Below are 72089 nucleotides of genomic sequence, written 5' to 3' on the forward strand. Positions count from 1 at the left end.
CAGCCCCCAAGGGTGAGCAGACCACACTGAGAACTGCTGTGTCACGGTACTAGCAGTACCAGGGAGGAACAAATCGACAGTCTTCACATGTGAATCATGGGGTTATTTGTATATGCACATACCTGACAATATCAAAAATGCATCTTTAAATATACAGAGCAATATAAATGTTCACCAGACACAATTTTTTAGACTCTTAGATGTTGAGAGCCAAAAAGAGTTGTGTTCCTAGTGAGGATAAGATTGAATAGTAGACCTTGAATAGTTGATTATCATGCGATATGTATATATTATATGCGTGGGTATGTATATATATATATATATATATACATATGCAAATTATAGAATAAATAAATGTCTAACATGAAGGGGAAGCATAAACTATAGGAGGGAATATTTTCAAAGCAGGGGCCTGGGTCAGTGCAATATGTTTTGCTCTGTTATGTTTTTTTAACCAGATCTGTGATTTCATCAGTATAGGGAGCTCCCTGTAAGGAAATTTTCTCTATCAATACAGATTGACATATTTTTTTTTTGCAAGTTATAGTCAGAGAGGTGCCTCAGGCATTGAGGGTAAGTAATTTTCCCAAGACCACAAAGCCAGTACCTGGGACCTGAACCCAGGTCTTCTTGACTGTAAGGCTAGCTCTTTATGCAATATGCCAATCTGCCTCTAACAGCTTAGGAAAGTTGTTTCAATTGTTTGTAACTATTCTATGTTTTCATTTCTTTTTTCTCTTTCAACATATTTCAAAAGACTCTCTCCCTGTTTGTAGTCATCTGGATCTCATCTCCATGCATGCAAGATATTCACCCACTTGGCTCTCTTTCCATCTGCACAAGATTGTTAAATGGCCTTAAAAGATGATTTACTTTAAATTCCAATTGTTTTTATATACCAGTAAAAGGGATTAATTTAAAGGCAGAACTTTATATTTTAAAGATATGTCCAACTTATGTTAGCTGTCATTCTTTTAGTAGGCTGATTAGTTGTTTTCTAGTATCCGTGTAATTGGATATTGATATCTAATTCTAAAGAAGGCATCCAGTTGCCATAACCTACAAATAGCTCCTCCAAGTAGCTAAGTGACTACTTGGGTGGGTAGCTGGAGGATTTTGTGGGACAAAGGTAGCTAGAATTCACACTGAAGAGATGATAGCTGGAGCTACGAAGAAAAACTTGTATTTCTTGTGACAGCATGTGTAGATGTTTTAAACAGACATCATGCACTTTGAATATTTTCACATTGATGTTAAGATGTTTTCTCCACTTTGGAAACACATATCTTCAGATTAAATTAGAATGGAATTCTATCCAGACATTATAATTAGACTATGCAAAGAAAAAAAAAAGAGGCAGAAGTACAGGGTTCAAAGGCAGATTTTACATTTTATTAATGTTATCATAATGATCCAGCCTTAACCCCAATTAATTCTGGATCTCATGGGTTGGACAACAATAGGTCCTTGCCCAAGCACCACTTAATGGTTATTTTTTGGGCCCTCCCTGGCTCAGAGTAAATGTAAATAGTAACTGTTTCTCTTTTGGCCAGCAACCCTAAAGATCTTCACCTCCCAGTTTGATTTCTTTTTCTTCTCTTTATTAAAGAAGCCATCCCTTGACTCAAGGCCTATTCACTAAATGGGAATTATCTCACTCAAAGCAAGAACCTGGAAAGACATAAGCTTAAAAAGGCCAAGATCTCCCACTGCATCCTGTGCAGTCTCCAGTTGTCCTGATCAATATCTGGCCATGGGACCCAGATGGCTCTGGAGGAAAAAGTGAGGCTGGTGACTGTGCACAGCCCTCTCTCACTCAAATCAAAGTCACTTAACCCCAACTGCCTCACAAAAAAAAAAGAGGGTAATTTGATTATGGGTGTTTAAAATATCTTCTAATACCTCAACATTTTTAGTTAGCTATTTTTTGTACCTATAGAAAACAATGTCACTTATTATTATTGTGATTAATAATAATAAAACTACTACTACTACCAATGATATCTTATATAGACCTTTAAAAAAAACTTTATAAATATCATCATATTTTATCCTCACAACAATTTTGTGACAAACGTAAATGAAAAACAAAACAAAGGACAAATGAAAAACCCAAGAGACAGGGTTTCTGGATAATTAATAATCATTTTATTAATTAGGCTAGCTAATAATTAATACATTGATAGTCAGTGGTTTCTCTCAATAACCAGACCCCCAGTGGAGACACTGAATACTTTAAATACTCTTGTAAAAGGGGATGCCCTGGCAAGTGAAAATCAACCTTGACTGGTGGACATTTAATGAGGAGGTGGGCTTTTATTAAGTGTTTAGTAAATTGCCGTGACTCTCCCATATTCACCTTGGAACAACCATAAAATAGCTCCCCAGAATAAATCTTGGAGCAGTAGAGCCAGTGGAAAGATGGGGTGGAGCAGTCTTTTAGCCCAAGAAACTTGGAGGAGCAGCAAAAAAGGTTGGTCTCTCAGGTAAAAGGAGCATATTCCAGAACAGGAAGCATTCCAGAAAGCTAAAAGCAAGCACCACCTCAGTAAAACAGTGGAAGGTCCTGAGTCCTAGGGTGGTGGAGCAGGCAAACGCTATCAAGAACCCCCAGATGTCTTAGCATAGTCAGGGGAACCTGCAGATCCCAGCTCAGAGAATTACCACATGCTTCAGTGCAGCCTCAGGTAAGCAGGTGCTCTCTAGCAGCTAGAATTCCAGGTGATTCAGCACATTCCAGGGCAAACAGGCAATATTCAAGAGCCAGACCTCCATGTGCTACACTGCCCTGGGGAAATGCAGGAAAACCCCACCTGCACTCAGCACTGGATAGATACCACAACTAGGAACCCAGCTCAGCACAAGGTAAGCTGCCAGCACCCAAGGCCCCAGTGCACAAAGCCAGTGACTAGGCCCCTGGAACCCGGCACAAGAAGTTAGGGACAGTGCCCCTTGTGCTCCAGCAGGAGAGCTCAACTTTAAAAGCCAGGAAATAGGCAAAAAAAAGTTGACCAAAAAGCAAAAATGAACATTGACCATAGAGAGTCACTATGTTGACAGGGAAGATCAAAACACAAACTCAGAAGAGGACAATATTGTCGATATACCTACATCCAAAGTTCAATTTATTTTTCTGAAATGGGATTATTCAAGTATTTTATTTCCTCTTCCATTAATCTGGGCAATTTATATTTTTTGTAAATATTCATCCATTTCACTAAGATTGTTAATTTATCAGCATACAGTTGGGCAAAATTGCTCCTAATTATTGTTTTGATTTCCTCTTTACTGGTGGTGAATTCAACCTTTTCATTTTTGATACTGGTAATTTGTTTTTTTTAATTAAATTACCCAAAGGTTTATCTATTTTTCTTTTCATAAAACCAGGTCTTAATTTTATTTATTAGTTCAATAGTTTTCTTAATTTCTCCTTTCGTTTTTCAGAATTTCTGATTTGGTATTTCATTGGGGATTTTTAATTTGTCCTTTTTCTAGCTTTTGTAGTTGCATGCCCAATTCACTGATCCTCTCTTTCTCTATTTTATTCAAGTAAACATTTAGAGATATAAAACTTCCCCTAAGAACCGCTTTCACTGCATCCCATAAATTTTGGTATGTTGTCTCATTACTGTCATTCTCTTGGATGAAGTTATTGTCTCTGTGATTTGTTGTTTTACCCACTCATTCTTTAGGATTAGCTTATTCAGTTTCCAATTAATTTTTAGTTTGTCTTTCCATGGCCCTTTATTACATGTCATTTTTGTTGCATCATGATTTGAAAAGGGTGTATGTAATCTTTCTGCATTGGATTATGAGGTTTTTATGCTCTAATGAATGATCACTTTTTGTGTAGGTGGCCTGTACTGCTGAGAAAAGGTATATTCCTTTCTATCCCCATTTAGTTTTCTCCAGAGGCCAACCATATCTAACTTTTCTAAAATTCTATTCACCTCTTATTAACTTCTTTCTTATTTTGTGGTTAGAGTAATCTAGTTCTGAGAGGGGGAGAGCAAGGTCCCACACTAGTATAGTTTTGCCATCTATTTCTTCTTGTAACTCCCTTAACTTCTCCTCTAAGAATCTGGAAGCTATATCACTTATTGCATATATGTTTAATAATGATAATACTTCATTCTCTATGGTACTTTTTAGCAGGATATAGTTTCCTTCCTTATCTATTTTAATTAGATCTAGTTTTGCTTTCACCTTGTCTGAGATCAGGATTGCTACCCTTTTTTTTTTTAAATTTCAGTTGAAATACACTCTAGCCTTTCACTTTTACTCTGTGTGTATCCCTCTGCTTCAAATATATTTCTTGCAAACAACATATTGTAGGATTCTGGTTTTTCATCCACTCTGCTCTTTGCTTCCATTTTATCGTTGAGTTCATCGCATTCACATTCAGTTACGGTTACTATCTGTGTCTTTCTCTCCATCCTATTACCCCCATCCCCATTCACACTTTTCTCTCTCCTTTCTCCTTTTCCTTCCTCACTAGTTTTGCTTTTGACTACCACCTTCCTCAGTCTGCCCTCCCTTCTATCCATCCTGATCCTTTTCTTCCCCTTTATCCTTACTATTCCTTCCCAACCTTCTATCTACCCCTCCTTTTCTTTCTCTTTTCCCTTCCTACTTCCTATAGGATGTTGAGTATGTTATTGCCTCTTTGAGCCAAACCTGATGAGAGTAAGGCTTAAACAATGTTCATCTCCCTTCATTCTTTCCCTCTGTTGTAATAGGTTTTTGTGCCTTTTGACGTGATGCAATTTGCCCTTGTCTGCCTCCTCCTTTCCTCTTTTTCCCCCGAACAATCCCTTTTCACCACTTAGATCTTCTTTATCATCACATCAAAGTCAACTTATACTCACGCCCCCTATGTATACCCCTCTTAAATGTCAAAATAACCATACAGTTCTCAAGAGTTATAAATGTCATCTTCCTTTGTAGGAATGAGTTTGCCCTTATTAATAACATGTTGTTATTTTTCTTTCTTGTTTATCTTTTTATACCTCTCTTGAATTTTTGAATATTTGAAGATCAAATTTTCTGTTGAGATCTGGTCTTTTAATCAGGAAGGTTTGGAAGTCCACTATTTCATTGAATATACATCTCCTGCCCTGAAAGATTATGCCCAATTTTGCTGGCTAGTTGATCCTTGGTTGTAATCCGAGATCTTCTGCCTTGTGGAATACTGTATTCCATGCCCTCTGATCTTATAATGTAGAAGGTGCAATGTCCTGCATAATCCTGACTGTGGTTCCATATTTAAATTGTGGCTGCTTGCAGTATTTTCTCTTTGACCTGGTAATTTTGAAATTTGGCTGCAATATTCCTTGGTGTTTTCAATTTGAGGTCTCTTTTAGGAGATAATCAGTGGATTCTTTTGATGACTATTTTACCTTTTAGTTCTGGGACCTGAGGGCAGACCAATAATTTTTAAATTATCTCTCCTGGATCTATTTCCCAGGTTAGTTGTTTTACCAATGAGGTATTTTACATTTTCTTGTATTTTTTCATTCTTTTGTTTCTGTTTGACTGATTCTTGATGTCTCATAGAGTTATTATCTTCTACTTGCCTAATTCTAATTTTTAACAAACTGTTTTCTTCTATTAGATTTTGTACCTCCTTTTTCCATTTGGCCCATTTTAGTTTTTAAGGAGCTCTTCTCTTCAGTGAGTTTTTGTGCCTCCTTTTCCTTTTGTCCAGTTCTACTTTTTAAGGACTTGTTTTATTCAGGGTACTTTTTTCCCATTTGGTCTATTATATTTTTACAGGACTTGTTTTCTATAGTCAATTTTTGTCCTTCCTTTTCCAAGCTATTGACTCTCTCGTTACATCTCATTTCTTTTCCCAATTTTTGTTCTACTTTTCTTATATGACTTTTAAAATCCTTCTTGAGTTCTTCCAAGAAGGCCTTTTGGGTTGGAGAACAATTCATATTCCCGTTTGAGGCTTCAGATGTGGGTATATCGACAATATTGTCCTCTTCTGAATTTGTGCGTTGATCTTCCCTGTCCCTATAATAAGAGTCTATGGTCACTGTCCACTTCTGCTTTTTGCTCATGGTGTTTGCCTATTTGAGCTCTCTTGCTGGAATGCAGGAGGCATGGATCCAAATTTCTTGTGCTGGGAGCCCAGGACCTGGTCACTGGCTTTGTGTGCTGGGGCCTCCAGTGCTGGCAGCTGGAGGCTATAGCTTCCTGGTGCTGAACTGGGGTCAGCAACACTGGGGTTATCATGGTGGTGGTGTGGAATCCGGCTCTTGGATGACTCTTGCTCACCCAGGCTTCTTTAAAGTACTTGAATGTTTGGTTGCTGGAGGATGTCTGCCAGCCTGGAGCTGTGCCTCCTGGAGTCGTGCTGAAGCACCAGGAGATGAGGGGCATCTCCTCAGTTTCAAATTTGTTGCTACCACAAAAAGAGTTGCTATGAATTTTATACAAATGGATACCTTTCTCTTTCTTTCATCTCTTTGTGATATAAAGTTAGAAGCTGTACTGCTGGGTCAAAGGTTATGCATAGTTTAATAATGTTAGGCATAATTAATTACAAATTCTTTTCCAGAATGATTGCAGCAGCTTATAATTCCAATGGTGCTTAGAGATATCTCTGAGATCATTCTTACAGCTAAAACATTGTCAATTATTATTTACGTCTTTATTATTATTGATTTGATTACTAATAACATATTCAATAACTTTAAGATATGTTTAACTCTAAGAGACTGGGAGTTTTAATATGTAGAATTAAGAACAACTACTCATAGGAAGAAACATTTCTTTAGTTAATTAAATAATATTTGATGGACTAGGGTGGGGCATTTGAGCTTAGCTGATTGATTTTAAAATGACATTAATTAATGAGGAAAAATCCAAATAAACCCCTAGACTGCCTTAAAATTTGAGATGATGAGATTAAATATTAGAATGAATCAAGTAAGGCTTGAGGGTTAACCTATAAATAGAAGTGATCAACCTCAGACTACCCTGCCCCTTCTAATCTTGTTACATACAAATTGCACATAGAGATATTATAGAGATCATTTAAGATAATTTTGTGAAATTGTCTAACTCTACAAACTACAGAGCTACTACTGTGAGGCATTAAGTTACTATTGGTAATAGAGGGAAAAGTACAAAAAGTGAGAAAGTCAACATAAAGAATGATTAGATACAAGTTTTAGATTAGACACATGATATCAGTTTTAAAAGTTTAATTGGAGTCATAACTGCTTATACAACATTTTGACAGCAAAGTTTACTACTCATAATAAGGACATCACAAATACATACAATTTAAAAACATAAATACTTGATTTATTAATTTGGTTTTTCTATTTCTTTTGGTAGCTTCTCAAGAACCCAAGACTTTAATTTTTCTAGCTCACTTCTGCTTAGCTCATGATAAAGATTTGGAAAGCTATGAAATGTTGTGCTTACTCCCAATGATTTCAAAATTGAATTTGTCTCTTCACCCCATGAATGAAGAACTAACTCATCAGTAGTGCCATGGCACTGAAATAATTCAGGAAGTGTACCTTCATTCTTTTGAAGAGCCTAGTGAGAAGGAAGGAAAAAAAGAAGTTCTATATCAACAATTTAATTAACTATCACCCATGAACAGGACAAAGATGGCTTAGAAACTGAGGGGTTAGCATAAAATTCTGATCTTCTTAAAGCTACATCATTAAGAAAATAGCTAAGGTGAAGAAGATACAGTAAAACTGTCTTAGATTCAAGTTTCTCACAAGAGCACCAGGATCAGGCGTTGGCTAACGGGTTGGCAGAACTCCTAAAGTTCACATGGCCTAATCACCTAGAAGCTGAAGAAGTGACTCATGTACGCTCTCTATTAATGGAATCAAGGAGATAATATGGCGTACCTACTTTAGCGGTTAAGAGTGGAGAACCACAGTCCCTTTTTCCTGAAGGGGAAGAATGGATTGCCTGACCAAGGTAAAGGACAGAGAAGAAGATGGAAGGATAAGGGAATTTATATGCTTGAATGAATTGCTATGCCTCCTATGTAGTATCTACTCTCGATAAAGAAGTATCTACTAATAAATTCCTCCAACACTTCAACAGAAAAAAAAATTGCTGTTGAAAAATTTTATAAATGACAAGCTGCCATGTAGCTTGTTCATGATACACTGTACAAAATTTGACATAACTTTGTCACATACATACATACATATATATATACATATACATATACATATACATATATATATACATATACATATATATATGTATATATATACATATACATATACATATACATATATATGTGTGTATATATATATACATATACATATATATGTGTGTATATATACATATATATGTGTGTATATATATATATATATATATATATATATATATATATATATATAGCATATTCATATGCTTTGCCACAGAGAGTGCAGTGGGATTTACAAATCTTTTCCCTCAAATGTTTTACTTAATAATGTTTTCAGTATTTTTATTATCAATTGGCCACAATCCACCAACTTCACAATTATCATTAATCCCCAGAAAATGCTGTGTAGTTCAGTTATTATTGTTGTTAAATTATCTTTTTTTTTAGCAGCAATCTACATATGCTGTACAAAGTATTTTTTTAAGTTTGTAACTTACCTGATAAACAGCAGATGTTTTATTGAGAAAACTAGAAAGTACAAATACTCCAGCTAAATCATGATGCTTCCTAAATGCTAAATGCAGTGCCATGCATCCACCCATTGAAAATCCTCCTAGAGGAAACAAATTATATTAGTCTAAGCAGTAATTAAAACAAAAGTCCAAATCACTTACATAAAATATTAGAACATCACCTGTATCTTCACATACAAATGCTTAAAGACCTTTAAAGCAGCCTAGAGCTAAAAAGTATCCTAAAACTCAATGCAAGGCTTTGTAAAATTTTATCAAATAGAAGTTAACCTGTTCCAGTGAATCTTTCACACTTTGTAAAATCAATTTACTGTAATGAGTTATCTGTTTATTGTTTGTGTTGTTCACATAAATAGAAAAACAAAGTCATTAAGAAAAAGTCTATGTCATTTTCTTTTTAGTACTTCAAACAGGCACTATTTAGTAAAATAAATACGGAAAGAATATATCATTAGGATAGTTGAGCAGCTTGAGATGCTTTTCTGTGTTTTTTTTTTTTAAAGTCATAGCCAGGTGTTTATCTAACACTGCCACGATACTCTCTTCTCTAGGGATAAAATCTAAGAAGAGAAGGGCTATTTATTTCAAAGCCCACTTAAGTTTTGAACTTTCATTAAAACTTTCAACCAGTGTCCTAACGAGACATTAATTTGAAGGTCGAGTATATTTGGTTTATCAGCCAAGTTGGAACTACTTATTCATTTAATTCTCATAACTAAAATGAAGATGATGAGGTCATATATCACTAGTATAATTAAGATTGTAATAAAGACTTCTGAGAGCCAAGATGGCAGAGCAAGCAGTAAGTCGTTATCACTCCGCCTTTATTAACATCTAAAAACCCAGAAAATATTGTCCCAGGAAAAATCCTGGAACACCATGGAGCCAGCAGAAAGATGGGCGCAGTACTCTTTTAGCCTGTGAGGCCTGGGGAATTAACTGGAAAGGTCCCTCTTGCTCTGGTGGAAAGGGACCAGTATAGGATGGGAAGCCTCACGGAAAGCCAGTGGCAAGCCACACCTCAGCAAACCAGCAGGAGATTCTGAGCCCTAGGCTGGTGGAGCAGGAAAGTGACAACACCAGAACCTCTGTGTGCCTTGGCATAGCCAGGAGAACCATCAGACTACCTCAGAGAACCAACATGTGCACTGACAAACACGCATCCTCTAGCAACTGAACCTCCCTGTGCTTCAGTACAGCTCTAGGCTGGCAGGCAACCTCCATGGCCCAGATCCCATGCCCCTGAGAGCTTCAGTGTAGCACAGAGGAAATGCAGCAAAAACACACCTGGACTCAGCACATGACAAACACCACCACTAGCAGCTGTTAGACCCCTACAGCCTCCAGCTGCCAGCACCTTAGGCCCCAGTGCACAAATGCAGTGACAAGAAGCACTGGACAGCGCCCCCTGTGCTCCTGCAGGAGAGCTCAACTTTAAAAACCAGGAAATAGGCAAACATCGTGAACAAAAAGCAGAAACAGACAATAGTAACAGATTCTTACTACAGGGACAGGGAAGATTAAAAACACAAATTCAAAAGAGGACAACATTGTCAAGATACTCACATCTGAAACCTCAAAGGGGAATATGAATATGCCTCAAGCCCAAAAAGCCTTCTTGGAAGAGCTCAAGAAAAATTTTAAAAGTCAAATAAGAGAAGTAGAAGAAAAATTGGGAAAAGAAATGAGAGGTATGCAAGAAAGAGTGAACAGCTTGGAAAAGGAAGGACAAAAATTGACTGTACAAAACAATGCCCTAAAAATTACAATTGGCCAAATGGAAAAGGAGGCACAAAAGCTAACTGAATAAAATAATTCATTAAAAACTAGAATTGGGCAAGTGGAAGCTAATGAGTTTAGGAGTCATCAAGAATCAGTTGAACAAAATTGAAAGAATAGATAACATAAAATATCTCATTGGAAAAACAACTGACCTGGAAAGTAGATCTAGGGGAAAAAAATAAGAATTATTGGTCTACCTGAAAACCATGATTAAAAAAAAAAAAAGCCTGGACAGCATCTTTCAAGAAATCATCAAGGAAAACTGCCCCGAGGTCCTAGAACCAGAGGGTAAAACAGTCATCAAAAGAATCCAAAAATCACCTCCTGAAAGAGATCCCAGAAAGAAAATGTCAAGGAATATTGTAGCCAAATTTCAGAATTATCAGGTTAAGGAGAAAATACTGCAGGCAGCCAGAAAGAAACAATTTAAATATCGTGGAATTACAGTTAGGATTATGCAGGACCATGTAGCTTCTACAAGGGCTTGGAATATGATATTCCATAAAGCAAAGGCGCTTGGATTACAACCAAGGAGCAACTAGCCAGCAAAATTGAGCATAATCTTCCAGGGGAGCAGATGGACATTCAATGAAATAGGGGACTTCCAAACCTTCCTGATGAAAAGACCAGAGCTCAACAGAAAATCTGATCTTCAAATACAAGACTCAAGAGAGGCATAAAAAGGTAATCAGGAAAGAAAAAAGAAAACATGTTATTCAATAAGGGCAAAGTGCTTACAACCCAACATGGGAAGATGACATCTGTAACTCTTGAGAAATGTATCTTTATCATGACACTCAGAAGGGGTATACATAGATAGAGAGCTTGAGTATAAGTTGACTTAGATGTGATGATAAAAAATCTAAGAGGTGAAAAGGCATTATACTGGGAAAAGAGGAAAGGAGGAGGCAGAAAAGGGTAAATTATATTACATGAAGAGGAACAAAGACCTATTACAATAGAGGGAAAGAAGGAAGGGAGACGAACATTGGTTGAACCTTACTTTCATCAGATTTGGCTCAAAAACGGAATAGCATAATCAGTTACTTACAGAAACCTAACTTACTTTATGGGAAGGAGGGGGAAGGGGAAATTAAAGGGAGGGGTTAAATAGAAGGGAGGGCAGACTGAGGGAAGCGGTGGTCAGAAGCAAAACACCAGTGAGGAGTGAAAGAGAGAAAAGGAGAAGGAAAAGCATAAAAGGGGGGAACACAGGATGCAGAGAAAGACACAGTAATCATAACTATGAATGTGAATTGGATGAATTCAACCATAATATGGAAGCGAAGAGCAGAGTGGATTAAAAAACAGAATCCTACAATATGTTGTTTACAAGAAATACATTTGAAGCAGAGGGATACACATGAGTAAAAGTGAAAGGCTGGAGAAGAATATATTATATTTCAACTGAAATTAAAAAAAAAAAGCAGAGGTAGCAATCCTGATCTCAGACAAGGCAAAAGCAAAACTAGATCTAATTAAAATAGATAAGGAAGGAAACTATATCCTGCTAAAAAAGTACCATAGACAATGAAATAATATCATTATTCAACATATATACAATAAGTGGTATAGCATTTAGATTCTTACAGAAGTTAAGGGAGTTACAAGAAGAAATAGATGGCAAAACTATGTTAGTGTGGGACCTCAATCTCCCTCTCTCAGAATCAGATTAACCTAACCACAAAATAAATAAGAAAAGAGTTAAGGAGGTGAATAGAATTTTAGGAAAGTTAGATATGGTTGACCTCTGGAGAAAACTAAATGGAGATAGAAAGGAATATACCTTTTCTCAGCAGTACAGGCCACCTACACAAAAAGTGATCATTCATTAGAGCATAAAAACCTCACAATCCAATGCAGAAAGATTACATACACCCTTTTCAAATCATGATGCAATAAAAATGACATGTAATAAAGGGCCATGGAAAGACAGACTAAAAATTAATTGGAAACTAAATAAGCTAATCCTAAAGAATGAGTGGGTCAAACAACAAATCACAGAGACAATCAATAACTTCATCCAAGAGAATGACAATAATGAGACACCATACCAAAATTTATGGGATGCAGTGACAGTGGTTCTTGGGAGAAGTTTTATATCTTTAAATGCTTACATAAATAAAATAAAGAAAGAGGAGATCAATGAACTGGGCATGCAACTACAAAAGCTAGAAAAAGAACAAATTAAAAATCCCCAATGAAATACCAAATCAGAAATTCTGAAAAACCAAAGGAGAAATTAAGAAAACTGAAATTAAGAAAACTATTGAACTAATAAATAAAACTAAGACCTGGTTTTATGGGGGGAAAAAAACACAATAAAATAGATAAACCTTTGGGTAATTTGATTAAAAAAAAAGAAGAAAACCAAATTACCAGTATCAAAAATGAAAAAGATGAATTCACCACCCAGAGAAAATTAAAACAATAATTAGGAGTGATTTTGCCCAATTGTATGCCAATACATTTGACAATCTTAGTGAAATGGATGAATATTTACAAAAATATAAATTGCCCAGATTAATGGAAGAAGAAATAAAATACTTAAATAACCCCATTTCAGAAAAAAGAAATTGAACAAGCCATCAGTGGAACTCCCTAAGAAAAAATCTCCAGGGCCAGACAAACTTATAAGTGAATTCTATCAAATATTTAAAGAACAATTAATTCCAATACTATATACACTATTTGGAAAAACAGACAAAGTAGGAGTCCTACCAAATTCTTTTCATGATACAAATATAGTGCTAATACCTAAACCAGGAAGAGTCAAAACAGAGAAAGAAAATTACAGAACAATTTCCCTAATGAATATAGATGCAAAAATTAAAAAAAAAATAGTAAAGAGATTACAAAAATTTATCAGGAGGATAATACATTATGACCTAGTAGGATTTATACAAGGAATGCAGTCCTGATTCAATATCAGGAAAACTATCAGTATAACTGACCATATCAACAACAAAACTAACAAATCATATGATTATCTCCATAAATGCAGAAAAAAGTCTTTGACAAAATACAACATCCATTCCTATTAAAAACATTGGAGAGAATAGGAATGAATGTGGAGTCTTCCTTAAAATGATAAGTAGCATCTAGCAAAAACCATCAGCAAGCATTATAGGTAATGGGGTAAGCCTGAACACTTCCACTAAGATTAGGGGTGAAAGAAAAAAAGCGTAGGGCAGCTAGGTGGCACAGCTGATAGAGCACCAGCCCTGGATTTAGGAGGACCCAAGTTCAAATCCAGCCTCAGACACATAACACTAGTTGTGTGACCCTGGGCAAGTCACTTAACCCCACTGCCTAGCCAAAAAAAAAAAAAAGGAAAAGGAAAAGGACCCACAAGTACAAAGATAGCAGCTCTTTTTGTGGTGGCCAAGAACTGAAAATTGAGGGGATTCCCCATCAGCTGGGGAACAGCTGAACAAGCTGTGACATATGAATGTAATGGAATACTATTGTTCCATAAGAAAGGATGAGCAGGAGGAATTCAGAAAAAGTTGGAAAGACTTACATGAACTGATGCTAAATGAAGTGAGCAGAACCAGAACATTGTACACAGTAACAGTCACACTGTGTGATGACTAGCTGTGATAAACTTAGTTCTTCTTAGCAATGCAAGGATCCAAGACAACTAAAAAAAAAAATTTCATGATGAAAAATGCTATCTACAAGCAGAAAAAGAACTATGGAGTCTGAATACAGACCAAAGCATAACATTTGCTCTCTCTCTTTTTGTTTGTTTCTTCTTTTCTGTGCTTCCTCCCGTTCATTCTAATTGTTCTTTATGGCATGACTGAAGTGAAAATATGTTTAATATGAATATATATGGAAAACCTATATCAGATTGCACAACATCTTGGGGAGGGGTGAGGGGAGGGAAGGGAAGAAAATTTATAACTCAAAATCTTACGGAAGAGAATGTTGAAAACCAAAAGTAAATAAATAAATATTTTTAAAAGGCTATGATAAATAGAATCAGAATTTAGAATAGAATAAAATTGAATGATAAATGCTATCAATCAAAAGAAAGAAAAGGAAAGCTATCCCAAATTGAAAATGTTACCCTTATAAACTAAAATTGGGCCAAGATCCAAATCAATTTTTCAATGCTTCATATCTATCTTATATAGCTGATCCGAGGAGCCAAAAGCTCGATCAACAAGCACTTACTAAGCACCTACTACGTGCCAGGAATTTCTAGATTGTTATGAATTCATTTGGATTTCTTCTTTGCCAAGTAGGGGACATCGCATAAAATAACACAACCTCTGTAAGACAATTGTGATTAAGTGAAATTAACCACATGGAGGAAAATTACACTGATCTAAAAGCAGCTAAGTCAAAGAAAAAAGAAATCCTACTGATGTCAAAACAAAAATTCCAAATGGGACTCAGTATTAGTGCTAAATTTCTTCAAGATTTTAATGTTCACTTATACAACAGGACTCATCTTTTCTCCTAAAATCACCCCTCCTCTTAACTTCCCTGTTTCTAGCCAGGCTACCATCATCTTTCCATTCATTCACCTTCACAAATTAGGACTCAATCTCAGGTATTTCTTCTTCTTCCTTGACTTCCATATCTCTGGCACCTATTTCTTTCTCTCCATTCAATGGCCACTACCCTAGATCAAGACTTCAGCACCTCTATCACTGACTATTTTAATAGCCTACTAATTCTTCCTGCCCCTTGCATCCTTTAAAAAGTGACCAAGTTGATATTTCTAAAGCTCAAATCTAACTATGACACTCCACTGCTTAGGAAGAATCAGTGTCCCATCATATCTCTGGGACAAAATAGGAATTGTTCTGTTTTGTTATGGAAATGCTTGTTGTATTTTTTAAGTTCAGAATAAAAAAAAATTAAATCCTTCATAAGCTAGCTCCAACCAACTCTTCCCAATTGTTTCCATATTACTTTGTCACAATTTATGTTCTAACTGAACTGGCCTAACCTGACCTGGAGATTTCTATTCTATTTCCAGCCCCCATGCCTTAGCACAGATTGCCATGTATGGAATGCTTTTTCTCCTCACTTCTACCTCTTGGAACCCTACCTGCACTCAAAGCGCAACTCAACCTCCATTAAGGCTTTTCCTAATCATCCCTAACATTAGTGCCTTCCTCCAGTTACTCTTTATTTCATATTTTCTTCCTTATCTCCAGATGTAGTGTCTAACAGTAAGTATATAATAAATAATACATATATTTTTTATATGAAACCAGCATCTATTTCTTCCTGTAACTCCCTTAGCTTCTCCTCTAAGAATCTGGATGTTATACCACTTGGTGCATATGTGTTTAATAATGATATTACTTCATTGTCTATGGTACCTTTTAGCAAGATATAGTTTCCTTCCTTATCTCTTTTAATTAGATCTATTTTTCCTTTTGCTTTGTCTAAGATCAGGATTGCTACAACTGCTTTTTCTACTTCAGCTGAAGCATATTCTACTCTGGCCTTTTACCTTTACTCTGCATGTATCTCTCTGCTTCAAATATGTTTCTTGTAAACAATATATTGTAGGATTTTGGTTTTTAATCCACTCTGCTCTCCACTTCCATTTTATGGCTGAATTTCTCCCATTCACATTCAGTTATGATTACTATCTGTGTCTTTCCCTCCACCCTATTCCCCTGTTTATGCTTTCTCACTTCCCCTCCTCACTAGAGTTTTGCTTTTGACCACCGCCTCCCTCAATCTGCTCTGCCTTCTATCAGACCCTTCCCTTTTCTTCCCCCCTTCCCTTACTACTTCTTTCCTCCCTTCTATCCACTCTCTCCCTTTAATTTCCCCTTCCCCCTCCTACTTCCTATAAAGTAAGTTAGGTTTCTATAAGTAACTGATTATGCTATTCCATCTTTGAGCCAAATCTGATGAAAGTAAGGTTCAACCAATGCTCATCTCCCTCTCTTCATTCCCTCTACTGAATGTCGTTATGCCTCTTCATGTGATGTAATTTACTCTTTTTTGCCTCCTCCTTTCCTCTTTTCCCAGTACAATCCCTTTCCACCACTTAATTAGAATTTTTATCATCATATCAAAGTCAACTTATACCCAAGCCCTCAGTTTATGTATACCCCTTCTAAGTCTCATAATAAAGATACCGTTCTCAAGAGTTACGTTACAAGCGTTACCTTCCCATGTTGGATTGTAAACAGGTTACTCTCATTGAATAACGTTTTCTTTTTTTTTTTTTCTCTTTCCTGATTACCTTTTTATAGCTCTCGAGTCTTGTATTTGAAGATCAGATTTTCTGTTGAGCTCTGGTCTTTTCCTCAGGAAGGTTTGGAAGTCCCCTATTTCATTGAATGTCCATCTCCTCCCCTGAAACAGTCTGCTCAATTTTCACTGAGTACTTGATCCTTAGTTGTAATCCAAGTTCTTTTGCCTTATTGAATATCATATTCCAATCCCTCCAATTTTTTTAATGTAGAAACTGCAAGGTCCTGCGTAATCCTGATGGTGGTTCCATGATATTTAAATTGTTTCTTTCTGGCCTGCTTGCAGTATTTTCTCTTTGACCTGATAATTTTGGAATTTGGCTACAATATTTCTTAGTATTTTCAATTTGGGATCTCTTTCAGGAGGTGACTAGGATTCTTTTGATGACTATTTTACCCTCTAGTTTAGAACTCAGGACAGTTTTCCTTGATGATTTTTTGAAAGATGCTGTCGAGGCTCTTTTTTTCATCATGGCTTTCAGGTAGACCAATAATTTTAAAATTATCTCTCCTGGATCTATTTTCTAGGTTGGTCATTTTTGATATTTTATGTTTTCTTCCACTTTTTTTTTTTTTACTGTTTTGACTTTGACTGATTCTAGATGTCTCATAGAGTCATTAGCTTCCACTTGCCCAATTCTAATTTTTAATGATTTGTTTTCTTCAATCAGATTTTGTACCTCCTTCTCCATGTGGCCCATTTTGCTTTTTTTTTTGGGGGGGGTGATATATAGTTGTGACTTGTCTAAGGTCACACAGCTAGAAAGTGTCAACCACCTGAAGTTGGATTTCAATTCAGGTCCTCCTGACTCCAGGGCTGATGCTCTATCAACTGCGTCACCTAGTTGCCCCAGGTCCATTTTACTTTACAAAGGAGTTCTCTTCAGTGAGTTTTCATACCTCCTTCTCCATTTGGCCAATTCTATTTTTTAAGGAGTTGTTTTGCACAGTCAATTTTTGCCATTCCTTTTCCAAGTTATTGACTATCTCTTGCATACCTCTCATTTCTTGTCTCATTTTTTCTTCTACCTCTTTTGTTTGACTTTTAAAATCCTTCTTGCGCTCTTCCAAGATGGCTTTTTGGGCTTCAGAAATACAAATATGAATATTATTCCCCTTTAAGATTTCAGATGTGGGTATCCTGACAATGCTGTCCTCTTCTGAATTTTGTGTTTTGACCTTCCCTGGTCCCACAGTATGAACCTATGGTCACTATCTATTTCTGCTTTTTTGCTCACGGTGTTTGCCTATTTCCTGGCTTTTAAAATTGAGCTCTCTTGCTGGAGCACAGGGGGCACTGACCTAAGCCTCTTATGCTGGGGGCAAGGACCTGGTCACTGATTTTGTGTGCTGGGGCCTAAGGTGCTGGCAACTGGAGGCTGTAGGGGTCTGGTAGCTTACCTGGTGCTAAGCTGGGGTCAGCAACACTGAATCTCTTGGGGTGGGATATAGGTCTGGCCCCTGGAGGACGCCTGCTCTACCAAGCTGCTTTGAAATACTGGAAGGTTTGGCTGCTGAAGGATGCCTGCCCACCTCGAGTCATGCCTCCTGGAGTTGTGCTGAAGTACCAGGAGGTTTGGATGTTGGCGGACACCTGCCTGCCTGCCTGTCTGGAGCTGTGCCTCCTGGAGTTTGTTCTTACTCCACCTTCCTGTCTCCCGGAAGTCTGTATCCCTAGCCTATTTCTTCACTTTCAACCTTATTTTAAAGTTGAACTATGCTCCTGAGATGGAGGGGGCATTGTCCCAAGCTTCAGGGTTTTTTTGCTGCTGTTTTCAAGTTAGCTCTAGGCATTCTGTAGTTTTTCAGTGCTTCAAAGGTGGCATGATCCAGGTATGATCTAAGTGGTCACTGTTCTCCTGGTCTGTACTCCAGTTTTTACTGGAGACCTTGTTCCCCCCATAGCTGCTAACATGTTCTTCTTGGCCATGGAACTTTGACCATGTCCCTTGCTATCCTGGAGCTGCAAGAATTAGTGCTTCTTTCTGCCTTAGAACTTATGATCAAGCACTCACTCCCTCATGAGTAGCCACAAACAAGGAAACTGCAATATGCTGAAAGGAACCAAAAGCAACAAACCAATATCAATATTAAGCTGACATATTCTAAATTTCTTAGCATACAAATTAATAAAGGAAACACTGAGTTACAAAACATCATTGAGAGTAACAGTAGTAACAGGAGATTTCAATGTCAACCTTGGGATCAGGAAAAAAGCTTTGAATAATTATAAAAGAAAGATAGTGAAAAGGAAAAACATGGACTGAACAAATTTCTGGAGAAACTAGAGCTAAAAGACTTATGGTGCCTTCAAATGGCACTGCAAAAGAATATACATATTTCTAAGGATAATATGGAAGTTAAAAAAAATGATCATGTAACTAAGGCACAGAGATATTGCAAATAATTTATGTAAAAAGGCAGAAAATATCAAATACATCCTTTACAGAACATAATGCAAGAAAAACAGTTAACTGGCTTAGGGATCACAAACAAAAGACACAGATTCAAATGAAGACTTAAAAAGGAAATCCTAACTAGTAAGTGCATCAAAGGCCAAATCATAGAAACAATAATTATGCAAAATAAAATAATAATGCTGAAACAACACATCAAAATTTCTGGAATGCAGCTAAAATAGTCCTCGGGGGAAAAATACTATTCCTAAAAACATACATTAACAAAACTGAAGAAGAGATGATTAATGAATTGATATATATATGTTTTATATATATATATGTATATGTATATATACATATACATATATATATACACATATATATATATGTATGTGTGTGTGTCTGTGCATTTAAAATAAGCCAACAAATAAAATTATAATAAGCAAAAAGAGATATTAAAAAAGGGAAGAGAAACACATAAGCTGGAAACAAAAAATACAGAAACAATAAATAAAGCTAAAAGCTGGTTCTCTGAAAAGATTAATAAAATTGATAAACCTTTAGCAAATATGATTCAAAAGAGGGCAGAAAATAAAACCAACAAAATAGGAAATAAGTAAGGTGAAATGACAACAAACCAGAAGAAAAAGAATAACCAGAGCCAATTATTACACATAGTTATATGCAAACAAAACTAAGAAAACAAAAAAAATAAAGAAATATCTTCAACAATAAAAAAAATACACAAACTGTTAGAACAAGAGAGCTTAAATAACTCAACCTCAGAAAAGGAAATAGAATGAGTTGTAAAGAACTACCAAAGGAGGGGGGGAAATTCCTGGTACTTACTGACATCTGCAGGAGAATTCTATCAAACTTTTTTACAGATAATTAGTATTGATACTACACAAATTATTTTGCAAAAATGAGGAAGTACTCAAACAGAATCCTTTTATGGAATGAATATAAAATTAGTACCTAAAATGGTGAAAGATAAAACATAGAAGAACTATAGACCAATATCATAAAAGAACATTAATTTAAAAAGTTTAAATAAAATCCTGTCAAACAGATTACAATGACTTATCCAAGAAATCACTCACTATTAGCTAAGTTGGATTTATAACAGGGATGCAAGTATGGTTCAACATTAGAAAAATAATCAACATAATCATATTAAAAACAAAAACATCCAAAACTATATTATTGTCTTAATAGATATGGAAAAAAAAGCACGAAAAATTGTAACACTCACATATGTTAAAAATCTGATAAAATATAGGCCCAGAGGGAAGTTATAAAGCAAAGATGCTTATTCTCCCCACTATATCTGATACAGTTCTGGAAATACTAGCAATAAAATAAAGACATAAAAAGAGGAGATAAAACTACCTCTATTTGCTGATACTTGGAAAACGCTAGGGAATCAGCAAAGATACTAATTGAGAGACAATTATTAGCTTCAACAAAGTTTCAGGCTACAAAATAAATCCCCCCCAACTACAGTTCTATATAATAAAATTCTACATAATAATAACACAGTCTGAGAGACAACAGTATTCAGAATAACATATCCTAAAAACCTACAAATTAGTAATAACTAATTATTCCAAATAAATACAATTATTAATTGTATCAATTACAAAGTCCTTAAAGTAATGAATGAATTAAACAGCTAGAGGAGTGCCCTTAGCTGGGCCATGTCAACATAATAAAAATGACAATATTACTGAAGTTAATTTATACTTTTAATGCTATACAAATTATCAAAGTGATACTTTATAGAAATTGGTAACAAAATTCATTTGGAAAAACTAAAGATCTAGAATATCAAGGGAAATGAAACGGAGGTAGGGACAAAGAGCCAACATGACTTACTCAAGAACAGATCATTGCCAGACTATCCTCATTTCCTTTTTTAGGCAGGACTGACAAATGAGCAGAATAATTTACATACCATTTATATAAATTTTAGCAAAGCTTATCAGTGTCTCATATTATTTTTGTGAAGAAGATAGAGAGACGTGGATTAAGTGATACACAACTAGATAATCAGAACTCAATGAATAGTCAAATTCAACAAATAGTTAATAAATGGTATACCAGTGAGAAGGGGTCTTCAGTGGAGTTTCTTAGGGATCTGTGCTTAGTTCTGTGCTGTTTAACATTTTAATGACTTGAAAAAAGCATGGATGGCATACTCATCAAATTTGTAAATCATGCAAAGGGAGGGATAACAGGATCCAAAAATATCCTGAATTCAGCACTGGGCTGAATGTAGAAGAATGACATTCAAAAGGGATGAATGGGAAGTCTCATTCTTAAGTACAAAAAAATCAAATTCACAAATACAAAACAGGCCAGTGGTTTGTTTGAAAAAATTCTTGGGATTTAATGAAATACAAGCATAACTAAAGTCAGCAGTGTGATATAATACCCAAACAGCTAATGTAATCCTGTCAGGTGAGGATCAAATGAAGGAATTAGGGATGTTTAGCCTGAAGAAAAAACTCAGGGGAACTATTTAATAGTTATCTTCAGTTTGAAGGGCTCACAATGTGGGAGAGGTCCTTTCCAACTTGAATTCTGGAATTTAGTAGTGGAAAGGACCTTAGAGACCAATAATCTCTAACCTACTCATTTTCACAGATAAGCAAACTGAAGTACAGAGAAGTTAAATGACTTTTTCAAGGTTGCACAGCTAGTTGGTTTCAGGGATGGTATTTGAAGCCAGCGCTTCTTGATTCTAAAGCTGACATTTTACACATTATTTCCAAACAGCAGGATACGTACCTCTATAGAGTATAAGATGCTAGTCAAGGTGGTATTATGGGGATTTGATAAATAATTATTAAAATATTCCACAAATAGTAATGTTCATAAAAAAATTGTGGATTCGAGAGAGAATGGTGAGAAGGAACAAGAAGGATCAGATAGGGAGGGAGTTGTTATAATGCACCTGAAAAGTTTAAGTAATAATTACTATTTATCAAAACCAAATGAATGAGGTTAGAAATTTGTAATATTTCCATACAGTGATCTAGTACAAGACAAGCTATGGATCTCCTCAATAACCAGACATTCTAAACTGGTTTCAAATCAATAAAACGATGATACTTGGGGAATACACTTGGAGAAGTACATTCCATGTTTACTAAATGTGCCCATAGACTTTACTTTCATTTATAACAACTTATCTCTAAGAATTAGGATTCTTAGTCCTTAAATCCAAAGCAAAAAGTAAATCTAGAATAAAACTACTGGTTGACAAGAAACAGAATCAAAAATCTCAGTAATTTATTTAACTTTGTTCTGATAAACATTTAACAATTTTTTGACAGCATGAAGAACTATTTTGTATATGGACATTTCATTTGCTGAGAGACAGAAAAATTCCCTACCTGACAGGATGAGGATAGGTTGAATACGAAAGAATCACACTAGAAAGAAAGAAAGGGGGTGCAGTTGCCTATGATAAATGATACAACTGTGGTTAAGACTGTCAGCCTAAGACACTTTTACTATCACAGCTTGTCACATACAGGCTATAATAGTCTTTTTTTTTAAAGCAATGTCTAAAAAAAATTAATCTAGTTTAAATCTCAAGTATATATGTATGATAAACTCTAGAATGTTATTTTCTTTCTAATTTCATACTGAATAGGGGGTATAAGAAGGTTAAGAAACTCTGAACTATATAATACTGCCCCATCCAATGTCCCACATACACCAAAATACCTAGAGCACAATTTTTCTTAAAGCAACAAAGAATGAGAAACAAAATAGATGCCCACTGATTGGAGAATGGTTAAGCAAGGTGTGGTACATAATGCACCATAATAAATGCTATCCAAAAAAAATATGGAAAGGCTTATATGAACAGATACAAAGTAAAGCAAGCAGAATTGGGAAAACAACAAGAAAGAAGCAGCAAGGCACCCTTAAAGAGAGGAGGAAGCACGTGACAGGCAAGTCAAACCACCACCAGGACTACTATCTCCCCTAAAATCCTCATGGAGACAGTCAAGGACCCTTAATCTAAGAGCCTTGGGAACAGCAGTGTCTCCCAAACTATCAGACCTACTTCCAACATGGACCCTGTAGCCACCACTGAAAAGAGAAGTCCCTGTGGAGAAGGGGCCCTCCTTCCTCATCATCATCAGAGACAACCGCAGATTAACTGCTACCAAAAGGTAGACAGGCACAAGAGTCCTGGAGTTGCAACATAACAAAGACCACCAGTACTGCTTCTAGCCCAGCACTAACAGCCATCATCAGGGTAAGCAACTCCTGTGAAGAGGGGGGAGCCATCCCCACCAAATTCCACTCACAGACACAGGCAAGCCAGACTAGGTAAAGTAGCAAGACACCCTGAGGGAGAGGCAGGAGGAAACACATGTCACGCAAGTCACACCACTACCACCATTACTCTGACCACACTACTCCCGCAAACTCTGATGGAGAGCCTAGAATCCTGTACCCAAGAGCGTTGGGACTGGCAATGCTTCCAGCCCAGTGCCCTCAGCCATCATTCTGGGAAGAAAATCCTATGGAGATATAACCTACCAAGTATTCCTACAGGTGCTATAGTTAGTTCTTACTACCAAAGTCCTTGAGACTATCAAATAGTTCAACATCAGAAACTGACAGGATTTTATCAGTGGAAATGACATTAACAAAGAGACATTCAGTTTGCTTTGCTGCTACATCCTAAGGACCATGGGACCTTTCTGACTTCCAGTTGAATTTTTTCCCCATTACTAACTGTAAACTCCTGGAGAGGAAGCATTGTTTTACTTTCCTATTTGTATCCTCAGTGCTTAATGAATGCTTCATTCATTAATTCATCATTCATTTATTCAATATTCAAAATAATTCCAAAAATAATTGAAACCAAACACTGAAATTATGATGAACAAGCTTAAATCCAAAGACGATTTGTGAGAATGCACCTCCATCCCTTCTTTGCAAAAATGTAGTACTATGGGTATGGAACATTATATATAATGTTGGACTTGGCTGATGTCAGTTACTTTTGCTAAAATTTTTTTCTTAGATAACGGATGGTAGGAGATGAGAAATGTAATTTACAATCTGATACAAAAACAAGAAATATACTTTACAATCACATATAAAAAACACACTATAGCAATACTTACAAAAATAAGTCAAGAAAAAAGGCAATCACAAAATAACACTTTGCCATTTAGCTCTACCTTTTGAAGTCACGTTGTTTTTGCATATGGCATTTTCTATTCTCCGAATGGTGAAAAATATCTTAAGTTTCACTAGATCTTAAGTGCTGTTCCAATTCTTACTACCAGGGAGGAGACTTTATTAAAAATGAAGTTAAAGCAAAAAAAAAAAAGCTTCTAGGGTAGCCTGCACATGTGCTTGAGTGGTTTCTTCTATGTAATTATCCAGTGCCAGGACTATGGTCCTATTGGCAGATGTTAAAGTGAACCTAGAATCCATCTATAGTTCGAAGAGTATTTTCTTGGTGGAGATACAAAGTTATCTTGGTAGAATTCTACCAGTGTAAAGCAGTAAAGCACTGTAGTTCAATTGCCCTGGTATCATGTAGTATGGTATCACAGAGAATGTTCTAGGAGTATTATTAATACAATTCATCTGCATATTATATTGGTAACGGCACAGAGGGGACAACTGAATTTAGACCCCAAATGAAGTGAATAGTGTGGTCAAGAAATCTTATATGAACTGAAGCCCTTTCAGATTCAATGGGAGGCACCGGCACTGGATTTGGGAGGACTTGAGTTCAAATCAGGCCTCAGGCACATAACATGTACTAGCTGTGTGACCCTGGGCAAGTCACTTAACCCCCATTGCCTAGGCAAAAAAAAGAGAGAGAGAGAGAGAGAGAGAGAGAGAGAGAGAGAGAGAGAGAGAGAGAGAGAGAGAGAGAGAGAGATTCAATGGAAGGAAAATCTGTGAAACCAAAAGATCCACTGTTTGAATAATTAAAGTAATTTTTACAGCAGTGGGACTATAGGGCACAGTGAAGAAAAAGAGCCATTTCATCAAGCAACTCACTATCATCCTCATCTTGCAATGACAGCCCACTACACTGAAGACTAGGGTTATTATGAGTCCAGGTGGAACTGAGGTGTTTAAAAAATGTTTGTTGAAGGAAAGTGTGATCAGATTAGATTCTCAAAGCTTGGCATTCTTCTAATTTGGCTGCTGTTCTTTCTTAAATGCTTTATCAAGGCATAGAGGTGATCTTGGATGCTCAGAGGATAAACCAGGAGAAGAAAACCTCTGGCAGGTCCAACTGAGCTGGAAAGGCTTTAAGTGTAAAACTGGTAACAAACTGTGTGCCTATTTTATGAGGAGTATGTCTAAGAGGTTCTATAGAATATGTCTAATATATTGCTGACAGGATGTTGAATTTTTATTTATTTATTTTCAACTACAACCACTCTATCTGTATAAGGAGAGGGGCTAACCCAAACCAATGAACTCTAAAGGTTCTTAAAATATTCTCTAAGTCAAACAGGATTTAACTTCTCCCTCTACATTTCCCCACATCCCAAGAGTCATCAATTTCTATCAATGAAGTCTCCACACTGGTTCCTATTACCTACAGAAAAATGTTTAACTTCTTAAGCCCAGCAATTAATACCATCCAAACTGTTCCCAACTAATCTTTCTAATCTAATATTCTCCCTACTCTCCTACATAGTCCAAGAGTACTCATTGTCTTCTGACTAGGACTGCCTCTGTGTTTTGTTCTTGCTGTTCTTTCTGAATAAAATTCCCTCTTTTGTGCTCAGATCTGACAGTCACAATACTCATTCTTCATGGTCCAACTCAAAAACTACCTCTGGGACGGCTTTCCTTGAGGCCCTTGGTTGGGATCTATCACTCTATGTTCAGAATGCACCCCATAACTCTCCTAAGCACATTATTAATCTGCCCTGAATTACAGTTATCTATGATGATATATCCTGTTCTAGGTAACTGAATGGATGGCACATAGTAAAAGTTTAATAAAAATGTGTTAAATTTAATTGAATTTGATGGGGGGAGGCATATTATTGATATTTATTCTGCCCTCACAGAATAAAACACAGTAATTTCCTACACATAGTATATGCTAAAAAATGCACCTTAACTAAATTACTATCTATACTGAACACTATTACCACTAAGTTAATAACTTGGAGAAATTTTCAAGAAATGTACAACACAAAATTGAATACTATTTTGTGCATAATTCTAATTATTCTGACTCCCCTGCTCGTCAATGACTTAAATGCTACTCTGACTTAAGAAAACCTCTAATTTCCTCAAGCAGCTTAACAAGCACTGTCATCTTTTACTAGCTCAATGAACACAATTTGTCTAAATTCCCTAAAACCTTGTCTCAAACATGTTCTGTGTATTTAAAATCTTACTTGAAATTGGAGTGAGGGCCATTCCTTTTCCTTGTGATTATTTCTACTGCAAATTTCTTTAGAATCAAGCTTAGCTTTTACCAAGAATATTTCTTTCCCTGTCAGTTTTATTTAATTTGAAAAGGGGGAAACACAACAATTCAGGGTTTTGATAGCTACAGATAAAGAAATTAGATCTAATATCAAATTATTTCAAAATCAATTTAAGAATGAAAAATTTTAGTCATGTTTAACATGAAAGTGCCCAAATTCTATATCTGCAGGCTACTAGTTTTGAAGAGCCTTGAGTTTTAACAAATTTCACATTGTTCCCTTTTGTACTTTAATTCCTTTTAAGGATTGCAACTGTCAATCAGTCTTGCACTTGCTTAAATAATTACTCAGAGAAATGTGAATTTCTCCCAGAAGTTTTGAAATTTATAATCTACTAGCTAAAGATGATTTGTTGAGAAAAAAATTTGTTGGTATTCTTAAAACATACTTTATTACCTCAAAGTATATATACTAATACCATGTAAAAGTAAAATTCAATTATGTCATGCTAAAATATTTATAAAATTAAACTGAAAACAAATATGTATAGTTTAACTTAATTTATACATTATTTTTATTGAGAAAAATATATAAATTGCTTAAATAAAATACTGCAAATACAGTTCAATGTATATTTTTGGATACTTGTGAATATATCTTTCATATATATATATATATTACTGACACTAGAATGTCTTACCAACTAGTATCCTATTCTTCTTTATGCCATTTTTTACTTCTTCATCAATCAAATCTGTAAGTACTTGGCACATTGAGTCAATAGATTCAAGGTGTTCTGGGCAATCATTTGATATTTTATATCTGTCAAACCACACATTGGAGAGTCCTCCATTCATCGGTGTATATGGCCTATAAAAGAAATGTAAAGAGATATTTAATTAATTCTACCAAAGATAAGTTTTAAATGAATTTTAAGAAAATGAGAATAATCTCAAATTCCTTGAGTTTCTGAAATGGGGAGCAAATTTTCCTGTTTTCAGAAATCAAACAGGCCCACAAAATTCCCACCTACATGTGCATGAATCCCATTTTCATTATCCCATCCCCTATGCTCTCTACTTCTTTATAATCAAAAGATCAGATAATCCCAGAGTTGAAATGGAAAACAGAGGTCCTTTAGTTCTACCTATATCCCTCTATAACATCCCCAACAGATGACCACAGGATTTAGAACTGGAAGGGATTTTTGAGTTTATCTAGTTCAGTCTCCTCACTTGATAGATGAGCTAGAGATTTAAGTTATTTGACAGAAAGGTAGTAAGTAGCAGAAACCTCTGATTCTATACCCAATGCTCTTTCCATTATATCAGAAGTTCTTTAGTAATGCGGAACCAGAAACTTCCCAAGTTAAATGTAAGCTTTTTGACAGCTCTAATTGCCAAGAATTTTCTCCCTACATGAAGCCTAAATTTGCCTTTATGCAACTTACACCAACTTCCCCTAGTTCTGTACTTGGAGAATGAACTTTAATTAAGCCCTCCTTCCACATAATAACATTTCAAATTCTTAAAGAAAACTCAAGTACTTTCCTTTCAAACACAAACTCCCTTAGAAAAACAAAACACAAAACCAAACAAAAAACAAGACAATAAAATAAGTGGGTTATGGTTTACTTTTCTTAAATTCACTTAATGAACATTGATAAAAAGAGAAGAAACATCAATAAAGCATATTTTAAAAATAAAAAAAAATCAGCAAATGATTTTAACTAGGCTAGCTTCCTGTTTAAGCCCTGGACATGAGTCAGTATTTATATCATTAGCTTAAGTAATCATATCTGGTTAGACAAATCAGCTCAAACACTGAGAATGACAGAAAAAAAGAACTGTAATCACTTCCAAACTAAATTTTGAATCTGTATGGATCTTATACACACCAGACAGAAGACAAAGGGACATGTTGGACGACTACCTGCTGGAATGGTAAAGGGGATTATTGGTTTTAGAGAACCTCTGAAATCTCTTTTAAATCAGATTCTGTGATTCTTGAAATCCACAGATCTTTTTCAGATGAAAAGATATCAAGCCACATCTTCAATGTCTTGACTAGGGAGGTTGACTGATCTCTACTAAATCTCACCTTATAGAATTTACTCCAATGTTTTGCCCTTTCAAGATATTTCTTAATTCTCTCATACACATTAGCTATCTTTCTAACTTTTGCCATATTTTAAGATATTTCTTAATTCTCTCATACATATTAGCTATCTGTCTAACTTTTGCCACATGAATATCTGATAAATGTACTATCTATACCTTTATCTAAGTCACTGATAACAGCACTGATAATGGCACAGAGTCAAACATAGCTCCCTTGCGGGCACTCTGCTAACAATTTCCAAGCTGAGAATGAACACTTCATGATTACTGTTTAAGTCTAAACAATTATGATATATTTAACTGTACTGTCATCTAACCCAGTAGTGTCAAACTCAATAGAAACCCATAGGTGAATATTAACTTAGAAAATCACATATTAACATTATCTAATTTCTATTGTATTTTTAAATTTTATTTTGTTAAATATTTCTCAATTACATTTTAATCTGGTTTGGTGGCACCAGGGCGTGTTGTGAGTGGGACTGCATGTTTGACACCTCTGATCTAGTTCACACTTTTTTTTCTTCACAAGAGTAACATGAAAGCCTTTACCAAATGCTTTGTTAAAACTGAGGTATAATATTCCATATTAGATACCCAAGGTGATTAAAAAAAAAACAAAACAAAACCTTGTTCTAAGGAGACACTAATATCACAGCAGTACACTCATATGAGGCAGCCAAAAATAATGCATAATGAACGGGTGTTAGGCTGACATACTAGATATAAAATATCCCAGTTTTAAGTTGATTTAGATAGATCCTATGGCTCAATCTACATCTCAATACCAAAGGCTCTATCAAAAGAGCTATAGCACATTTGTGTGGTCACAGAACTGAGAAGAGCAAACTATGAACCAGCTGAACAAGAAAAATGAATCTTTGAGGTCATTTATAAAGCTCACGATCCAAATGTGTCCATGGCAAAATTATTTGGTAGAAAGACTGACGGTAATTAGAACAAGAAGTAGGAAGAAAATTAGAGAAGGTCCTGATTATCACTTACATTCTCTTTTCTGTAAAGTACAGTTCATTCATAGTGTGTGACCGACACCAATAAGATTGCTACCATGTTCCCCCCAACTAGTATCTTGCTCTTGGTTCAAGACAGAGTTAAGAGAAGTATGACATGGTCTAAATTTGAATTTCAGAAAAAGTTAATTTTTGCTTCAGCATCTCCAATTTCTGAAATAGAAGTTAAAAAAAACACACAACATGATGACAATCTACTTAAAGTGATAATAAAAATGAAAACAGGTGCATTCTAAATAAAATTAGCATTGTTAACAAAAATAAGACAAAGATTTTCTTAAACTGTACTTTAATGACAGCATACTCTGAATCACACAGAATTCATGATACTCTTAAAAGCTTGAAATAAAATATTATTTTTCTATCTTTCCCCTATTTCATTTCCCATTTTATTTTGCTACTTCTCCAAGTGTTTATTTCTCTGTCAAAGCACTTAAATTTAAGGATGATATCATAGCCTAAAATGTGAATCATGCTTGGAACTGAGCCACACACACACACACACACACACCCGATTTTTTTTTTTACAATGCTTCAGTGTCATGAATTAATTGCTCTTACAGAATAGAAAACAGATCTATGCTAATGCAATAGAAATATTAGTATTTTTACTAAAATAGCTTTCTTTCAAATATTAGAAAGAATTAAGGTTTTGAAAAGATATTTGGAATAAGGACAATGGAAGTGTGGCATTTTTAAGAAAAATAGCTGTTTTTATTTAATCCAAATCACTGTAATTATGATAAAAATACTCAAGGCTAAAATCCCTTTATTAGCTGGCACAATACAACTCAGACATTATCATGGTAAACAAATATGTCTGGCAAGGAACCATACGTACAACTCCAATAAAAAAATTAAATACAATTAAGTGATGTTGTGTTAGAATGATACTTACAAAGTAAAGAAATAAAGACTTGGTACATTCAGTTTCATATTGTATATTTATTGCTCCCTAAAAATCACAGAATCCAATGGTTATTCTATAGCAGTTATACTTATGACAACAACCACTTGTGTCAGTAAAGGATACATCAAACTTAATTACTTTCCTTTGAAGTAAAAAAACTTAAAATTATCTCCAAATGCACTAAGGCTCAAATTTATTCTAATTATTTTGAGATGCTATGGGGTAAACAATTTTTGAAATAATAAAAATGGGGGGAGGAACGAGGAAAAACAAAGTAAAAAGGGCACAGTTGAGATGAAGCAAAAAAAAAAAGATGGGAAGCTCTGAACACAATGTGTAGTATTTATCATATAGGTTTTCCTGAAATGGAAATTTATTGCTATATATTTTGAATCTTCTCTTACATTCTACTGTTGCACATGGCAATGCTTTTTTTCTGTTTAATTATTTTGTATTTAAGTTAATAATTTTTCTTTTTCTTATTGGGCATTTAAGTTTTAGTATTTAAGTTTAAAATAAATTAATAAAAAATAATAATTAATTTGCATACGCCCATTTTACTATGGGTTTAAAACAACAAAAAATACTTACACAGGCACACAAACATACACACACAAACTTTCATTGCCAACTTTTATTTTGTGCTACCACAACACCCTTTCTCTCCTTGCTAATGCTGAACTTCTTAAAAGAATGGTCTAGACCAGAGGTGTCAACCTCAAATAGGAACATGGGCTGGTTTATCTTCCTGTGGGAGGTTTTTTTTTAAAACTTGTTTTTTGGAGTATTGTCTGTTGAATGTTGGTTGCAAAAACCTCTTGTCTATATTATCTTCACTTCCTTCCTTTCCTTCCTTCCTTCCTTCCTTCCTTCCTCCTGAATTCCTTAAAATTTAGCTTTTGATCCCCATGATTACACTGAAATTATTCCCTCAAAGGCTTCCAATGATTTACAGGTTAAACTCAACAGCATTTTCTCAATTTCTTTCTGCCTTGCTCTTTCTGCAAAATCCCATAGTATAATCACTGCTTTCTTATTGAAGCACTTCTACTGGTTTCCATGACACTAAAGTTGTCTGGTTTTCCTGCTTTTCTTATTGTTCTTGCCCTGGTGTCTCTTCATTTAGCTACCTTAATAAGGGACCTCCCTAAATCTCTTTCTTCACTTTCCTTTCCTTCCATAGCTTCATCTTTAGCAATCTCATCCACTGACATAAGACATATCTTCCAAAAGTCTAGCCATAACATGACTATTTCTGCTGAGTTCCAGACTAACAATTTCCAAATTTTCACCCGGATGTCTATCTAGCACCCAGGTCCAATATTTCTAAAACAAAACATAACTTTTATCAAAAAATCGGCTTTCTCCCCTAATTTGTTTCAGTACCATCATTCTCTGAATTACCCACGCACAAAGTTTTAAAGCAGTCTTTTGACTCTTAATTCCTTCCCTTGGTCCCACTGTCCAATCAGTGGGCAAATCCACATGTGTATGTCTGACTCAACTAATACAAAAAGTCTTTTATAAGGTCTTTTTCTTCTTCAGTAGAGCTATTCCATATATGTCTGATAAGTTTTCCCTGATCATATTACTCCTTAAAAACTTTCAATGGGTCTCTATCATCCAGTAAACAACAGGGAATAAATAATTTTAGAACTCAAAAACCTTCTAAAATTTGGTTCCAAACCACCTTTCCAGCTTTATTTCAAATTACTGTTCTTTATATAATTCTAGACAAATGACATTACTTTTTATGTCCTATTCATTTTGGGATCCCTTCCATTTCTGTGACTTTACTTACACCATCCCATTATGACTGGAAAAGACCTCTTTTCCTTCCCACCCACCCCCCCTTTTCTGCCTATTAAAATCCTTTCTATTCTGTAAAGTCCATCTCAGGTGTTAACTCCATCATGAAGTCCTCTCTGATCCTCCCAGCTTAAAATTATGGCTCCCTCCTCAAATTTCTCATAGCACTTTGTCTGGACCTCTCCTTTGCACTTATCCCATTCTCCCTCATACTACTGTTACTTATGACCTATCTTCTATTAATGGAGTGGGTGTTTTTGATCTAGGGTAGAAATGACAAAGAGAAGGGAAGAGATTGGTGCAATCATAGGGGGTAGAATATCTAAAAGCACAGATACACAAGCGGTCTTAATGAGATATGGCAACATTTATCAGTCTAGTTTTGCTTAAGTATAAAGTGTATTAAAGAAAGTACCAAGAAATATGACTGGAAGCGTAATTTGGAAGAAATATTGGCAAAAGAGTTTGATAGTGAGAAGCCTGAAGGGTTTCGTATAGAGAATGAACTGCTTAGAGCTATGCACTCAGTTCAATTCAATAAACATTTATTACGTACCTAAAACATAAAAGACATTATTTCATAAACTGGGGATATAAAGATGAAATAAGTCACAGATACTTCTTCTTAGGAACGTATAATCTAACAAGAAGGACAAAATATATACACAAAATACACTATAGAATCTAATCTATATCCTTGTAGGCATGGTCATTATAATTTAGATGATTCAATAAGTTGGTTAAATGAACCTAAGCAGTGGTGATTAAAGGTTCAATGTCAACCTTGAAGGAATTTATTCATGAAGTACAATCAGTCTCTGTTCTTGGCTTTAGTCCAATCAATGTCAACATGGTGGCTTTGAGGACATGATCATCAATCTGTGGATGACAGAAATCTATGATTGCAAATAAAATATATTACAAAGTGAGGATCCAAAAAGGATATATAACTGTTGGCTGTATCTAATAAAACTGAATTTTAGGTAAATAAATGTCAAGTCCTACACTTGGGTTAAAAAAAATTAACTGTACACAAATACAAGATAAAGGAGACACAACTCAAACAATATAGTATATGAAAATGAACTAGACAGAATTTGGGCAACTGAAGGATCAATGAATGAAGAATATGTATGATATGACAGACAAAAATGCCAAAGATCTTAGAATGCATTAGGAAAAGTATAGTGAATGAAGGATGTTATAGTTTTGTTATATTCTACACTGGTCAGACAACATATCAAATATTATTTTCTGTTCTGGGTGTCATATTTTAGGGAAGTTAATGATAAACTTTAGTACATCCAGCAAAGGGCTAGCAGGGTGGTCAAAGAACTAAAAATGTTTAGCTTGGTAAAGATAAAAATGAAGTAAAACATATGTAGCTATTTTAAGCATTTGAAGGGTTGTCTTGGGGAAGGACTAGACTTGTTTTGGTCTCAGAAGGAAGAACTAGGAGTACTGAACTAAAGGTGCAAAGAGACAAGTTTCAGAATTAATATAAAGAAAACTTCCTAGCAATCAGAACTGTCCAAAAGGAAATGGATTGCCTTTGAAGGCAGTAATAATTAATTCAAAAAGATATTACATGATAACTCACAATAAAGTTGGAAAGTGGATTCTCATTCAATTATTGGCTGGAAAAAATGGTCTCAGAGGTCCCTTCTAGGTCTGAGATTCTAGGAACCTGAGATACACACATAGGAGGTATCAGATGCAATAGATTGAAGAAGTCAAATCTACTTGATTTGTTAATGATCAGATATAAATAAAGCAGAATATTCAAAATTAAGACCAATCTTTTTGAGTTTGTGAAACTGGATGAATCTGGTGTCACAAATGAAAAAAAAAAAAAGAAATGGGATTTGAGGGAAAGTGATTAAGTTCAGCTTTGGGCAAGATGAATTTCAGATGTAGAGGACAGCCAATTCAGACAGAGATGCAGTACAGAGCTTGAGATACAAAGTTGGGAATAACCTGCACAGAAATAAAAGAGCCATAACTAGTATGGGGAAACAGGGCTCTGTCTCAGGCTGATGACAATGAAGGTGCTTTTATTCCCCAGGATGCTTTCTTCAAAGTAGGGGCATGCTTCCTCAGGCCTTAACTTACCATCCCATCACTACCTGGATCCATCCCAGAGTATTCATCACTACGGCTAGTTCTCCATACCACACTCCCTTCCCAACACCTGCTGAGTCATAGGTAGAGTCTTGTAGATTGGAACATTCCCTGTCCTGCTGTAAATAGCTTGTTAGATAGTGCTCTATGTGAATATTGTCTCCATCTATATTTGCCCCAGACATATGCACATACCAACAGCATTAACATCATTTTTATTACTGACAGCAACCTATAGTGTTGCTGCAGCACTATTATATATTTTGATGACTGGGGTTTCTGCTTGAGGTTTCACTTGGTCAAAAAAATTGATTCTGTTCAGCAAGATTTTAAAAACTATAATCTTTCACTGTATATTACTAAATGAAAAAAATGCCATTTCTTTACTTCTATAGAATGGTTTAAGAAAAAGTTTAAAAGTGTTCGACTTTGTCTTGATTTATATAATTTCACAATTGCAATGGTTCATTAGTATAAAAGTAAATAAAACTGACTTAAAACTGTTTTGAACAGAGAATAGCAACTCCTTTTCCTCCACCCCACCACCTCCCTACCCTAGAATGACATTTATGACCAAATAATAAACTTTTCAAGATAAGACTTATTCTGGAAACACTGACCACAGTACACTGGTAAAATAATTAACACTCTAGCTCAATGGTTCAGGTCAGCAGCAATAGTTAGTGCATTAGATATGTATGTGTTAAGAGAAACTTACAGAAATATGAACTGAAAATATGCTCAGAGAATCTGAATATTTGTTTTAATCTGTTTATGCCCCAGCATCTTAAAATTAATTTGCAATGTGAAACACCACAACAGTGACAAAGAAAATTGTTCGGAGGAAGACATTATCCAAAGTTCAAAGAAGACAATTCTGGCTCTCAAATTAGTACTTTGTCCACACGTGTGATTTCTACTCAAGGTTAAGTGAAAACAAAACATATCTTGAAATCTGAGCATTATGTTGTATCACACACCAATACAGTATCAACAAAAAATCACATGCAGTATATATCAGATAACTTTCACCACCTAAAAGTATGAAAAACAATACTTAAAAAATCATGCATATTTCATAGCGTTTAGTCAAAAAAATTTTCCTTATCAAAAAATTTTCCTTATCAAAAGTTATTAGATAGTCTCCATATATGTTGTTATTTTCACATCCAGGCTCTCAACTTGGAGTCAGCAGATAGATTTGAGGGGATCTGTGAACTTTGACAGCCCCAGTTATCCCATCATAATTACAGATTGATAACTCACATTTACAAAGCACTTTTCTCAAAACAACTCTTTCAGATAAATGTAGAGGACAGCATTTGAGTTAAGTTTTAATTGGTTCAAAATTTTCATCTTACTCAACTCACCGCCTTTTTTTGTTTGTGAGCTCCTTGACAGCAGAGATTATCTTTTGCCTTACTTTGTATCTACAGTGCTTAGTACAACGTCTGGCACATAAAAGGCACTTTGTAGATGTTTACTGATTGACTACCTATATGATAGTAAATGAACTTATTTTGCCTTTCTTTTTAGGTTTATGTTTCCTGGGGCTGTTTGTCTTGAGTTCACCTCCCCACTTAATTATATATCATATACAAAGCCGTCCTAGAGAATCTACAATCATTCAAATAGATAAGAGTTCCCATAAGAGTCATAGGTTCAACTATACTTCACTACCCTATGTAAAGGGGCCTCAGTAAAAATATATAGTTGTATCTGAACTTGTCTACCCAGCCCTTGAGGGCTATGTCCCAGAGTGGATTCACTGAGAAATAATATGGTGTCAGAACTACTGCCTTGCATTCTCAGATCCTAATTTTCATCCTAGATAGTAAGGAAGAAGAAAATTATTGGCAATGACCAGTGAATCAAGGGTGCAAAGGGTAAAGCACTTTACAAGGCCTAAACAGAAGGCCTATAACTAACATTTTATTTCAGATATAATACTTAACATATAATACAGATAATAAAATACTAGGCATAGGCTTTTTGGGCTTTGTAAAGCACTTTGCACCCTGCACACTGCGTATGTGTCTGTGTACATGTATATGTACATGTATATGAATATGTATATCCACATGAAAGCTTACAGAGTCTTAAGTTCATTAAAATAACAAAGACCTCAATCAACAAGCATTTATTAAGTGCCTACGACGTGTTAGGCCCTGTACTAAGCCGATAGCATTGTCTGATATTACTTGAAACATAGCAGGTTGGGCTACATGACACTACATTTTTTCATGTCTGACAAGAGTTGAAAGGAAGTGGTAACTGCCCTTCTGGGCATGGGTATTATCATGTTATTTTGCCAATATCTAGACTAATGATGACTGAAAAGTCACCTACTTGGGAAGAGTGAATTTTTCTGAAACACCAAACTAAGGATCTGAGTGTAATATAGTATTGCCACTGAGAATATTTTTTTTTATTTTATTTTTATTTAAAATAATATTTATTATTTTATTCTACAATATTTTTCTAACAAAAAACTACTAGTTTTTTTTAAATACTAGCAAATAAAGCTGAGAATTTTAAATTGCTTAAGCATGCTCTTGGTCAAGGCTTTTGCACTTAGGCAAGGTATTAATAACTTACCTAGCCCTACCAATCAATGTATCTCAATAACAGCATTGCCATATACTTGGCAACTAAGTAAATCTTGAACTAAGATATGCCTGCCTTATTTGGCATCAAAGCAAAGTCCTGGGTTTAGGAATTTCCAGAAAATTGGTACTCAGGAAGCTGACACAAGTGAGAGCTTTATTATTATGTGGCACAGCAAGCAGCGCACAGGAGTGGGTGCATATACATATGTATACATATACACACATATGCGCACACACGTGCACACACATACACACACACACACACAAAAGATGGCAATATAAACAGACAGAGCTTGTCCCCAAGAATACAAGAAAATCACCTAGTGTGATGGGGGAGGGAAACATGTCAGAGAGGAAACATGCCCATAGTTGGAGTTCAGGTGGCAAAATTATATACCTTAAGAATGGGCTTGGTTAAGAACATGTAATTGGTGCCAGATGTGGGAGGGGGCATTCCTAATCAGACCCAGATGTGGTGGAGAAGATTTTGGGGTCATTTACTGATACCAGGCTTGAGTGAGGCTTGGGTAGGGAGAGTTTATCAGGACCCCAAACTGAGGAGAGGGATCTAATGTTAACTATCGAAGGCAGCCGAAGAGAGGACTAGCTGCAGAGTTTCATCCAATCAAAAACTGTGAGCCTTATATGCTTGTCAGAGAGTTAACAGAAGAAAAGTACAAATGGTTTGGCTTCTCCTATGTACTTTTATGGACATTAGGACTACTTAGCCTAGTTTATTCTGGAGTCCTATCATTATAATCATGTCATCAAACAATAGAAAATGTAGAATTATCACAATGCCCCAAATTCTTGATGTCAAAGACAGTAAGTTACTACAATAAGTTGTACAAAAATTCCACTATGATTTAAAGTATTACATTGCTAAGAACACTAATTATGTAGTCTTGCTTATATTACTATAAACTATATATACTATAGCTGAGCTCTTCAAAAAATATACCAAAAAGATAACACCTAGTATGAGAAGTTGACTAAGTTCTACTTCCACAGTGCTACCAAAAATGAAGACCACAATGAGGAAGTCAGAGATAATACCAAAAAGCTGATTTAGATTCAAAAGTATTATAAAATAGGAAGGTAAATATAAATACAAATGACTGTTATATTAAATACAATTTGTATCACAATTACTTCAATACGTTGGTATATTGCAGCATCGAAGTAATTTTATTTTTTATTTTATTTTTATCTAAAATAACATTTATTATTTTATTCTACAATATTTTTCTAGTTTTTTAAATACTAGCAAATAAAGCTGAGAATTTTAAATTGCTTAAGCATGCTCTTGGTCAAGGCTTTTGCACTTAGGCAAGGTATTAATAACTTACCTAGCCCTACAATCAATGTATCTCAATGGATATTCATGGAAATTTATTTAAAGCTATTGCTACACTAACCTAAAAGGAATATTTTTTCTTTAAAACACAGTATAGATGTGGATCGAAGAGTTACATCAGCTCTTACAGATCTAATTTCAACTCGTGACTTTTAACAAAAATGTAAAAATCAGAATAGGAAGAATTCAATTTAACAAAGTGATGCTTTAATGAAAGAAGTTAGCTAAAACATGTCAACAGTGGGAAACTTTAAAAATGGCATATGCTATACACACACACACACACACACACACACACACACACTCACAATTTTTAAAAAGTAAACTGTTATGATTGGTATCTATTAAGAAGAAGGGGGGGGCAGCTAGATGGTGCAGGGGATAGAGCACTGGCCCTGATGTCAGGATGTCAAATGATGTCAAATCGGTCTCAGACCAAACACTTGACACTTACTAGCTGTGTAACCCTGGGCAAAGCACTTAACCCCAATTGCCTATTTAAAAAAAAAAAGAAGAAGAAGAAGAAAGGGAAGTTAATCCAGGTCCCCTGTAGTATGGAACTTTGATCATCTGGTCAACACACTTAGTTTTGTCACCCCAAACAGGATTCAAATAACTTAACAGTTATACCTACAAGAAAGTTATACATAAATTTACAGCAGAGTTAATATTATTCTTATACTTGATACTGAGAGTAGATCTGGGTAGTTCATTAATTTTTTTTTTCATGACATAACAATGGATTCCCAAGATTTTTACTTGCAACTTTAAATGAAACTACAGGCTCTAGAAATCTTTAAAAGGATCTCTCAGATAAGCTTGCTTAACATGACAGATTTCTTCTCCCTGTTGTACCCTATCTATATCCTCTCCTCCTAGACACCTAAATCTTTTTAAAGTTTTGCAAAACAGCTATCTCCCATGCCCTAAATTTCAAAAAAGACAAAATTTCACATTTTTGTCAAAAAGATGAAACTCTTTTAACAAGTTTACAAAAGTTAGCATGTATACATTTGAAGATTGCTTAGTATAACACAGTAAATACAGTCAGGTAGATAGCAGTAACTTACATTTTTGGCACAACACATAGAATGTTCAGAGCTGAATGGGAACTTTTTGTTTAGTCCAAATCCCATCACATAAAATGGAGCTCCACAAAGAAGTTAACTTACCTAAATTCATGAAGTTAGTTACTAGTAAATATGTGAATACAACTCAAGTCTACAGACTGAATCCAATTTTCTTCCAACTATGGCAGGCTGTTCGTCAAATATTTATTACTAATTTCTCTAATGATAGAAATGATCAAAGTACCTGACTCAAAAACAGAGTGAACGGAGGAAGGCGTTTATTTCATTTCTTGCAAGAAGCGGGTGTGCTACTCCCAAAGAGCACACACTGACACAGAAGTAAAGCAAGCTCTTATACCTTAAGGTGTCTCAGATAAGCTAATTAAATAGGTGCAGATGCAAGAACAGCTGTTAGTTATTTGTCAATACTTGTAGTTAAAGAGTACCTGCTAATCAGGATATATTAATCCACAGGCATTCTGTTTTCACATTAACTGCTGTGGAAACAGAAAATTTCACATCAAATATTTTAGCATTTCAAAAAACAAAACTGAGTTACTAACTTTACATGTAAAATTTTAAGAAAAAATATTTGATGTTGGATAAAAAACATGAAAATTTAATTTTGTTTCTTCCGCCCACTTAACAAAGGTATACAGATATTTTATATGTACTTCAGAGAATTTCAGAGTTGGGGGACCAGTCCAACCTATACCTAAAGGGAATCCACCATACATGAAAGGTCTATATATCCATATATGTATAGCTATACACACACACACACACACACACACACACACACACACACACACATACACACACACATACACGTATGTATCCAGCCTCTTCTGTTAGATTTTCCTTGTATCAAGTATAAATTTATCTCTGAACTTTCTACCTACCACTCTTGATTATAGTCTTTGGAGTAAAACGGTAAGTCCAACTTCTCCAAATACTTGAAGAGAGCAAACCATCATTTCTCTCTGGAATCTCCCCTTCTCCAGGCTAAATACTTACTTCAATTGATCCTCACATGACACAACTTACAGCAACATAACTTTATGATACTAGCTGTCCTCCTTTAGACACCTTCTTGTCAATATTCTACTTAAACTATATCATCCAGAACAATACTTCAAATATAGTTTGACTAGGACGCAGTACAAAGGCTCTATCATCTCCTAATACCTAAACACTATGCTTCTCTTAATGCAACCTTTATTCACAGTAGCTTTTTTAGCTATTACATCATACAAGTGACTCACAATGTTTATAATGCTCTAAAACCTCTTTATCTTTTTCAGACAATTATGCCTTCCCCTATCCTGCACTGGTTAGATTTATACTCAACCCAAGTATAAGACTTTACATTTACTCTTACTAAACTTCATCCTACTAGATCTAGTGTAATGTTCTCTTAATCAAAATCTCTTTGAATTCTGTCATCCAGTAGGTTAGCTAACCTTTTTAACGTTGTATCAACAGCAAATTTCATGCACATGTTATCAAATTCCTTGTTCTAAGTCACTTATACAAATGTTACGGAGCACGAGGCCCAAATGGAGATCTCTGAGGCACTTTACTGGAGGGAGACCCCTGGACAAAATGACACTGAACCCTTCACAACAACTCTTCACAACCCTTCTCTGAGACTACTCATGCAGTCAGTTCTGATTCTATCTAACTGTATTATCATCTAGCCCAAATCTCTCTAGCTTTTCCAAATGAAGAACTAATAAGACAATTTAGCAAAGGGCACTTCTTAAAAAATTGGATATAACATATATTTTGGTTGTGACCTATATTATGAAACTGGAAGCAAAACATCTGCCTAATCACTTATAAACATTAAAAGCTATTCAAGACCATCTGAAAAGTCAGACACTCTGAAAGTAATTTGCAGAAAAATAAATGTGAAATTACACAGACTTGTGACAGAATTTCCAATAGTTAATGGTAGAATTGGGAAGGATCTCAGGGATCATCTAATTCAATTCCTATATTATATGGGTGAGGAAAATGAGGAGGATCAGAGAGGATAAGTAATTTGCCAAAGGTCAAGTAATTACTAAAAAGTAGAGTCAAGAGGTATAAGTAAAGCATTCTATTTTTCTAGTCCTGTGGTCTTTTTACTGTTACTCGTTTTACTGACTCAGAAGCAAAAAAAAGTGACAGGAAAATTAGTTACCTCCTAGAATATAAATTGTTTAATTTGATAATCTGCAGTCACCCCTAATAATCCTAATGGTACTGAGTAGCCCTAAATATTTCTCTGAATTTAGTCAGGAACAATTGATTTATCTCCAGATAATCACATGCTATAAATGGGGTATTTTCTGAATATGGCCCATAACATATATATACAAACTGGAAGAAAAACACAAGTAGGTAATTAACATTTTGTGGAGCAAAATATTAAATTCTAGAAAAAAATATTAATTCAGATATACATATAACATATTATATTCACTAAACCTGGCAGCATAAGACTAAGAAGTTATGTATGACCTGGCTAACGTGGGAAATTGTTTTGCTTGACCATATGTATTTGTAATAAGTTTTGTTTTTCTTGCTTTCTCAATGGAAGAGGAAGGCAGAGGATGGAAGAACAGAATTAGGAACTGAAAATAACATAAGACGGAATTAAAAAAGTATTATGACCAACATCCACCAACATCACCATGACTAGTTTAATTAAAAAGCAGAAGCTACAGGAATACCAATACTAAAACTCATGTCAATAACATCTCTAATTTATATAGATATTTAGGTTTGCAAAGTAGTTTGTATACATTATCTCATCTGATTATCTTTTCAGTTTATAACACTATTGGGCAGTTTCTAAGAAGTAAAAACAACACTTAGCATCATTATAATTTGATATGGAAAAACAATAATTTTGACCTATCTTAAGATAGGTCAAAGAAGAAACTGCAAACAGATAATATAGCTGCAATGAACTTTCTGTTTAATTTTAAATCATTAATAGAAATGTGAGAGTGGAGGTTAAGATGGAATGGCCAAGTTAGTCTTAGAAACCCTTAACCTACAATATTTTATTTCTTAATTAACACAAAGCTGATTTATATTTGAAAAGTTAAATACTCTTAGTGTTGCCAGCCAATTGCTTTAAAAAAGTTCTATAAGAAATATCTGGAAACAAAACTTTGTAACTCCTATGTGATATATAAAACAAATAAAAGAAAAATTATATGACTGCTTGCGACAGAAGAGTAATTTTGAAATACATTTTCAAACTTGATTAAAATACTGAAATGAGCATTATTCTCTATAATTTTTATTTAGAAGAGCCCTTATAAAGTTTGGGAACCCCTAAAAAATCAAGCTTTTAAACTCATGATGCTTTAAGTTAATTTTTAATAATTAGTTTTATAACCTACTATTATATTTTCATCAATACACTTGATTACTGCTATAGAAAAAGATTAATGAAACATAACAGACCTTTAAAAATATCTAACTTGCTGTATATTTAATCATTCAAACATTTTGACAGGTCAGGACAGGCTTCTGGTATTTAGGTTTCAACCAATAAGCATAACTTTACATACTTACTTTGTTTGTATATTGGTACCAAACTGTGGCAGGCATTACAGTACTTAAATGCATCTGTTTTATTTCACTGTTTCATTTAATGGTTCTTATCAGGCACAGGGGCCTGAAACGTAATATTCCATAATGTAGTTCACTTCTTATAGTAAAAAACAAATGAAGTTCAGGACTTTTTCTTTTGATACACCCTTTCATAAAAAGAGTATACAGTAATATTTGAAAAGCTATAGTGTTGAGGGATATATGACTACAAATTGCTTTATTTTTTATTTAAAGGAAAATTTCCACATTTTCACTTTTTATAGATGCTTCAAGGAGAGGCATTAACAATAAAGAAAAAGAAATGAAACAGTTTTCTTTAAATGCCCTAGTTAATTCCACCTATTCTTTTCTTTGACTATGCTATGTGTTTTTGACTTTCTAAATGAAAATACCTTTATTTTCCTAAAAAACTTCTTCAGTACAAGAAACCAGTTTTACCTAAAATATTTTAAAATGAAACAAAGTTTGTCTTCACAATTAAGTTTGGCTCAAAAAATGTTAGTAAAAGTTTCTTACAAATCAAAAGTTAATTCAACAAAACATTTAATAAATTTAACATTTGTGAGCGCTAAATCCCAGAACTAACTTCAGCCATTTCCTAAGGAAAGGAAGCAAAAAATTTAAAACTCAAAAGAGTAAGGAAAGGCAGCTAGTAGAAACTCCTTTCTGGGGAAATGGAAAAATGTTTAATGCTTCTGGCTGAAAGTAATTAGGTCTTAAAATAAAAGTAGACTCGTGCTTAAAAAACTCTTTTAGGGCTAATCTTTATTTCCATGTGAATTTGTAATTTTGTATTGATTAAGCTTGTATAAGATTCAAAGATTTTACTGTGCATGGCTCCATCTGTTCATTTGATTGGTAAGAATCAACTAAATGCAAAGAACCATACCCAAAGGAGAAGCTCATGGGATCATATACTGATTTACAGCTAGAAGACACCTTCAAGGCCATCCAACTCCTTCATTTTACAGATGAGGAAACTGAGGCCCAGAAAGCACATGTGAATTGCCTCAGGTCACACAGCTAGTAAGTATCTAAGACAGGATTCAAAACTCAAGTCTACCTAACTTGAAGTCTAGTATTCTATCCACTAGACTACCTGTCAACCTAATGGTATAGTGCAAAAGGTGCCAGGGTTGGGAGTCAGGAAATCTGGGTTAAAATCTCTGGCATTAAATAGTCATGTGTTCAAAGGAAACTCATTTACATTCTCTGAGTTCTAGCTTTCTTATCCATAAAATAGGAATAAGAATACTCATATCTACCTTAAGGTGTTTATAAGTTATTATAATGTTAGGAAAAAAGTTGATTTGTTGCTAATTCAATCTTCAACCTATTCCAAAAGAGGAAGGCCACAAAGCTAAAAATTGAGGGTAAAAACTAGTTTATGATAGAGGTCATAAGATTAAAAGGCATCTTAGAGGTCATTTAATCCAACCAAATGCTTTATAAAGGATGAAAAAGAGAATTAAAAGTGACTTTCCCAGTTTTCCTAACCTGGAAAGCAGCAGCATGGTATAAGAGAGTGCTAAGACGTGGGGTTGCAAAGACCTGGGTCTGACTACTCCCTCTGACACTTACTGGTTGTATGACCCAGCACAAGACTGAAGAAGTTTTAGAAGAAGTAGGACTCAAGGAAAAAGAAGTTGATATGATTAAGGAAAGTCATGTATGAATTTTCCAAAGGAGATGGCCACAAAAAGTATTATCAAGAACAATAAAAGACTGAGGATTTTGCTCCTAGAAAGTATGAAAAGGATGTCAAATTTAACAAACACCTAGATAGAGTATAATGAAAAAAGTATCTGGTGATATTTGCCTTTCTGTGACAGATAAATGATTATCTATGTTCAAAATGCAGGCTGGTCTCCCTACTAGAAAAGAAGATAAAAGGGACAAAAGAATACTTCTCTACTCTCCTGGTTATCTGACAGAAAAAATTATTTAATAACATTTCTTAAATGAAAGAACGGTTTTGATGCGAAATTTTTTTAAAGGATACAAAGTGACAAAGGAGACCACCGATTCTGTCAGGAGATTGGATGACCAAAAAATATGGCACAGAGGAGAAAGAGAAGGACCACTAGACACACGAAATTAAGTAACAAATATGCTGTACTTCCCAAAGAATAAGAAGTTAGATGGGCTCTCTGAGGAGGAAGCAGTTGTTTTTCAAGGAATGATGATGAGCACCCACAGTTGTTTTTATTTAAGAGGTGATCTGAAAAAAAACGGTTAGAGGATGAAAAGAGAAATAGTTTATTTTAAGATGCCATGCTGAGGGGTAATGACACATTTATCTGTCCATAGGATAAATGCAGCAGGAGGACTTCTGTCCTGAAGCATATGTCAAGGACCTGATAGGAAAACTCCCAATAAACTAGATGGATGATTTTAAGTCATCACTGCTTTTAGTGATATACTAGGGCCCAAGAAAGGACTCTAGAGGATATTGCTAAAGAGTATGAAGACTTGGGAGGAAAAAAAGGAAGAAAACTGAAGCAAAGGTGGTAATTTCATCACTGTTGATGATCAAGCAATTATTAGATGTTCACTTCCCAGATCTGCCTCAAATAGAGAGGCAGATCTGGGAAGTGAGCAGCTGATAATAAATCTGGTGTCTTAGAATGAGATAATGATTTCTGGACCATGTTTTTAAATAATGGAATGAAAGACTCCTGGCTAAGGATGAATTTCACTTAGAATATAGTTGCTTAGAGTCTAGCAAATCTAATAAAAAAGAGCTTTAATTTAGAGGATGAGGAAGGGAAGAAATGGACTCAACTGTCAATATACAAGTGCAAAAAGTATGGGGAAAATGCAGAATAAAATAATGATCTTACCCTAATTTAAGGAGGCAAATTTGGCCTGACAGGTTGCAATGAGACTTGGATAATGAGACTTTCTGAACATAAAGAATATATTCATGTCAGAAAATCTAGGAACGAAGTATAGGGTAAGCCTAGTGGACATTTTTGAGGTAAAGATAAGTAGAAGTAGAAACATAAAAGGTATTGTTAAGGGTGTATCAAACTACAAAAATAAGAAGGAGATGGGTTCAGGGAAACAGATCATGAGCCTGGTGTGGAGACAATAATGAAGAACTTCAATGATTTAAACCTCTGTTAAAGTTCACACTCTGCAAAGGCTGCGCAAAAAAATAACTTTTTTGCTTACCTTAATGACAATTTCATTTTTCAGAAGGTGGAGGAACCAAGGAGATTTTCTATTTTTATTTTAATTTTTACCCATAGTGATTGCTTATATGGAAATGATGGGAACCACAGAGAGAAATAATTACTGAAGAATGGTGTAGTAGAAAAAGAATTGGATTTAGAGTCAGAGGACTAGGGTTTGAAACTGTCTTTGCTGGGTACTACTGTAACTGTGACTGTGGGACAGCCGTGTAATCTTTCTGGGCCTTTGCGTCCTCACTTGTAATCTGCATGAATCTGATGAGATGATTTCAAGGTTCCCTGCAGTCCTAAATTTATATTATGATCTCAGAATCTGTGATAGATATGAAGAAATTGAGACATCATCTCAAATTCACTCTAGATTTTGCGAGAGCAAATTTCAAAGTTTAGAGAAACAAAAGGAAAAATCTCATGGACTAATTCTGAAAGGGAACTCAGCCAAGGAGTCCTGGGAAGCTCTCAAGAATAGAATTCTGAAGATGTACATATAAAAAAAAATTCTAATGAGAAGGATACAGGGAAGATGTCGCTACCTGGTCATTATAACTCCTTTTGGATTCTTGCAGTATTTTTTTTCTTTGACATGGAAGCTCTGGATTTTGGCTATGATATAACAGAGAACTTTCCTTTGGAGATTCCTTTCCACAGGTGAATGATGGAGTCTTTCCAATTTCATTCTGCCCTATAATTCTCATAGTTCTGAGTCATCATTTACGATTTCTTGAAATATAGGTATCTAGGCCTTTTTTTTAAATCATAGCTTTCAGGGAGTCCAATGATTCTTATATTATCTCCCCTTGACCTGTTTTTCAAGTAAGTTGCTTTTATTATCAGACAGTTTGAAATTTCATCTATTTTTTTCTTTCAATCTTTTGATTTTGTTCTAATACTTCCTGTTTCATGGAGTCACTGAATTCAGTTTAGTCTATTCTAGCTGGCAGGCAGTACATTATATGGGTAAAGTTTACCATTTTCTCCTTTTTTTCTGGAAGTTAGTCTTCTTTTAATGAAGTCCAAGATTCTCTTAGTCTTTTTTGGCTGCCCTCTGTCATTACTGACTCATATTGAGTCTACCAAATTGCCCAGATTTTCAGACAAACTGTTGACTAACCATTAATGATCCATCTTATATTTATGAAATTGAATTTTTAGACATAAGTAAGGTTTTTATTTTTATCTCTATTATATTTCATTTTATTAGATTCATCCTAATGTTCTATCTAACCCAGGGGAGGGGAACCTGTGGCTTTGAGGCCACATATGGCCTTTTAGTTCTTGGGTGCACCCTTTTGAGTGAGTCCAAGTTTTACAGAACAAATCCTTTTATTGAGGGGGTTTGTTCTGTGAAGTTTGGATTTAGTAAAAGGGCCACACTTGAAGACCCAGAGAGCCACATGTGGCCTTGAGGCTGCAAGTTCCTCATCCCTGATAACTATCAAGATTTTTTTAGATCCTGACTCTATCATTAAGAGTGTTAATTTCTTCTAGCTTTGTGTCACTTGCAAATCCAATAAGCATGTCATCTATGCCTTTACTGAATTCATCAGCAAAAAGATTAATAGCACATGGCCAAGTACAAATCCTTCAGTCACTTACTATTCTTTGAGTCTGGCCAATCAACCATCTACTTAATTATCTACTTAATTATACTATCACTTAGCCTATATCAACTTTTCTGCAAGAAAAGCATGGTACTATCTTTAGATATTTTCCAGCTACCAGTATAGTAACCCCATCAAAAAAGTAAATAAGTTTAGACTGTCATGACCTGCTCTTAATAGAGCCATGTTGGCTATTAGTCACTGATGCTTTTCTAGGTTTTCACTAACCATCTCTTTAAGAGTATGTTCTAGAATGGTGGTGTCAAACTCAAAACAGAAGCAGGGGCCACTAAACTATATATAATAGGGATCCCTGTAGGATGCATATTGACTTAGAAAACCATATATTAACATTATCTAGCTTCTATTGTGCTTTTATTTATTTTGTTAAAAATGTGTTAATCACATTTTAATCTAGTTCTGGCCCAAGTCAGAGTGTTGTGGCCTGCACTATGGTCTGTGGGCCACATATCTGACACTGCTTTTCTACAGCTTTCCAAGGAACTGAAGTCAAGGTGACTGGCCCATAGTTGACAAATTCTACTTTTCCTTTTCAGAAAACTGGGCCTTTGCCCTTTTCCAGAATTTTTCAAATATTGCTGATGGTAGCTCAGTAATTACATTTTTCAGTTGACCTATTCCAGGTGACAAGTATTCATCAAGGGGTTTTCTCTAACACTTGTTTGGTAAGTTCTCTGTGAAAACACATTGGTTTTTCAGAATATTGTCCATTTTCTTCCTCCTTGGAATTTCTTTTGGTATCTTCAAGATGCCATTCTGAAAGATAGCTTTTAATATGGGGTTTCCAACCCCACTGCTCAACCAAAACAGCTTCCTCCCAATTTACCAATGTCTTTGACTGCTAAATCTGTCTTTTTCTCAGTTCTTATCATATTGACCGCTCTGTGCCTTGTGATATGACTGACCACTTAACTGATCTTTTCTAGATCTTTTCCTATGTGTCTGGCTGTTCCTTCTCAGTCTACACTCCCCCTCACTGGAAGTCTTCAAGCAAAAACTGAATGAACTTATCCACGATGTTATAGAGGGGATTCTTGTTCAGGCAGGGATTGAAGAAGATGGACTCTTCCAATACTGGGACTGCATGAAAGGACTCTTTAAATATACTTCTTTAAAAAATTCCTCCGATATCTTAGCCCTTACTTGAAAAACCTGTTAAAGCTTGTCCACTCCTACCCACTGGGTATCACTTGTGAATGAAAAGAAAAGCCTACTACTTTCTTACCTGTGATTGACTTATATTAGGATTTTGCTTCTGTTTCTCCTTGATACAGAAGGTTTTATTTATTCACATGGTAAAAAATGGTCTAGAAGTGATATTTCAAGTAAGAATTTCTTTGGAGGAGAAAATTACTAATCTGATATGATTTAAGATAATGTAACAAGTTTAAAGAATCTTAGATGTCCTCCCTAACTTTGGGGTCAAATTTAAGTAACGAAAATTTAATTTAAAATAATGGTGCATTTATTAAAAAGTCAAAGCACAAGGAAATAACTTTAATATATTTCCAACACCATTACTATTTGCATTTTATATTAAAAAAAAAAGTTATATTGGTCAATAAGTCCAGTCACTACATACCTGGAAGGAGCTGTTGGATAAATAATTTTGATGTGCTGAAAAACTAAGTCATGATTTAAAACTTGGTTGATCCATCCTCTGAATCTTTGGCCAGAATCACCTGGGGATACATGAAGGCAAAGATTTTAAGTATAAGGCTAGAAACCAAAATTGTTCCACTGAAATTGGTAAATATTTGTTAGAACAAATTTAACTACTAAACTGATTTGTGGCACACTTCATAAAATAAATTATCATCAGAGTAATTCTTACAAGATAATATTCACATTGTGATACATAACACATTTTTCAATAAGAAAAATATATGAAAATAAAGTAGATTTATATTATTCAAACATTTTCAAGATTTTCATGCTTATACTCCTGGAAGCTAAATAAAAAGAAACAGAACTGCTAGTTTAACAATGACTGGAAAATATTATTACTTTTTATTCATAGTTTCACCACTACTTTCTGGGGAAGTGGATTTGATTATGAAATTTTGGATTTTCTCGCTTGTTAAATTTATCTTAGCAAATACATGAAAAGGAAATTTCTCCAAAAATACAAACTTTAAAAAATTCTATTTCCCATTTGCTTAAGGTAATTTTTTTTTAAAAATTCATTCCTCAGGACAGCAAATAAATTCCTAAGAGTAACTAAAGTTTGTGAAAACCTGTCATTGCTAGGTTTCACTACCTTCCACTTGCCCAAAATGATTCTGTGGTACACTTTGATTTATTCACTTACAGAAACTTAAATTTTGTTTTAATAAGTTTTTATATACTATAAAACAATTAATATATACCCTGAGGTATAAAAAACAATCAGAATTAGGAATTAATCCTTCTTCTGAGAGTCAAAGGATATTTGCAATCAGGGTCTAGATCTAGACCTTAATTTCCTGTTGGTACAATTCAGGGAAGAGGATTGGAAGTAGGTGAGGAAGAATTGAACTAAGTCACCTTTAAAGTCCCTTCCAGCTTTATGTCTATGATTCTTACCTAAAGCTAGGATTTTAAGTGTATTAAATTTAATTGATAAATCATATGCCCATTTAAAACAAATGCCAAATTACCAATTTTCATCTGTATTATTGGAAAGGTACTAAAACCAACTCCACAATTTAAGGACTGGGGTGTTTTTATTAAATCAAAAGATTTAAAACTGAGGTTTTAGCATCTATGATTCACAACAATGTCATATCATATTAGTATTATACAGGCAGCTAAAAACTAGTATCCCCTCAAATGAATTTCAAAGACAACTACTGAAATTTCTTTATAGACACAGATGTCTACCAAAGTTCAAATATACCTCACAGTAAACTTCCCAAACCAAGAAGTTAAACAGTTCTTTACATATATTTCAAATGAAATAAAAAATAAAGGATCATTTTTTCAACACTGCACAATATTTGGACAGTAGCTTTGTAGAAGTCAGTGAGAATTTAAAAAAAAAATCCTCAACAGCTGGCATAGTGATATATATGAACCATAAACACAATGAAGATAAAAGAGCATTACAATTAAGTCCATGAATCACACATGATCACTATTACTTCATTAAGTTCATATCCAACTATTTCTTTAAAAGTCAAATCATATTTTGCAGAAGGTTATTCACTTACACTGTCTACTTTAGTTAAATTCTCATTTTAATTAGTCATGTTTCTTATACTACAAAAGTTATGGAACACAAGCATAATAATTCAGTGCAACATAAAAACATTAGCTGTACTAGAATATCCAATTATAGCCACGATTAAAAGTTCTATTTTCAGGGGCAGATGGGTTGCACGGTGGATAGAGCACCAGCCCTGGAGTCAGGAGGACCTGAGTTCAAATCTGGTCTCAGACACATAACACTTACTAGCTGTGTGACTCTGGGCAAGTCACTTAACCCCACTGCTTATCCAAAAAAAAAAAAAATTCTATTTTCAAAGACCATTATTATCATCATCATCTCAAAAAGTTCTCCATGGGCAGCTTCAACATGAACTCAACCAACAATATACAAATAAAGAGTAGTTAAGCAACTGGTTAATTTATGCAAATTTCACAGAATCAAAGAATGTGAGAGTTAGAGGTACAGTACCTGGCACATAGTAGCTGCTTAATAAATGCTTACTGATTGACTGACCCTCAAAAGCAATCTATTCCAATGCATGTATGAAAGGAACACTCACTATAACATATGTGACAAATGATCATTTTAACTCTGTTTGAAGACCTCCTCTAAGGCAGGGCCCATTCCACTTCTAGATACCGATAACTGTGAGAAAGTTTGCGGTTTTTCAATCTATTGCTCCTGGTTCTTCTCTATGGGATTAAATAGAACAAATTCAATCCATTTTCCATCTGACAAACAGCATTCCAACTATTGTGAATCCATCTAATTGTATTATAATTTAATCCACATATCTCCATCTTCTTCCCAAGAATAGTATGAGATACTTATCAGAAACTCTGGTAAAATCTAGGGAGGGGGAAGCGAAGGGTATAAGCTTTTATTAAGCAAATATTATGTGCTGGGCACTGTACTAAGCACTTTACAAATATTACATCATCTGATCCTCACAACAACCCTGTGAGACACGGACTATCTTTACTCTTATTTTTGAGTTGAGGAAACTGAGGTAGACAGAGATTATGTGACTTGGCCAGAATCACACAGCTACTAGGTGTCTACGACCAGATTTAAATTCAGGTTTTCCTTAATGTAAGTCCAGTACTCTATCTATTGTGTTATCCAGCTGCCACATAGGTAAACTACATCCACAGTATTCCCTTTATCAGGAAGGAAGGAAGGAAGGAAGGAACGAAGGAAGAAAGGAAGAAAGGAAGGAAGGAAGGAACGAAGGGAGGGAGGGAGGCATGACCTAATCTGGATAGAACCACACTAGTTCTTTGTAATCACTGCATTGGTTTCTAGATATTTACTAATGATCTTTTTAATTATCTACTCACAACTTTTCCAAAACTCTAAGAGACCGATTACTCTCTCTCTGCCACACCCACATCTCGCCCCAAGAATCTCATCATTTCTATTCTACCAACTAGTTCCTCACAACTAATGAAAATAAAGGTCCAAAATATAATTTCCCTTTGTTGAATCTTCCACTACTTGAAAGATGAAATTATAATTAAAGCTTGTCAATAACTTACTAGCTGCCTTGCTACTGGCAAAAAGAGGACTCGATCAGATGCCTGAATAATTGAAATCTCCCATTACTACTTTATCATGCCTCTGAATCAGGCAGGTTTGTTTCCTAAACTCCTCATCTACTTCCTCTTTCTATCCTGGTGTTCTTTAGTATACTACAATGACAAAAATTATTGTCTCTCCTATCACTAACCTTCACCTAAGTATTCTCTGTCATAATTACCATCTCTGGTTCCTGGATTTTCTCATGAGGATAACTTCTTAATGTACAATCCTGCCCCACTCTACCTCTTTTGCCTGTTTTCTTTTGAATGAAAAACACAATGAAAAATATTCATCCAGAGCCATGATTCAATCACAGGTTTCATCCTACCAAGTTTCAGTGATACCAACGCGCAAAAATTTGTCTCCTTGTGCTAACCTCTTTGGTTTGGAGGTCATCCACAGATAGTCATCTTCCTCCCTCGTGATAATATTTGCAATATATCTATTCTAACTAAATTCATTAATTATAATTCCTCTTTGGCTAGTAAACTATCATCTCTGTTTGTTAAGCATTGCTCTACAACTCTAAATCTTATTTTCAGAAAGCATTTTTAGCCAGCTGCTGCTCACTCCTTTGTTTTTGTTAGGTTTTTTGTATCTATTGTATTCAAAAGGCAATTATGAGGAAAATAAAACCTGTCAACTTTCGTCACTTTGGTTTTCAGTTTATTTTCTAAAGACTTCAAAATTGCTTTTTAATACTTTTTAAATTATTTATGGCTACGTCATTTGTGCCCATGCAAAGCACCAGAAGTGTATGGTCATCCATTCGGATAAATCTTGGGAGGTTCCTTGTTATATCTTATGCCTTTGGAAAACAACAGGGCTTGATTAAATTAGACTATATCTGTAAAGTGCCTAGCACAGTGCCAAGAACACATACAAATGTTTATTCCTTTTCCTAGTCTGGCTATTGCTCTTATAGAATCAACAAATACCTGCCTCTGAACCCCTGAACAGGGAATCACCAAATACTAATTCTCTTCTTCTGTCCTTTTTTTGTTTTGTTTGTTTGTTTTAATTTCTTTGTTTATTTTTGGCTAGGCAACTGGGGTTAAGGGTCATGTGTCTCGGGTCTAATTTGAACTCAGGTCTTCTTGACTCCAGGGCTGGTGCTCTATCTACTGCGCCATCTAGCTGCCCCTCGTCCTTTACTGAATTAATTCTAATGGATTTTGTGGCTCTACTACATCATTCTATATAAGATTTGTTTATAGAAACAGAGTGGTTTATGATCACAATTAAGGATCAGCTCACCAGAAATTAAAGAAGGGCTATCCTTAAGGAGTCTGTACTTATTGATTAATATAAACTGTACAAAGAAACAGTAGAAACTGTGTAAAGCATCATTATAGGCTGCAAAAATTTAGCACCTACTGAATACCTAGCAAGGCACTACTTACTTGGCTAGAATTATACATTAGAAACTCAGTGTCTTTTATAAATTAACAGATGACAGACCTCCAAAATAAAAATCTCAAAACTCTTAAGAATTCAACACATAACCTGTACTAGAATCAGATCATTATCAGAGACAGAATTATTGCCAATAACCACTAACACATAGCAATGATCTATAAAAATTTAAGAACAACATCTTTAATAGATGTCATTATGCCAAATACTCAATCTCCAAGTTCTGTGGAACAAAAGTTTTCAAAGTTTAGAGATCTAGCAGAAAAAATAATTGTCATGTGGAAAGAGGATGAGTTATATATCATTCTTCTCATCCTGTCTGCTTCTAGAGTTGTCATAAAGTTATATTTACACAATACTCTTATTTTATCTAACCCACCTGTCCCAGGGCTATTTCTATCTAAACTCCATGGAAAAGATAACAAATGATAATGATAATAATCACTTCATATCTAGCTTTACAGACAGAGAATATGGGTTTATGTCCTCACTCTATCACCTACTCCTGTGACCAAGAGCAAGTCACTTAATCTCTTAGTTTCCCTGCCCTTAATATGAAGGAGGTGAACCACAAAGCCTCTAAGACCTCTCCCAGCTCTCACTGTTGATATGCTGGATCCAAACTGGGAAGTCCTAGGAAGAAGAGACATCAATTATTAAATAAAATGACTACCTAACTAGTAAAGAACACTAATAAGAAAAAAAAATAAAATAAAATAGCAACAACAATATCAGTTAAAACAATCTGCTTTTTCATGAGTTGTTCTTTTAGCTGAATTCCAAATATAATGAACAACAATAATAAACTGTATGATTTTAAACTATTTGTGGAGTGTCCCTCCAGCTATAATTTTTTCTTTCTATTCAAAATTATTTCTTTAAAAAAAAGTTAATACTTTAAAAGATACAAAAGATAGCATGCCTCATTAATTTCCTTATGTTCATATGCTCCAAGATCCTGCTAGGACAAAAATCAGTAAAAGAACAAACCAAAACCAGCTGACTGAATTAGAAAAATTCTCAGTGAAATGTGTTATGTTTTCCATTTAAGAACAGTTAAATATATGATAAATGTATTTCCCTGTCACTTTAAAGAAAGTCCTAATTCTGTTTTCAATGCATGCCTTAGTGGAAGGAAAGGCTCAAAATAAATTGGGCCAAACCTTACCTTCCACCTCTTTTCCTACAAATGACAAGTAAGGCCCAGTATCTGGTTCCTTTCAAGTTTTTAACTAGCAAAAACTTGTCTATGAAAATCTTTTCTCCATTTTGGAAAGAAAAACAAAATGCTACACAGAAGAGATGCTAATACATTCACAAAGTCCACCTGGCAAGAATTGTTCTCCATCATAGAACAGTAAAATACAACCCTGTTACAACGGCTCATTTTTATACAAATTCAGATACACTATGAGCCAAACATTTGCTCTTCAAACCTATCTATAGACAACATTTTTTTTGTTTTGTTTTTGTTTGTTTGCTTTTTTTTTTTTTTGGTGAGGCAATTGGGGTTAAGTGACTTGCCCAGAGTCACACAACTAGAAAATATTATGTGTCTGAGGCTGGATTTGAACTCAGGTCCTCCTGACTTCACAGTTGATGCTCTATCCACTGCACCACCTAGCTGCCCATGCATAGACAATAAAATACTAATACAATATGGCTAGTCTCCAAAATGGCTCTCAGGCTTGTCCTCCCAATAGCAGCATTATTCAATTCAACAAGTATTTATTGAGAACTTAATATAAAAGGGTTCCACTATTTGCATTTTGAAAGAAATCGTTGGAAAATTGCCTTCATCAGAATATGAATATGTTACAATTTGTAAAATAGAATATGTTATAATTTGTAAAAAAATGTCAGTAATTCTTTTCAAATTAAACATGAGGAAAGGCATTTGAATAAAGAGGCAAAGGGAATAAGAAAATAAGGCTTGGAGTACATTTAAAAGAAGATTTTTTTAATCAAACACGATCATTTTAGGTTTTCTAGGCACTTAAGGTATAAAATTTTTACTGTTATTTTTACAAGCTTAAAACTGTGAAGCCATCTTTGGCTCCACCCTCTTCTTTTGTTCCGTCATCCAGTCACAAAATCCTATGAATTCTTTCTTCCTAAAATGGTTTATCTTATCCATTCCTATTTCTCTGACACCACATAGTTTAGGTTCATATAATCTCAAGACCCTCAATAGCCTACCTGCAATTTCCTTTTTTAATCTTTCCCTATTACCTTTTCCAAAGCCCTAATTCATCCCACATGTGACATAAAAACTAACCTTCCTATATCCCTTATAACTCCTCCACTGAAAATTTTTCAAAGGATACCTACTGCCTATAGGATAATGTCCCAAACCCCCTAAACCACAGTTCAAGGCACAATATGATCTCTTCTACAGGAAGCAATGTGTAGTGGTATGAACAAATGAGACTGAATTTAAAGTCACTTCAATTCCCTGGGCCTCCCCTTCCTGGCCTGCAAAACAAAGAGGGTTAGACTAAATGATTGGGCTAAACTCAATTTAGGGCTTATAAACTCTAAACTTATGATGCTTTAATGCTTATCTAAGATTCAGAGTAAATCCCAGTTTCTTTGTAAAGGATTCCCTGTTTCAGCTTAAGTCATTTCTTTAGTCTCTTAACTATGGCAATTATTATCCATACATTTGATAATAATGTACATGTACCAGAAGGACCTGATATTTATTTCAGGGGAACTTTTTCCATCAACTCCTCTAGAATTCTTGGTTAACAGCGCCAGTAAGGGTCAGAAGCAGGAACTGAATCTATGTCTTCCAACTCTAAATCCAGTACTCAACCCCGACTGTATCTGGGTCATTCTGTATCTGATGATTATGTATTAAAAACAATATACAGGGCAGCTAGGTGGCACAGTGGATTCAAGAGGACCTGAGTTCAAATGCGGCCTCAGACACATAATACTTACTAACTGGGTGACCCTGGGCAGGTCACTTAACCCCACTGCCTAACCAAAACAAACAAACAAAAATAATTTACTGTCATCTTCAACTGTAATAACATGACAACTGTAATAAGTTTTCACATGTTGATATTTTCCCCATCCAGACTGTAATTGTTTTGAAATGCAGTCTGAATTTGGGGAGTCTTTAAGACCTGGGTTCCAGAACTGGGGTAGATTAATTAATTTCTCTGGGCCTCAGTTTTTCATCTGTAAAATGAGGGACAAGATAATTTTAACAGTCCTTTCCAAATGTTACTGTCTCTACATTTTGTGTAAACCTCCAAAACACATAATAGCTCATATTTATATAAGGCTTCATGATTTACAAAGCACTCTGCTTACAAGAAAATCATGGGTTCACGCATTCAGAGCTTAACTGTATAGAGTCATCTAGTTCAACCCTTCATTTTATGTAAGATGAAAAAGAGGCACAGAGCAAGAGATATGGTTCCAGTAAAGTTTGAGACTTTGAAAAATTCTCTTTACTCCCAATTCACCACCATCCTTTCCATTGTACAATACTGCTTTTCCAAAACAATGAAAAATTCGAATATCCCTTACATTAAACTTTCAAAGGCAAATGAAAATGTTTTAAAGGCAACAGTGCCATCAATTTAGATCTAAGGTCTCAAATAGTAAGTGAAAGCTGTTGATGGAAGATAGTATTCATCAATAATCAACATACATTTATTAAACACCTATTATGTGCCAGGCACTGTGATAAGCACTGGGGATACAAAAATTAAAAAAAGAGGCAAAAGACTTCACCTGATCTCAAAGGAAGCAGTGACTGGGCTCTGAAGTCAGATAGAACAAGGTGAGGAAACTTTCTACCAATGCCCAATGGGAAATCCTCTGCAACTTAAATCTTCAAAAAAATTGCGATCTGTCACAATAGATGGAGGGCTGAGACTGCAGTCCGGAAGACATGAGTTCGAATTCAGCCTCAGACATTTACCAGTTTGAAAACCCTAGCTAGGTAAATCATTTAACCTCAAATCCCTCCATAAAATGGAGCTATTAAGATCTACCTCCCAGGGGTTGCTGCGAGATACGCAAAGCGGTATATAAATATAAACTATTATCCGAAGTGGACTTGCATCAGTCGTGGTCACACAGCTGATGTAGGCAGCACGTGAACCTTGGTCTCCATGAACTTCAGTGCCCAGACTTCGTGGACCATGTCAATCTGCCTCCCAGGACAATCAAGGGATGCGAGAGGAAAACATTTACTACCTGCACGACCTTAGGCAAGTTACTTGTGCCTCAGTTTCCTGATCTGTGAAATGAAGGAAGGCGGTTGGCCTACATGGCCTCTGAAGTTTCTTTCATTTCCAGATCTACGATCCAAAGATCCTAAATCTTGTGGGGTTGCAAAGGGTGATGACTCTAAAGGCCGGGGACTGCGCAAGCGGTGGAGGACTGATGAGATGGAGGAGGTATGGGGGGGAAGGGGTGAGGGTGGCTGGGAGTTCTGGGCCTGCGCAGTAGGGCCCAGGCCGACAGCGGCACGCGCCTCTCCAGTCCGAAGTCCATCAAGTAGGCCCCGACTGGGAGGGATCCCGGGGCAGGGGGAACCATTCCCTGAACCCACGCCACAGAAAATCGACGCATAAATCCGAAAGCCACCTGAACCGTGCAGCATGATCAGAGAGGCGCTATGTTGCCCCGCCGGGGCCACCACGTATCGCCGCAGCACCGCGGACGTTCCCGCTACCGCCGCCATCATCGTCCAACTTCCTCTCCCCGCCCCCTCCACCTCGCGTCTGCCAACGAGCTCGCGCACGCGCGGGATTGGGCCGCGTTCCCGAAATCGGGAGCGCGCGCGAGGAGGCTGGGGCGCGTGCCCTCTGTTCTGAGCGAGCCTAGGGGTTTACAGCCTGGATTTAGTGCTCGGAGGTCTTCAAATCCAATCTCCTTCTTGTGTAGATGAGGAAAGGGAAGCCCAGAGAGGTCACACAAGTGGGAAATAGCAATGCCTGTGTTTGACCTCAAACCTTCCAACTCATTATTAAGGTTGGGGGGCGGGGGGAATGGGGCAGGGAGTAATCCAGGGGATGGACCTGTTGGTCCCTGAGGCAAGCTGCGTCCAGGACGCCTGCTAGTTGCATTTCCCGGGGGCAATTCCCTTAAACTCTCTCAGACCTCATTTCCTTATCCTTAATGAAGGATTGAACTTGACAGTCTAAGGTTCTGTCAGGACCTAAATCTATAAACCTATGAACTCTAGACTTGCAACATAATAGATACTTATGGGGCCAAGAAGTATTTCTTAAGCGCCTGTGCTTAATAAATTCTATGCTAAACCCTAGAATACAGCAAAGGCACAAATTGTCCCTACCCTCAAGGAGTTCGCCATCTAATGGGGGTAGGAGTAGGGAACTTGAAGACAAGATGCAAGCAACTATGTTCAAACAAGATGTAAATTAATTAAATTAAATTAAATTAAAGACTGTAAATGTGATACGTAAATACAGTTAATCATTAGAAGAGGAAAGGCTTTTTTCGGAAGACGCTATTTTCATAATTCCAAAGAACTCATGATGAAAAATGCTATCCTTCTCCAGAGAGAAGTGATAAACCCTGAGTGCAGATTGAAGCATATTTTTCCACTTTCGATATTTTTCTTGCTTTTTTTTTTTGCAACATGGCTAATATGTAAATCTGTTTTGTGTGACTTCACATGTATAAGAGGTATGTTGCTTGCCTTCTCAATGGATGGGGGAGGGGCTGGAGGGAATGAGAATTTGGGACTCAAAATTTTACAATGAATGTTTAAAAAAAATTTTTTTAATTAAAAATAAAAGAAAAACCAGAAAGATTTTACCTGAGTCTTGAAGGAAATCAGCAAAACCAGGAGACAAAGAAAAAGATAATTCTAGCCATGAGGAACAGCTGGTGGAAACGCACAGTCCAGGGGCAGCTAGGTGATACAGTGGATAGAGCTCTGGCCTTAGAGTCAGGAGGACCTGAGTTCAAATCCAGTCTCAGCCACTTGACATTTACTAGCTGTGTGACCCTGGGCAAGTCGCTTAACACCGATTGCCTCACCAAAAAGAAAAAGAAAAGAAAAGAAAATGCACAGTCCCAAGATAGTGCCTTGTGCAAGGAACAAAGAGGCCAGTATCACTGGATCAGAGTATGTAAAGGAGATTAAGGTATAAGAATACTGGAAAGGAGAAAGGGCCACATTATAAAGGGCTTTGAATGCTGAAGAAAGGATTTTTTTTATTTTTGATCCACTAGGTAATAGAGAGCCCCTGGAATGATTGAATAAGAGAATGGTATGAGTGATTGAGCTCTGGCAAATCCGGCATTTTTGCTCAGAGTTTTTTCATTTGTAAAAGGAAGGGCCTAGGACTAGATAGTATTTAAGGTCCTCTCCATCCATAAACCAATGATGTTTCAACTTTAAAGACATATGACCCCAAATACATAGCTTTTTCCACTACACCTGCCTGTCTCTACCTGTGTCAGTAGGAAGTTGTTAGTGTTTTCACTTCTCTATAGTGAAGCATTTGCTTTCTTTTCTGTGGGACAATAGTTCTGCTATCAATCTATCAAGAATTATCTAAACTGACTTCCAGGGGTGGATTCTAGATGGTAGAGAAAGCATGAGCTCTTCCAGCATTCCCCTCCAAATGACTTTAAAATAGCACCTCAAATTGAATTCTGGAGTGGCAGAACCAACAAAAAGTCAGATGAGACATTCTTCTAGCCCAGGATTACATTGGAGGTTGGAAAGAAAGATTTGTGACATGGGAGGAGGTGACAGAAGCAGCAGCAGCTTTGGAATCTCTCAAGTCAAAGACAGAAAAAGGCCAGGACTGGGGCTTGTCTTTTGAGCTTTTACTATAATTTTCCATTCAAATGTCTGACATTTGAAACAACTCTCCTCTCTTTAAATGGGGTATATAATATTTTGTTTGAATATTTTATACTTTGCTGAATGTATATGAAGATGTTTTATCTTCTGAAATTTTCTGTGGGGAATGATATACAACAGATTTGGAAATATAGGTAATTACTGCCCACAAGATATTATAATGTACCATTTCCACAGACCAAGTCCTCTATTCCAGTCAATTTATTGAGTGTCAACACAATACATTTATTGATAAATATTAACTGTTGACTAGGTGCCAAGCACCACGATGCCGGGCACTGGGCCCAGTTCTGGTGATACAAAACAAACAAATCGAAAACACTTTCTGTCCTTAAAGATTAGGGGGATGAAGAAGTTTGGGAATAGAGGATAACACAGAAGTTCAACATGCATGTGGTGAAATAAATATATGTCAGGGGAGTAATGGGGAGTCTTAGGAAACAAAGTTGTTATTAAGTCTTTTTTAAGTCTGGGACCCCATTAGGGATTTACTGGTAGAGATAATGGAGTAGTTTGCTGTTTCCTTTTCCAGATTATTTTACAGATGAGGAACTGAGGTAAACTGAGGTTAAGTGATTTCCCCAGAGCCACACAGCTGGTAAGTGTCTGACACCGGATTTGAACTCAGGAAGATCAGTCTTCCTGACTCCAGGCCTGAAGTTCTATGCACTATGGTACTACCTAGCAGTCCAGTCCTATTAATAAGTTTCTCTAATGAAGTGAGATTGGTCCTTGGATAAGAGTTAATTTCCATTATGGGTAGGTCCTGCCTTTGAGAACTTATTTAACTGGAAAGGCTACAAGCCAAAACTAAAGGAGAGGGAGAGCTGGTATGTGACTTTCTGTTTGCAGATGATTGTGTACTTAATGAAGCCTCTGAGGCTGAGATGCTCCTTATGCTAATTTTGGCTTAGCATTTAACCCCAACAAAACAGAGGTTTTCCACCAGCCAGCCCCACACCATCCATATGTGGAACCATAGGTTACAGCAAATGGAGAAGTTTTGAATACTGTGGATAAGTTCACTTACCTTGGCATTATACTTTCCAGAGATATACAGAGTGATAATGAGGTTGGCACAGGAAACTGAATCACTCCCATTTGAATTGTCTTAGGAAGTTTCTATAGATCACCTGGCAAGATAAGTACCAGACACCAAGGTGCTTTCTTGAGTTGAACTGCCAAGCATTCACTCTACTGCAGAGAGCACAATTCTGATGGGCTGGCGATGTTGTTCAAATGCCAAATGTATGTTTGTCTATGAGACTATTTTACAGAGAACTCACACAAGACAAGTGCTCAATGGAGGTCAGAAAAGCAATACAAGGACACTCTCCAGGTTTCTTTGAAGAACTTTGAAATAGTTTTTGAGACATGGGAGACACTGGCACAAGACCATCCAGCATGGTATGCCCCACACCAAAACAGGTGCTATTCTCTATGAGCAAAGCAGAACCTTGGTAGTTCAAAAGAAACATGAGATGTGCAAATTTAGAGACATCTCCACTCCAAATGTTCACGTGGACTACTTGTGCCTTGTCTGTGGAAGAGCCTTCCAAGCTTGCATTGGTCTGATCAGCCACAGTCCAACACAATGTACCTTGACTCCAACATAGTGATGTCATTTTGGTCTTCTTTGAGCACAAAGGACAACAACCAAAAAACGAATCAACTGCTTCAAACTTCTTGATCAGCTAAAATCCTTCACTAAAGAGTTTCTTTTAGAAAGAATAGGAACCTTTATCTGGGTTTGCGTTTCAAAGAGGATATTGTCCAAAAACTATGTGGACTAACTTCTTCCTTTTCCGAGGAGCAGGAGATATCAGCAAATCTTCTCTTTATAAAGTACCATGGAATGGAATTCTTTAACTCAAGAAATTATCAATGAGTTAACTCTTTAAAACTGGTATCTGTATTGACGTATTCAAGTATTTTAATAATTGCACTACCTGCTTTACAGGACTGTTGTGAGTTTGTACATTTTAAATCAATAAATTTTCACTAATTGATTGATTATAGACCACTTGTACATAATACCACCATTATGTTTCAAGTACAGAAAGCACCTAAAAATCACATATAAGTGTCACTGAGAGTAAACATAAACACTTTACATACTAAAGCTAAGATTGGAAAATACCTTTAAAATTTTTTGTCAAAAAAATAACAAGAAACATTACAGTCTTTGTTTGAGCTCAGTGGCTCATGATATAGTTCCCTTTCTTCCTCTACTACCTTTCCCAAGGCTCACAACTTTCAATTCTTGAAGTTTTGCCCAGAACTTTCTGTGTTCCTCACTTCCAAATTGCCAGCTGACAACTCCATCTTCAACACTTCCTTGATTTGCTATCGTAACCAAATGAGCACCTGTCCAAGCAAACTAAGAAGTAGGAGGACCTGTGTCAAGAGCTCCCTGGATTGTGGTAAATTCTTGGTTTCAGCTGGAACTTGAGCTTTTCCAGATTTAGGACCATTTGTAGAATGGAGTGTTCAAAATTAAACTGGATTCTCCCAATCCTGCTTTTATTCGTCATGGAAGTGGTCTTTCCAAGGGGAATCTGCTGCAGATGATTTGAATGTTTGATTATTTGTTGCCTGTCTTCTCCTCTTCTTAATCTATTCATAGAATAAAGTGAAGGTTTTGCAATTACTATGCTGTATTTAGAAATGCCATCTGGGAAGCGAGCAATTGACCAAAAAAAAAAAGTTATTCCTTTCACTCAGTGAGTTGAATAGCTTTCAAATTTAATTGTCTCACCATGGCTGTTTGGGGGTTTTGTAGCCTTGACCTGTTGATCTTGTGGAAAATCTTCTTGTCAAGGTTTTATTTAAACATTCTGATGCATCTATTAACTTCTTTGTTACTGTTATGTGCTTGCTTTCACTGGGACGATGTGAAGGATTTAATTCTCTGCCTCCTCTTGTGTTTATTTGGTGTTGTCTATGTACAAGTCAAGAACAGCAAGCAAAAACAGAAACCTACCATTTTATTTCCAAGCTATGATGGGATCTAGAGAATGAAGGGCATGTTTAGGATTTTGCAGTGCCATAAAGTGCTTGGCAGTGCTTCAGGGCACACCTGGTAGGCTTTACAAAAAAAAAAAATCTCATGAAATCTTAGCCCCTTAAAGTAGTATGTTTGTACTTTGAAAATGATTTTTTATTAAATGAATGAAACAGCATTGGAAGTGTGGGCAATATGATTCTCATATGTGTGCATTTATTTCCTAAGTGTGACTTCTCTTATTCTTAAGTATCCTGACCTGTTCCTAGGAAAGTTAAATGTAGAATTTCCAGTTTTCCATTGGATAAGTAGGGAAACAGTGTGTATATTCGGTGATTAAAAATTTAGCCTTGATTTTATAAGCATATCCACTAAATTGCTAAATATTTGCCCTACTTACTGTTAAGTTCCTGTAGTAGCTTGACCACTTACAAAAATATCAATAACTACCGAATCATCTGTCTCTTTTCTCATATCTTTTTAATCATCCACATTTTGAGAGTTGAAAGGGACCACAGAAGCCATCTAGTTCAACCCATAAGTCAAAGGAATCCCCACTATAATGTACCTATCAAATGACTGTCCAGTCTTTGCTTAGTGGCTCCAAAATGGGAGACCCTGCCATTTTACTAGACAGCCTCCACTTTTGGACAACTCTAAATGTAAGGAATTTTTTTCCCCTGACACGAGCCTCTTTGTGATTTCCATCCATTACTCCTAATTTTTCCATCTGGGGCCCAACAGAACAAGTATAATCACTCCTTCACATGACATCCCTTCAAATACTTGAACACTGCCATGATGATGTCTCCCCAACTTGTCTTTTCTCTAGGCTAAATAAGCCCATTTCCTTCAACCAATCCTTATACGTCACAGATCTGAGGCCTTTCGCTATGCTGGTTGCACTTCTCTCTACCTTATCAGTGTCCTTCTTGAACTGTGGTGCCTAAAACAGATCATAATTCTCAAGATGAAGTCCAATGAGTGTAGAGTACAGTGGAACTATCACCTCTCTATTGATGAAAAATATTTTCTTCTCCAACCTCTCCATCATCCCCAGCCTCTCACCTATCTTCAAACTCTCCTAGTCTGTTGCCTACAAACATGCCCATATTTCCTCAAAAAAACTTCATTTGATATGTCCACACCACTAGCTATTGTCCATATTTCATCTCCTCTTTGGAACGAAGCTTCTTGGGAAGCTCACGTTTAATTGATGCTGCCCCTTCCTTTCCTCTCATTCTTTTTAACAATTTACAGTCTGGCTTCCCACTTAATCATTCATCTGAAACTGCTCACTTCAAAGTTATTAGAGATCTCTTAATTGCTTTTGGCTTTCAAAATGGAATCTTGTGGTGCACGAGACTGAGCAAAGTGCAGGAAAAAAAAGAGCCGAGGAGAAAGTGGTTAATCCATTTTTGGACAAAGATTGGTATGATGTCAAAGCACCAGCTGTGTTCAACATACTCAATATTGGCAAGACATTGGTTACAAAGACTCAAGGAATGTCAATTGCCTTTGATGGTCACAAATACCACGTTTTTGAAGTGAGCCTTGCTAATCTGCTGAATAGTGAGGTTGCTTTTCATTAAGTTCAAGTTGATTACTAATGATGTTCAAGGTAAAAATTGTTTGACTAATTTCTGTGGAATGCATCTTGCCCAGGACAAGATGTATTCCATGGTCAAAAAGTGGCAGACCATGATTGAAGCCCATGTTGGTATCAAAACTAATGATGGCTATTTGCTCTGCTTTTATGGTAGTTTTACCAAAAAGTGCAACAAGCAGATCCATGAGAGCTCTTATTGTGCCCGATAACAACAAATCCAGCAAATATGTAAGAAAATGAAAGAAATCGTGACCTAGGAGGTGTAGACAAATGACTTGGAAGAAATTGTTAGTAAACTGATTCCAGACAACATCAAAAAAGACATAGAAAAAGCTTGCCAGTTCATTTACCTTCTCCATGATGTATTTGTTTTGAAAAGTCATGATTTTCAAGAAGCCCAAATTTGAATTGGGAAAGCTAATGAAGCTGCACGTGAAGGTGGTGACTCTGAAAAACCTTCAGGAGGCAAAATAGCACAAAAGTTGAAAGGGCTGATGGATATGAACCACCAGTTCAAGAATCTGTCTAAAATAAGAACTTTTAAAAATTTGAAAATCATTATTCATCATGGTGATGATTTGGGGGTTTTTTAATCCATAAATCAAAATGGCGGTAATTTGGTGTTTAGAAAATTTTCTCATAAATGTGATAAGCAAATGGCTTGATCTTATCCAATGAAATTGTGTGATTGTTCTGTAAACCCAAAACTAACACCAAAAAAAAAAAATCTCAATTTCCAGATCTAATGACCTTTTCTTAATCCTCGTCCTTAGGATCACACAGCTAGTAAGTGCCAAGTGTCTGAGGCTGGGTTTGAACTCAGATCCTCCTGATTCCAGGGCCAGTGCTGTATCCACTGCACCACCTAGCTGCCCTAATCCTTATCCTTCTTAACTTCTCTTCAGCCTTTGACACTGTTGATTAACCTCTTCTCTCTAGGTTTCTATGGCATTACTCTATTCTGGTTCTCCCTCTAGTTGTCTGACCTCTCCTCAGTCTTTTTAGCTAGATCTTTATCTAAGAAATGTCCATTAGAAGTAGGTGCCCGACAATGATTTGTCCAGGCCCTCCTCCTTTTATGCTATTTCTCTTGGTGAACTCATCAGCTCCTATGGTCCAGCAAGGTGGCTCAGTGGCTAGAGTGCCAGGCCTGGAATATGAGCTGGATAAAGAAATGGCAAATCACTCTGGTATCTCTGCCAAGAAAATCCTAAATGGGGTCAGGAAGAGTCAAAAACAACTGAAACAACTGAACAACAACAACAGTTTGGTGATTCTTAGGTTAGATTTACTTTTTCCTGACCTCCAGACTCACATCTGCAGTTATCTATTGGACATCTTTAACCAGGCATTCCAGTAGTCATCATAAACTCAATATGTCCAATATTGACCTCATTATCTTTCCCCCAATTTCTCCCCTCTTCTGAACTACTCTATAATATCCAGGAGACCACCATCCTCCTAGTCAACCAGCCTTGCAACCTAGGTGTCATCTTTGATTTCTCATTTTTTTACACTCCTCTATATCCAATCTGTTACCATGTCCTGTCAATTTTATTTTTGTAACATCTCTTTTTTCCCTAGTCATCTTGGGGAGCAAACTTAGTAGTGGTATTGCTGGCAGTTTAATAACTGTTTGGGAATAATTCCATATTGTTCTCCAAAATGGTTAGATTAGTTCACAGTTCCATCAACGGTGAATTAGTGTCCCAATGTTTCCACATCCCATCCAACATTTGTTGCCTTCCCCTTCAATAATTTTAGCCAATCTGATAAATGTTAAATGATATCTCAAGGTTGTTTTAATTTTCATTTCTCTAATCAATGATGATTTAGAGCATTTTTTCATATGATTATAAATTGCTTTGATTTCCTCATCAGAAAACTGCCTTTTCACATCCTTTGACCATTTATCAATTGGGGAATGAATAGTGTTCTTATAGATTTGACAAAGTTCATTATATATTTGAGATATGAAACTTTTATCTGAGAAACTGTCTATAAAAATTTGGTCTGCTTCCCAAGATGGTTAGGGAACAAAAGGGAAAGAACCTGTATGTTCTAAAATATTAATAGCAGCTCTCTTTGCAAAGAACTTGGAAATTGTAGTGGTGTTCAGTTATGTTCAACTCCCTGTGACTCCATTTGGGTTTTCTTGGCAAAGATACTGTAGTGGTTTGCCATTTCTTTCTCAGCTCCTTTTGCAGATGCGGAAACTGAGGCAAACAGGGTTAAGTGACTTGCGCAGGGTCACAAGCTTCTGGTTGTTGTCATTCATAGAGTACCAATGACATCAAGAGGGTGATGTATTGACTTGCAAGTGAATTGGATTTAAGTGAGGCAGGGCATCACATAGCTATTAAGTGTCTGAGGCTAGATTTGAACTTAGAAAGATGATTCTTCCTGACTCCAATCTGCCTCTGTGCCATCTACTTTCCTGATTTTTTTTGAGTCAGAGGTAGAAACCTATCTCCCATAAGAAGCATTTCCTGATTCTCTTTAATGATAGTGTCTTCTGTCTATTAATTCCAATTTATCTTGTGTTTATGCTATACGAACATAGCTATTTTCATGTTATCTTCCCCGTTAGCCTTTACACTCCTTGAGAGCAGGGATTGTCTCTTGCCAATCTTTGTATTTCTAGAAGTTAGTAAAGTGGCTGTCACATTTTAGGCACTTAACGAATTTTTATTGACAGACTGATGGACTCTTAGTTCAGCTCTAGACTGCATTAAACAATTTTTGGTTGCCATACATAGTGCAGATACATATTGACCTTGTTGTTCCCAAAATACCCAATATTTTATTCAGAACAATGGAATCACCTTTCTTATACTTGAGTTAATATTTCTACATTACAAAGAACAAAGCCAGGATTTGAAGCCAGGTCTCTTAAGTACACATCTGCTTACATAATTTTTGGTTAAACTTCTTTATGAAAGGAGGATAATTAATGTTAATATCTATTGATTTATTCATTCTTTTTTTCTTCAATAGTATATTTACATAGGTCATGTTGAAGTTATTTTAATTTCATGCCTTATCTTCTCTTTTTTGCAAGAGTAATATAATATAACCTGGGTGACTTGATCAATATGAACCCTCAATTTAGATAATTTAGATTCAAAGAAAGTTTTTTGAACTCAAATTGTAAACCTTAATTTTTCTACTTTGCTACATCTGTGGAGACATAAACTTCGAAAAAGTCAATTCATCAGGGGAAGAGAGTTTTCTCTGATACAGAATTATGTTACAGGCTCATAAAAATCTCAGAGCTGGAAGGAAATTCAGAGGCCATCCAATTCAAACCATTCCTGAGCAAGAATCTCTCTGTAACATAACCAACAAGTGGTCATCCAGCTATTGCTTAGACTCAAGGATAAATTTTACTAATGTTCCATTTATAAAGATTAGAGATTTAAATTCTAATGAAAATATTTATGCATGGCTTGCTCCTGAGTGAGAAATGCCACCCATGAAGTTTGATGGTGTTTACTCTAGGCGATAATCCCATTTCAAGAAAGCCAAGAAAGCTATATCCACCTTTTAAGTATGTGAGTTGTTTCTTTTCCATATTCTGAGAAGAAAAGGTTTTTAACATTCAGCTTCAGATGAAAACAATATAACAGAGTGTTTTTATGTATGGTTTGTACAACATTTAAGGAGCTTGCTATAATTGAGTATGGGATCTAAGGATTTCCCTTTCTTTGCATTTTAGAAATCTAATTTTAAATATAGAGGCCCCACTTATTGAAGAAAAAAAAAGACTAGTTTGTAGTCAGCTTGCATTGATTCAGCAGTTTTATTTTTTTAATGAAAGGATTGGCTCACAGATGCTACATAGTTTGTACTCTCCCTCCTGCCCCCCAAGAAGAGGCTTTTTATTTATGCAGGTTCATTCCATCATGCAGGTGGAGTTGATATAAAGAGTCATTTTTGCATGGTTATTAAAAACATCGTGTATGCTGAGAATTCCTCTCCCTTAACTCTTTTTTTGTTAGTCAATGGATGGTCAGTCATATGGTTAACATCTGGAATTCACTCAGGCCAGTTGGATAATATCTTCCACCAATTCGTTGCTTTATTCAGAGATATACCAGAATGGAAAGCATAGAAGGGAAATGCTGTGTCTCTTTTGACATACACAGACTCAAATCTCACCATGCCCTTTAAAACAGTCACTGAACCAGTTAGATTATTTAGTTATCAATAAACATTTCTGTTTTCTTAAAACAAACTCTCAGAAAACACAGAAAGATGTGCTCAGAATGAAGCATTTTGATTATTTCAGTTCACTTAGGACTCAGTTTTCATCTTAACCCATACCCCTGGCCATCATGCAAGACATAAATTTGCCTTATGATCCTTGCTTTTCATAAAATACCACTCTCCTCATTTAACTTTGTTAAGAGGACTAGTTTGCTTCTGAGATAAGAAGAAAGAGAGGGAGAAAGAAAGAAAGAAAGAAAGAAAGAAAGAAAGAAAGAAAGAAAGAAAGAAAGAAAGAAAGAAAGAAAGAAAGAAAGAAAGGAAGGAAGGAAGGAAGGAAGGAAGGAAGGAAGGAAGGAAGGAAGGAAGGAAGGAAAAAGAAAGAAAGAAAGAAAGAAAGAAAGAAAGAAAGAAAGAAAGAAAGAAAGAAAGAGAGAGAGAAAGAAAGAGAGAGAAAGAAAGAAAGAAAGAAAGAGAAAGAGGGAGAAAGAAAAGAAGGAAGGAAGAAAGTAAAGAAGGAAGGAAGAAAGTAAAGAGGGAGGGAGGGATAGGAGGAAAGGAAGGAAGTGAGGAAGGAAAGGACAAATGAGGGAGTAATGAAGGAATGAGAAAGAGAGGGAGGGTAAATCTTAGTGTGATAGGAAAATAAAGGCAATGTTATGCACTGGTTAGAGAGTTTGCCTCAGCATTAGGAATTTGTGATTTCTTCCTTCATAATATCTCTTATACATGTCTCCTCTCCACTCACTCATCCACAGCCCTGTTTCCTCTCATCTCTACTACCGCAGCTAAGGTGACTTTTCTAATAGGTAAGTCTAAGTCCCTCCTCCTCTTTCTTGCCGATGAGCTCCAGTTGATCCCCTTACTTCCAAGATAAAATATAAAGTCCTCAGTTTGTCATTTAACACTCCTCATAACCCGGCCCCTCCTGCCTCTCTAGCTATCTTAACACCTTACTTCATCCCCACTTACTCCTGGTATACTAGCTTCCTTTTAGTTCCTCAAAGGAGACCCTCCATCACTTGCCTCTGAACCTTTGCAGTGGCTGTCCTCCCTTACCTAGAATGCTCTACTTAGTTATTTCTGTCTTCAAGACAACTCAAATCCCACTTTGTTCAAGACCCTTTTCCCATTTCCCCCAGGTAGTTATGCCTTCCCCCTGTAGATTATCTTCATCTACTCTGCGTACCAAATCATTTACATGCTGTCTCTCCCCTTAACATGTGCGCTCATTGAGGGAAGGATTTTGTTGTTGTAATTTCTTTGTGTCTTCAGGACTCGACACAGTGCCTAGCATTTGGTGTGTAATGAATGCTTGCTGACTTACTGATTGACAAAACTCTTTGGAATCTTACAAATTGTTGGTGCTTCTAACATATATCTAATCTGGTCTAGTGCTACAAATGCAGAACATGTGTTTCTGTCAAGAGGCACCATGGTATTTGCTTGGATTTGGTGTCAGAGGACATGAGTTCAAATTTTACCTCTGGTGATTATTACCAATGTGACCTTGTCCAAGTCATTTAACATCTATAGACCTCAGTTTTCTCATCCATAAAATGAAGGATATTTTACTAAATGACTGCTAAGCTAGATGGCTTTGCTATCTTTTTACTAGGGCTTTTGACTCCTTTGTTTAGGGTTTATAGACTTTGGCAAGATGGAAGGTAATTACTTCTATATCTAGGGTTCCACTGAAGTTTTGCTTAAAGCAAAGGTTCTTCCCACTGAAAAACATTTAAGAATATATCAATGACATAAATGGTGACATAGTTTTATTTTAACAATTAAAATAAGTCTATTTTGATAGAATTAATGACAAACATGAGAGAAAGCTGTCCTTTATAGCTGAAAATGATGATACTGCTTGTGCGTTTTTGAATATAATCCTGCAATCAATGGCAAGTGTTCCAATTTGTTGATGAAGAAAAAGAATAAGAGATAAAGCTAGGAAGGTAGATGGGAACTACATTATACGATATATATTATAAATGCCAATCTTTTAACATTGTATTCTTCTGATAATGCTATATGTCATGTTATATGAAAGGTGATAGAGAAATGCATGGAAATTAACAGGCTACAGCATATTATCAATCATGAATTAAGTGTGAAAATTTGTTTTAAAATACCATTAAAGAGATGTAAGACTAGAAATCCTTTGGTACTTGAATCTGAACCACTGAACATGAAGTACCAATCAAGTATGC

The 72089-nt window shown here is 35.7% G+C and overlaps 1 protein-coding gene and 1 pseudogene across 1 annotated transcript; one reads left to right on the top strand and one right to left on the bottom strand.

The window, feature by feature from the left end:
* Positions 1-7199: 7199 nt before the first annotated feature.
* Positions 7200-58936, bottom strand: LYPLAL1 (lysophospholipase like 1). The gene is made up of 5 exons (XM_020982251.2): positions 58801-58936; positions 49585-49684; positions 27242-27411; positions 8635-8750; positions 7200-7557 (listed from the first exon to the last, which is right to left on the bottom strand). The coding sequence occupies exons 1-5, from the start codon at positions 58898-58900 to the stop codon at positions 7321-7323; spliced, it is 723 nt and encodes a 240-aa protein (XP_020837910.1). The 5' UTR covers positions 58901-58936; the 3' UTR covers positions 7200-7320.
* A 3495-nt stretch (positions 58937-62431) lies between these two features.
* Positions 62432-66199, top strand: LOC110205446 (small ribosomal subunit protein eS1 pseudogene; annotated as a pseudogene).
* The last annotated feature ends 5890 nt before the right edge of the window (positions 66200-72089 follow it).

Source organism: Phascolarctos cinereus, unplaced genomic scaffold (assembly GCF_003287225.1).
Source record: "Phascolarctos cinereus isolate Bilbo 61053 unplaced genomic scaffold, phaCin_HiC Scaffold_5;HRSCAF=322, whole genome shotgun sequence".
Classification (NCBI taxonomy): domain Eukaryota; kingdom Metazoa; phylum Chordata; class Mammalia; order Diprotodontia; family Phascolarctidae; genus Phascolarctos; species Phascolarctos cinereus.

What these genes read in the sequence shown, in the direction of transcription:
- LYPLAL1 (XM_020982251.2), bottom strand. Translation starts at nt 58,900, where the DNA reads ATGATGGCGGCGGTAGCGGGAACGTCCGCGGTGCTGCGGCGATACGTG. An exon ending in GATCATGCTGCACGGTTCAG is followed by an intron (nt 49,685 to 58,800) that starts GTGGCTTTCGGA and finishes ATGTATCCCCAG; the next exon opens with GTGATTCTGGCCAAAGATTC. An exon ending in AAACATCTGCTGTTTATCAG is followed by an intron (nt 7,558 to 8,634) that starts GTAAGTTACAAA and finishes CCTTCTCACTAG; the next exon opens with GCTCTTCAAAAGAATGAAGG.